We start from the raw sequence: 72,089 nt of genomic DNA, 5'->3' as shown, positions 1-72,089 counted from the left end.
CAATGATATGGGTACGCTGATGGCGGCTCTCGTCAAGTATGCCGATTCTGATAGTACCAAGGACCCCGCTTCAGATGATGAAAGGACAGGGAAGGGAAAGAAGAACGGCAATGGCAGGGGTCCTCGGCATAACCCGGGGAACCAAGGAGGTGGCAAATGTAAGGCCGACGGCAGCCTAGAGTTTGTGGCCAACGCCAGCTCACAGGGTAATAACTAGCGACGCAAGGGGAGGCCACCGCCCCGAGCCGGCGGGTCAGGCCCGACACTGGAGCAGCTGTTGAATGAGCCCTGTCCAAGGCACGGCTCTAGGGTGAAGCCAGCTACTCATTTATGGAAGGATTGCGCGATCATGAAGGCCTTTAAGAATTCCAATGCCTTTAATGGCAACAATGGCCCGGGCGGCGGCTCAGGCGCCGGTGGTTTTCATGGCCCGGGCGGCGGCTCAAATTCTAATCCACAGAACGGACAAGGGGGCTTTAATCAACAGTCTGGCCAGGGTCATCAACAGCAGCAGGGGGGTTATCAGACCAATCCAAAGCAGCTTAACGGTGGACAGTATCATGTATTTACCACCAGTCTGTGTAAGCGAGATCAGAAGCTTCATAAGAGGGCTGTGAATGCTGTTGAGCCGGCGGTTCCACGCTACTTAAGATGGTCGGAGCAGCCTATCGTGTGGAGTAGGGAGGATCACCCTCCCCGGGTTGATAATCCGGGTCACTTGGCCTTGGTGGTGGCTCCTCAGGTGGGGGGATATAAGTTTACTAAGGTGCTCATGGATGGAGGCAGCAGCATCAACATCCTCTATTATGAGACCTTCCGTCGTATGGGGTTGACTGATAAGAACCTCAGCCAGTCAAACACTATTTTCCATGGTGTGGTGCCTGGTAAGTCGGCCTATCCAGTTGGCAAGATCGAGTTGGAAGTGGCCTGTGGAGACGAGTACAACTACAGGGTGGAAAAATTGACCTTTGAGGTGGTCAAGATAAGAAGTCCGTCTCATGCCATATTTGGGCGGCCGGCTTACGCCAAGTTCATGGCACGGCCGTGTTACGTGTATTTACAGCTCAAGATGCCGGGTCACAATGGGACCATCACGGTTCACAGCAGCCGGAAGGTGGCCTTGGAGTGTGAGGAAGGCGATGCAGCTTATGCAGAATCCGTTTGTGCAACAGAGGAGTTGAAATTTTACAAGGACAATGTTGACCCAACAGATATGACCTCTCTGAAAAAGCCGACTACGGAGCATGAGCCGGCAATGAAATTTAAGTCGGCTGATGAGACTAAGCTTGTTGATTTTGTTCCAGGCGATTCATCTCAGCAGTTTAGCATCAGTGCCAATCTGGATCCAAAATAGGAAAGCGCGCTCATCGAGTTCATCCGTGAGAATAGGGACATTTTTGCATGGAAACCTTCTGACATGCCAGGTGTACCTAGAGAACTCGCTGAGCACACTCTCAATGTTGATCCGAAATTTAAGCCGGTCAGGCAATTCCTCCGGCGGTTTAATGAAGAGAGGCGGAAAGCCATTGGTGAAGAGGTGGCTCGGCTCTTGGCGGCCGGGTTTATTGTTGAAGTTTTTCACCCAGAGTGGTTAGCTAACCCGGTGCTCGTGCTCAACAGGAACGGCACCTGGCGGATGTGTGTGGACTATACGGACTTAAACAAGGCATGTCCGGCTGATCCTTTTGCTCTTCCCCGTATTGATCAAATCATTGATGCTACGGCGGGTTGCGAGCGCTTAAGTTTCTTGGACGCTTATTCTGGATACCATCAGATCAAAATGGCAGTTAAGGACCAGGAGAAGACGGCGTTCATCACCCCCTTTGGAGCCTTCTGTTATGTGTCTATGCCCTTTGGACTCAACAGTGCACAGGCGACTTATCAGCGTTGCGTGCAGAACTGTCTTCATAACCAAATTGGGCGCAACGTACATGCTTATGTGGATGATATTGTGGTTAAGTCCAGGGAGAAGGAAACCTTGATAGATGATCTGAGGGAAACCTTTGATAATCTCCGGGTCTACAAGATGATGCTTAACCCGGCCAAGTGTGTTTTTGGTGTTCCTGCAGGCAAGCTCTTGGGTTTCTTGGTTTCTAACAGAGGCACTGAAGCTAACCCGGAGAAGATCAAGGCAATCACCTCTCTGGCTAAGCCGGCGTGTATAAACGACGTCCAGCGCCTGGCGGGTCGTATCGCTGCTTTAAGCCGGTTTATAAGCCGTTTGGGTGAGAAGGCCATGCCCTTATACCAGTTGATGAAGAAAACTGATGACTTTGTCTGGAATGATGCAGCTAATACTGCTTTTGAGGATTTGAAGAGGCAGCTGGCAGAGCCCCCAGTCCTTGCTGCTCCGGTTGACAAGGAGCCTTTATTGCTGTTTGTAGCTGCTAATACACGAGCCGTCAGTGTGGCTGTGGTGGTGGAGCGCAAGGAAGAGGTCAAGGAGCATCCGGTTCAGCGGCCGGTTTATTACGTCAGTGAAGTGCTCATCGAGTCCAAACAGCGGTATCCACATTGGTAGAAGCTTGTTTATGGTGTGTTCATGGCAAGCCGGAAGCTTAAGCATTATTTCCAGGGTCACCCTATCACTGTGATCAGTTCTGCTCCCCTTGGAGATATCATCCAAAACAGAGAAGCCACAGGAAGAGTGGCTAAATGGGCTACAGAGCTCGGGCCTCATGGTCTGAAATACGTACCACGCACTGCTGTTAAATCACAAGCTTTGGTGGATTTCATCAACGATTGGATAGAGCTACAAGTGCCCGAAGAAAAGCCGGATAACACATATTGGACTATTCACTTCGATGGGTCCAGGCAATTGGAGGGCTCGGGGGCTGGAGTTGTATTGGCTTCCCCTAAAGGTGACAAGTTCCATTACGTGCTACGGTTGATGTTTCCTTGCACTAACAATGCGGCTGAGTACGAGGCCTTGCTCCATGGTCTTCGGATGGCTAAGGAGATGAGCTTGAGCCGGGTAAGGTGCTTCGGCGACTCAGACTTAGTGGCTCAACAAGTATCAGGCAAGTAGGATTCCAAGGACCCTCTCATGGCGGCTTATCTCCGTGAGGTTGATGCCATTGCTGGACACTTTCAGGGTTACCAAGTAGAGCACATCGATCGCAGGAAGAATGAGGCGGCTGATGCTTTAAGCCGGCTGGACTCTCAGCAAAAACCGGTGCCACCTAATACTTTTCTAGACGTCTTGCATAACCCTTCTGTTTAGTTTCCTACAGAGGAAGACTTGGATGTCCCTGACCCAGAGGCACAATTGGTGGCGGCTCTCCACATCATCCCGGACTGGACAGTGCCCTATCTGGCTTACTTGACCCGGGGAGATTTGCCTGGGGATGAAACTTTGGCCAGACAAATAACCCGGCGGTCTAAGTCAATGGTTGTTATCAATGGTGACTTGCATCGCCGCAGTGTTACGGGAGCGTTCCAGCGTTGTGTCTCCCCTGAGGAAGGTCAAGAGATCTTGCGTGAGATTCATGAAGGGGATTGTGGCCATCATGCCAGCTCAAAATCCCTTGTGGCCAAGGCTTTTCGTCATGGTTTTTATTGGCTGACGGCTCATGCTGATGCGGAGGACTTGGTCAGTAAGTGTGATGGTTGCCAGAGGTTCTCGCGACGGGCTCATGTGCCGGCTCAGGAGCTGAGGATGATACCAATCACTTGGCCCTTTGCGGTCTGGGGGCTTGATATGGTTGGACCTTTTGAAAGGTCCAAGGATAAGAAGACCCACCTCTTGGTGGCAGTCGACAAATTCACAAAGTGGGTTGAAGCAGAGCCAGTTAGCAAGTGTGACGCAGCCACGGCGGTTCAGTTCATGAAAAGGGTGATATTTCGCTTTGGCTTTCCACACAGCATTATAACTGACAATGGTACCAATCTGTCCAAGGGCGCCATGGAGGAGTTTTGTCAACGAGAGCATATTCGGCTTGATGTTTCATCAGTGGCTCACCCTCAATCCAATGGCCAAGCTGAGAGAGCTAATCAGGAGATTCTGAAAGGCATCAAGCCCCGGCTTTTGGTCCCTTTGCAACGGACGCCGGGTTGTTGGGTGGAGGAGTTACCCTCCGTGTTATGGAGTATCAATACTACTCCTAACAGGTCTACGGGTTTCACACCTTTCTTCATGGTTTATGCAGCGGAAGCAGTCCTCCCCAGTGACATCCGTCATGACTCGCCTCGAGTGGCGGCTTATGTTGAGGCGGATAATGAACAGGCGCGCCAAGATGCTCTTGACTTGTTGGACGAACAGCGTGATGTGGCAGCAGCTCGATCAGCGATTTACCAAAAAGACCTGCGCCGTTATCACAGTCGCCGGTTTAAGTCCCGGGTCTTCCAGGAAGGTGAGCTGGGGCTCATCCAAGATCAAACAGATGCGCACAAGCTATCCCCGCCTTGGGAAGGACCCTTTGTGGTCAGCAAGAACTTGCACAACGGGTCATATTACCTCATTGACATTCGGGAGCACAAAGATTCACGCAAGTCGGAGGAGGAGACCCGTCGGCCGTGGAACATAGCTCAGCTTCGGCCTTATTACACTTGAGCCGCCGGCTCTCATAATGTACATATTTCTATAGCCATGTATATATTATGATAAGCAATAAAGCAGGACCTCTGTCCTTTTTTCTCCTCCAAAGGTAAAGGTGTTGTTTCCATTAAAAGATCACATGGTAACTTGGAGGTGGATCCGGCTTATGATCATATTCGAATCTAGCCGAGCGCAATATAGTCACTTGGGGGCTTCCTGTTCAAACATAGGTCGTATTCGAACCAAAGAGAACATAGCTGTCGATACCCATTTGATTGGCAAAAGTGCCCAGCTCATTGGGGAGTTTTCTTTGATCATATTTGAATCATAGCTCAACCCCCTTTGGGAACCGACGTGGATCGTATTCGAATCAGCGTCGTTAAACAACTCCTAAGGTCATTTGGGGGCTTCCTGTTCAAACATGGGTCGTATTCGAACCAAAGAGAACATAGCTGTCGGTACCCTCTTGATTGGCATCGCCAAACCCACTGGGGGCTATATGATCGCATTCGAATCTTAGCCTAACACCTTTGGGACGGGTCTCTGGTCGTATTCGAACCGGACGCCCCTAAGCTTTTCTGATTTACAACGAGTTCTTCTGATTGTTTCAATAGTGTGCACGGCGGGTCTCGCTTTGCCGGCTTAACTTTGATTCACAGTGTTAATCGCACACAATCAGCATTATCAAGACTGGTAAACCGGAGTTGAAGTACCAACCTTCTTATCCGGGTTATATAAACCGGAAGTGTACTTGAAGACCTGTAAGTGTGTTATTACGGTTATATCAAGGACATAATTGAGGACCAGTCTTTCATGACTTAGATTTATATTCCGGGTTATATGTGTCAGACTATGATTCTCAGTGCGGTAAGCCGCCTAGAGACTTGTGATTTGTTTTTCTATGCAGGATAGTTAAAGACAACTATTTGAGCTTAAGGAACATGAATGATCAATTATGACCCGGAGGAATATAAGGAAGCCACTTCAATGGAATTAAGCATTCAGCACGTGCACGATGGCACGACAAGGTTAAAATGTTGGCCCTATTCTATTACAAGACTCCCCGAGTCCAAAAGGGTGAAGCATTGTTTAAACAAGCCGCCTACAAGAGTTAAGATGCTTGCTGGGTCGAAGCTTCCGGCTCATCCCTCTCCGCTCCTCCGGATCATCCCTCTCCGCTCCTCCGGCTGTTCCCAAGACCTGGAAGGTTGACGATTTCCAGTCAATGCCGCTCAAAGCTTCAAATTGAGCTTCCTCGTCAATTAACCCGGCCGGATCAATTTCCGGGGCAAAGGTGTGCTTACGAGTCGGCGGGACTAAGCTGATGGCTTCATAACGCGGAGTGGGGATCCTCTGATTCTCTGCATCGTAGCCCGGCTGGTACTTGGTCAGATCCGTGTCATTTCCAATCAGGGTGGCCACCGGGCGCACGATCTTCACACAGGCAGCAAAGTCCTTTTGGTCGAAAGGGGTGTCGTCTTCCTTCAAACTGGGGTAACCTAGTGCAATGTCCACTGGGTCTAGCTCTGGAAGGAAGGCCTTGGCCCGGCTCAGTGCAGCTATGGCTCCGGCTCTTGCAGAGGCCCGTTGCAGCTCTTGGACACGCTGAGGAAGAACGGCCAGCCGGCGAAGTACTTCCGCCAGGTGAGTCGGAGCCTCATTGGATAGGGCCACCACAGCCAAAGCCCGCTGTGACCCGGTGTAGAGTTGCTCCACCAGGGTGTAAACGGCCTTCAGCTTGGTCAGCATGTTCTGATTGAGGTTGGCGCTTCTGGGACCTGTTTAACAAAGTAAGATAAGCCGTTCTCAGTAATGGGAGTTATGAGATATAAAGGTTATGAGCTTATCGAGAGCCGGCGGAATAACTTACCGAAGATGGCGGCGACCATCTGTGACACGTGGCGCTTTAAGCCGGAGAGTTCGGCGGTCCTCTTCGTCAGAGCCTTCTCCGCCTGTTCGGCCCGGCTCACCAGAGTAGCCTTCTCTTCGGCCCAAGTCTTCCTTTCAGCTTCAAAGTTCTTCTTCAGCTCCTCTTGAACAGCAATACTGGACACAAATTTGGCGTTGGCCTTCCGGGTCTCAGTTTCCTGCGTCCTCAGGCGATTCTTCAGATCAGAGATGTCAGCCTCAAATTGCTTGCAAGCAGCCTGCACAATTTCCGGGTTATAGTATGAACAGTTACTATGCAATTTTAAATTCCCAAGTGCTTTCCAAGCAAAGACACTTGGCACTTGGGGGCTAATGCATGTTGAAAGTTTCTATCTACAAAATTACCGGTTCATGAGAGTAAGCCGGAAGATAAGTCTACAACATATTCTATCATAAGTAGTAGACTTGGGGGCTAGAGTATGGTAAAGATAACTATGCGGTAAGCAATAGAGTGGTACCTCAGACTTCTGCTGTATCTGATTCACCATGCCGATCTCCAAATCCCGGCTCTTGTGCACCTGACTGACATAGCCAGAGACGATCTCTCCGATGCTCAGGTTAGCATAGTTGGTGAGGTCCAGATTGGCCCGGCGGCGCTCTAGCAACTCTTCCTTGGCGGAGCACTTGGCCAGCGCAGTGGGTCTCCCCGGCTCAACAAACCCCGTCCGGGTGATTACCAAGTCCGAGTCATCGGCCGGCAGAGCCGGGCTGGAGGTCTCTGGATTAGCAGAAGTCTCTGCGATTGGCTTGTCGGTTGGAGCGGTGGCTTCAGGAGCAGAGGCAACTGGCGGCTCTTGAGCTGAAACCTCCGGCTCAGTCACGACCGGCTCTTCGACCGACTTATTCTTCTTTGCTCTTTTACTGAGCTTTGCTTGAGCGCTGAACGGACAAAACAGTTAGTACAGAAGTATGTGTAAAGATAAGCACAACAAGAGATGATCATTATTACCCGGGGACGGTCTTGAAAGCCGGCAGGTTCGATTGCATAGAGTCGCCAGAGGAGGGTGAAGTTTCCTGATAATTCGAATCAGAAGAATTGAGCGGTTGACGAATAACACCCGCCAAAGGATGAAAAGGATACAAGTTGGAGATAACCTCGGTCCGGCGCTTCCTTGACGCCTCAGGTAAACCGGAGGAGAGATCAGCATCCTTGTTGGTCCGAGTGTGCCGCCGGCTCTCATGAATCTGTTGCTTCAAAAGAAATTGAGGATCTTGATAAGCTAAAGGATGTGAAAATCTTACTTTCCGGGTTACTCTTCGGACTTTCAGCCTTGGCAAGGGCTCTGAGTCGGAGGAAAGTGTCATTACCTCTTCAATCACCGGGTTACTTGCTCCGGTGTCATCCTGCTGATGATCCGTGTCAATAAAGTGGACAGGAGTAAACAAGAAATACAACAAGAGCTTACAGGTTCAGGGGTTACCTCTGACTCGGAGCTGTCGCTTAGTTGCAGCAACTCTGAAGCAGTAGGCCTGCTTCCCTTCTTGCGGGGAGCGGCTCTCTTGGCGGCTTTCTTAGCCTTCCTGGCCTTCTTGGCCGCCTCATGGTCATACTTGACCTTCCAGAATTTATCATCAGCCTGAAAAATACAATGAAGATTTCTTAAGGTTCAGATGAAAACTATCTAAAGGAGAAAATAAGATGTTCAGATCAGCGGCTTACCGCTGGGGCCGGGTTGGTCTTGCAGAAGGGACTTAAGCCGGTCCTCCCGCAGTCTGCCAAACTCTCATTCAAGAGGGCCTTGGTCATGTCTTCAGCAACGTCTTCAGGAAGATCGTTGCGGCTGTGTCGCAGGGGGTCATCTTTCCGGCCCGTGTAATCACACATTAAGCCGGGGCGGCGGCTCAAGGGGATCACCCGCCACGAGATCCAGACCCGGACCAGATCAATGCCATTGAGGCCATTTCCCAGGAGAGCCTTGATTTTGTTGATGGTGGGGATCAGAGGTTGGCGCTCCGCCTGAGATAACTTGTCTGACAGAGGGTGAGTTGGTTCCAGACGCGAGGGACGAAAGCCGGGCAGCGAGCTCTCGTCAGCCGGCGAAGTGTCCTGGCAGTAGAACCACGTCTGGTTCCAGTCCTTTGGGTGACTTGGCGGCTCGGCGTAAGGAAAAAGGCAGTCTCTCGGGCGTTGAATTGAGATTCCGCCAAGTTCCAGGCTCGGTCCGTTGGCACACTCATTCTGGCAGTTCAAATAGAATAGCTCTCTAAAGAGCAGAAGGCTGGGCTCCTCTCCAAGGTAGACTTCGCAGAATACTTGGAAGTTGCATATGTTGGACACGGAATTGGGTCCTATGTCTTGTGGCCGCAGATCAAAGAAATTCAGCACATCTCTGAAGAACTTTGAGCCGGGCGGTGCGAAGCCCCGGCTCATGTGATCCGCAAATATTACCACCTCCCCGTCCCTTGGCTGTGGTCTCTCCTCTGACGGGTCAGGGGCGCGGTAAGACATGACATCCTTTTTGGGCAGGTAACCCGTCTTCACAAAGTCCGCTAAGGTTTCGTCGGTGACGTTGGACCTCATCCAGTTGCACGTGATTGGTGCTTTGGGAGCTTTGGGAGGCATGGTGAAAGTCGGAAGCCTATGATAAAAGGAAATGTTCGGTTTAATTATAAGCCGGAGGAAATTTACAGTTCAATGTTTAAAGTGGCGGCTTATGGAGGGGCCTAATGACATATAGCTAAGTGCATCGGGTTATCTAAGCCGCTGGAGGTATTTAGAGTAATTCAATTGTCTACAGTTTTATCATAAATAAGCCGGAAGGTTTTACGGCGCGTGGCTTCTTTGAGCCGGAAATGTAAGCCGCCATAGCTCAGCAGATGCAGTTTTTTACTAAGTGTGGTGAAAACAAGTTTCACAGATCACAGTGAAAATTTTGGATCAAAATGGTCGACTAAAAGGAAAAGTTTCTAGACCTAAAACAGACGCAGAGGAAGTTCATAAGTTCGAACGGAGCCTTTATGTAGTAAGAAGGGATCTATGAACATTGGAAACGGGCGTGAAACAACTACCGCAACAGTTCTATGCAGTCTAAGATCAAGAAAGGTGGTAAAAATGAAATCTACCGAGGACTCGCGAGGAACGGCGATGAACACGAGAAGAACAGGAAGAAACCTTACTGCAGATCTGTTCTACAGGGTAGCAAAGACTTACAGGTGCTAGAAAGGTGCGGAGGTCGCCGCAGTTTATCTGGTCACGTCAGGTTGATGCAGCGGCCGGAGGCGGGGAAGACTCGGAGACCCGCGGCGGCGGCGGCAGTGGAGCTCGAGCGGCAACGCAGTGGTGACAGGAGGAAGAAGACGGAGGCAACGAGTGACCAGAGGCTGGTGGGACGGGCTATTTATAAGCCGAGGCTCTTAAGTGGGCGCGAGAAACGAGGAGGCCACGGCGTGGTTATCTCGCCATAAAAACGCCTCGATTTTCGGGACGGCAGTTAAAGATAAGATCCGTTGCGGATATGGTGGAGTAAAAAATGGACTTAATGGAAGATGACATCACGGCGGGTTACCCGGAATCCAGAAGATGACGTCACGACGGGTTATAGCCTTCACACAATTGTAAGCCGGAGATTTTCTGTCGAAAGGATTGAAGATTGACATGAGCCGGCTCAAATCAATCTGGGGCCTAATATTGAGGATATAAACCTTAGAGTCACCCGCCCGGAAAGGCCGGGTTACTCACAATGGTCATCACCTGAAGCCCGGCGCCAAGCTTGAAGACGGTGGGCCAAAGATGGGCTTAAGACCCGGAGATGGCTTAAGGCCCGTAGTTACAACCGTCATTATGGTAGAACATGTAGTGTAAGGCAAGAATAGTTGAGAATCCGAGCCGGACACTCTTATGAGCCGGCCGGGACTCTGAGAGCTGCTGGGCGTCAACCTCTCTATATAAGGGGACGACCCGGCGGCAGTTTAGGGGCAAGAAAGATCTCGTCGAGAGCCAGGCATAGCAGTTAAGCTCCCTAGTCATCGAAACCCTAATCAATACCACCTCAACTGGATGTAGGCTTTACCTTCACCGTGAGGGGCCGAACCAGTATAACCCTCGTGTTCCTTGTCCCATTTAACCCCTTCAAGCTTCCTAGCTGCGATGGCTCCACGACTAAGTCCTAGCTCGAGGACATCTGCCGTGACAATTCCACGACAGTATTGGAGTCACAAGGACTGGATGTGATATTTGGCATGGATTGGTTATCAAAGTATGGAGGGAACATTGACTGCGCCAGTAAGTCGGTTTTGCTTACCACCCCAGAAGGAAGAAGAATCAAGTTGTGTCGAATAGGACTCAAGTGAATTCCTTATCAGGAGTTGTACAGGAGGAAGTACCGGTGGTGAAGGATTTCCTGGATGTATTTCCAGAAGAGTTACCAGGCATGCCACCGGATAGAGACATTGAGTTTTTGATCAAGCTTTTGCCAGGGACAGGGCCAATATCTAAGAGACTGTACAGGATGCCCGCTAAGGATTTAGAGGAAATTAAGAAGCAGATTAAGGAGTTACAGGATAAAGGCTATATTCGCCCAAGCTCGTCACCTTGGGGATCACCAGTGCTTCTAGTGGAGAATAAGGTAGGATCGTTGAGGATGGTTGTTGATTATCGAGGGTTGAATGAGGTGACGATCAAGAACAAGTACCCACTGCTGATGATCAATGATTTGTTTGACCAGCTGCAAGGAGCTAAGGTGTTTTCCAAGATCGATCTGCGATTAGGGTACCACCAGCTGAACATTCGAGAGCAGGATATACCTAAGACAGCTTTTACCACAAGGTACGGGCTATATGAGTATACCGTTATGTCATTCGGTCTAACTAACGCACCTGCCTGTTTTATGAACATGATGAACAAGGTGTTTATGGAGTTTTTGGATAAGTTCGTCGTGGTGTTCATTAATGATATTCTAGTCTACTCGAAGAATGAAGAGGGGCATAAAGAGCATTTGCGTCTGGTACTTGGGAAGCTCAGAGAACACCAGTTATATGCCAAGTTCAGCAAGTGTGAGTTTTGGTTGAAGGAAGTTGGATTCCTCGGACATGTTATATCCGGAGAAGGAATAGCAGTAGACCCTACCAAGGTTGTCACTGTGACAAATTGGGAAGCACCCACATCAGTTGGAGAGAACCGGAGTTTTCTTGGACTCGCGGGATACTACCGGAGGTTCATTGAGAATTTCTCGAAGATTGCAAAGCCCATGACGGAGTTATTGAAGAAGGATACCAAGTTCAAATGGACTGAGGAATGTGAGGCAAGTTTTTAGGAGTTGAAGAAACGCTTGGTTACAGCCCCAGGGTTGATTCTTCCAGACCAATGCAAGGATTACCAGGTGTATTGCAACACTTCTCGTCGAGGACTTGGAGCAGTGCTTATGCAGGAGGGAAGAGTTGTTTCATATGCCTCACGATAGCTTAAACCCCATGAGTTGAATTATGCTACCCCATGATTTGGAGTTAGCAGCCGTAGTGCATGCGTTGAAGACATGGAGACATTTTCTCATCAAAAACCATTGTGAGGTGTACACGGATCACAAGAGTTTGAAGTATATCTTCACGCAAAAGGAATTGAATCTCAGGCAGAGGAGATGGTTGGAGCTCATTAAGGATTATCATATGAAGTTGCATTATCATCCCGGAAAGGCTAACGTAGTAGCCGATGCGTTGAGCCGCAAGAGTCATGTCAATACACTCATGACCAGAGAGTTAGCCAAGGAGTTAGCAGAGGATCTTCGTGAACTATGTTTGGAAATAGTTCCGAGAGGTTATGTAGCAGCATTGGAGATTCAGTCTACTTTGATGGATAAGATCAGGGAAGCTCAGAAGACGGACAAGGAGATTGCCGAGATAAAAGAGAGGATGAGCAAAGGAAAAGCTAAGGGATTTCATGAGGATGAGCACGATACCCTATGGTTTGAGGACAGCGTATATGTGCCAAATGATCTAGAGATCAGGAAGTTGATTCTGTAAGAGGCCCATGATTCGCCCTATTCGATCCACCCAGGAAATACCAAGATGTATCTAGATTTGAAGGATAGCTTCTGGTGGACCGGAATGAAGAAGGATATTGCGGAGTATCTAGCACTTTGTGATGTATGTCAGAGAGTGAAGGCAGAACATCAGAAGCCAGTGGGATTGTTACAGCCATTGCCGATACCCGAATGGAAGTGGGATAAGCTAGGCATGGACTTTATCACGGGATTGCCCAGGACTCGTTCAGGCTATGACTCGATATGGGTTGTAGTCGATCGTTTGACGAAGGTAGCTCATTTCATCCCAGTGAAGACCACTTACACCAGTGCTAAGTTGGCAAAGATATACATGACTAGGATCGTATGTCTGCATGGAGTTCCGAGGACCATTGTATCAGATAGAGGAACCCAGTTTACCTCAAAGTTTTGGAATCAGTTGCATGAGACTTTCGGAACCAGGCTAGAGTTCAGTACAGCCTTTCACCCGCAAACAGATGGACAGACTGAGAGAGTCAATCAGATTCTGGAGGACATGTTGAGAGCTTGTGTGCTAGACTATGGATCTAGTTGGGACGACAATTTGCCTTATGCAGAGTTCTCTTACAACAACAGCTATCAAGCCAGTTTGAAGATGGCCCCTTTTGAAGCATTGTACGGAAGGAGGTGCAGGACACCATTGTTGTGGGATGAAGTTGGAGACCGCCAGTTGTTTGGACCAGATTTGATTAAAGAGTCTGAAGAGAAGGTTAAGCTGATACGCGATAGACTCAAGGTAGCCCAGTCCAGGCAGAAGAGTTATGCGGATTCTAAATGCAAGGAGACAGTTTACGAAGCCGGAGACAGAGTGTATCTTCGTGTATCACCACTTCGAGGAGTGAAGCGTTTTGGAGTTAAGGGAAAATTAGCACCACGTTTTATGGGACCATACAAGGTTTTGGAACGTATGGGAGAAGTTGCTTACAAGTTGGAATTGCCCGAAGGATTGTCAGGAGTTCACAATGTGTTCCATGTTTCTCAGGTGAAGAAGTGCCACGCAAAGATGGCTGATATTCCCCTGAGGGATACAGTGGAGCGATTCAGTTGGCTACCGATTTGACCTACAAGGAGAAACCAGTCAAGATTCTTGAGTTTGCCAGTCGAGTCACATGCAGTAAGGTTATCAAGTTCTGCAAAGTTCAGTGGAGCCACCATACCGAGGATGAAGCCACCTGGGAACGAGAGGAAGACTTACGGAAGGATCACCCTCACCTATTTTCTGGCCAATCCGAATCTCGAGGGTGAGATTCATCTTAAGGGGGGTAGGTTTGTAACATCCCAAATTTTCAATTTGGAATGTTATACATTAGATCATCACTGCATATCATATTTTATTGCATTTTGGCTTGATCCTAGAAATTCTACGCAACTCAAGGACCCACGGAGAGAGTTGGGGATTTCGTTATTTTCATATTTGAGTTTTCTCAAATTTTGAAAAGAGGACCGTTTGATTTTAATTATTTTTCTCTTCGAATATTTCTTTTATGAAAATAAAAGAGAGGGGATAAAATGACTTCCCCAAAATAAAGAAATATTGGAGATTAAATATTAAAATCAAATAAGAATTTATTCGGAGTTTTATCGCTATTTTATTTGAATTAGGAAAAATGTGCATTTTTCAAAATTGCATTAGAGGCCCAAGTAAATGTTCACTTTGTCCGCTATATTTTTAGAGGACGGGGAAAATTTATATCAGGATTTTTGCAGTCCGCTTAGTATTTCTTTTCTTCGTTTTTCTGCGCGGAATTATTGAAAAAAAGTCAACCGCCTTACCGGGCCATGTCCGACTAGGACTCGCCCAGCCGGCCTTATAAGCCGCACGGACCGCCCTGCCGCCCGCCCCGCCGCCGCAGCCCACCCACGCCAATACCCAAACTCTAACCCGCGCCGCCACCGGAGCCCGCCGAGCCGCGCTGCCGCCTTGCCGCCGAGCTGCCCCACCGCCGGAGTTCCCACCGCCGCCGCCGGAGTCACGAACGCCGAGGTAGCCGCTGGTTTTAAAAAAACGATCAGTTTTATTTCGAAAACCTAGGTTCGTTTTTTAGATTAGATCGGTTCGGTTTTCTGTCCGTTTATTTATTTTGCAGACGTTCGTCCGTACGTTCATTTCAATGAACGTTTTTCACCCGTTAACTGCAGACAGGGAACGTTCGTTCATTAGCCTGTTCATCAGTTTTTCTTTTTCCAGGGATTTTCCGCGATTATTTTCGATCGCGATTTCTGCCCTGATTTTCGTTTTAGTTTATCTTTTCGCTCGTTTATGGGAATCAGGCGATTCAAGTGACTAGATCTTCGTTTCGAAGCCCTCTTTCTGTTTAACCAACTTGAATAAGATTTTGCTACTGTAAAATTTGACTTTAGTCCAGATTAGTAATCGAATCTTGTTTCTTTCGCAGTTTGAGTTTCGTTGCTTCGTTTGGTTTGATTCTTTTTGCAAACCGGATTTCTTAAGTTGAACTTTCTGGTTAGATCTCTTATTTGAGTTTTACCCGTGCTTCTAGTTGAGTGCTTATTGTATGCTTGTTTGTTTGCGATAGAGTACCCGGAGTGCGAAGCATGCTACTACGAGTCTCTAGGTTTCGCGGATCATCAGCAAGGCAAGTAACACTTTGATCATACCTCTTTACTACCTAGTTTTATTGCATTAGATCAATCCTCAAACAATTGCATGATTAGGATATGATTAAATTGTGGGTTTTGGGAAGTAGATGAGGTAGTACCTATTCACCTGTTTATTTTCAAACCTATGGGAGTTACTTCTACGTTGCTTATATTGCTATGCTATGCTCGTAGACGTGGATTGGGTTTGAGTGTATCCATGACAGATGTGAGTTTGTTAATTAATGGTTCAACTTAAGGTGGCAACTTTAATACACGTCTGGGTGGATTGCTTGTGGGCACCTGGAGAATCCAGTGTTGTCCTAGGATATCCCGGAGGACCCGTGTGATCATCCTACGGCCCTCCACGCAGGCTCAAAGGGATCATAAGATTATTCATGCTAGAAACTTCCGTGTGCAACCACAAGCCACTATGGGCTCTGGCATAGTTTAGTAAGTTGCGTGAAGCTCTTGAAGAGGTAGACTAGCAGATGTTGTGGGTTGTAGGTGGTACTGTCTATCCAGAGTAAAGAGTTAATGCTTCAGAAAGACTGTGTCTCGAATCTCCGACCATGGATGTATTCGAGTCTTGTGGGGAGAAGTGCGCAAACCTCTGCAGAGTGTATAAACTAATCATGGTGAGCCGTGTCCCCGGTATGGACATCTTGAGTATCTGGTTCTTGGATTATCATGTTGATCTCATCACTCTTAAAATAAATTGATTGGGTTTAATGATGATGCTTAATTGGGATTGAGTTGGAGGAACCTTCTCAATGTTTAACAACCACCATGATAGTTAAATAAAATTTATTCCTTTGTTGTAGGGAAAAATTGGCTTTACGCAAAACTGTAACCATAGAGCTTTCCACCAGCCAAACTTGCATGCAGTGATAGCACTTATTCTGTCCTTTGCTCTCTTGTATTACATTGCCAGCATATTCCATGTGCTGACCCGTTTCGGGCTGCAACGTTCATGTTGCAGACTTTTCAGACGATGAGTAAGGAGCCATAGGTTGTTTTCTTTCACTCAGTGATGTCGTTGGAGTTGATGGACTCATTTTATCTTCCAAGCCTTCCGTTGTTATCGATTTTAGATGGCCTTAAGCCATATTTATTGCAATAAGCTCTCTCTTGAGACATTCGATGTAATAAGTGTGTGATTGCTACTCTGTTACAAATCCTCAAGTATTGTGTGTGTCAGCATTACCGATCCAGGGATGACACTGATGCACAAAGATCAGACTGTCTGAGGTCTGGTCGCTACAGTTTCATTCCGTTTGGACTCCGTTTGATATTCTTTTTCTGCGAAACACTGAAATAGGCAAAAAAACAGCAATTTGGGCTGGGCCTCCGGTTAATAGGTTAGTCCCAAAAATAATATAAAAGAGTATTAATAAGCCCATTAAACATCCAAAACAGAATATATAATAGCATGGAACAATCAAAAATTATAGATACGATGGAGACGTATCAAGCATCCCCCAGCTTAATTCCTGCTCGTCCTCGAGTAGGTAAATGATAAAAACAGAATTTTTGATGTGGAATGCTTTGTAGCATAATTTTCATTGTAATTCTTTTTATTGTGGCATGAATATTTAGATCTGAAAGAGTCAAGATAAAAGTTTAATGTTGACATAAAAACAATAATACTTTAGACATGCTAACCAAGCTATTATGTCTTATCAAAATAACATAGCCATAGAAAGCTTATCCCTACAAAATCATATAGTTAGGACATGTTTCAATATCGTCACACAAACGTTCGCATCATGCATAACCCCGATGACAAGCCGAGCAATTTGTTCATACTTTTTAACGCGCTTCAGCCTTTTCAACCCTTACGCAATACATGAGCACAAGCCATGGATATAGCACTATGGGTGGAGTGAAGTATAATGATGGGGGTTATGAGAGAAGACAAAAAGGTAGGAAGTCTCACATCGACGCGGCTAATCAATAGGCTATGGAGATGCCCATCGATTGATGTCAATGAGAGGAGTAGGGATTGCCATGCAACGGATGCACTAGAGCTATAAATGTATGAAAGATCAACAAAAGAAACTAAGTGGGTGTGCATCCAACTTGCTTGGTCACGAAGACCTAAGGCATTTTGAGGAATCCCATCATTGGAATATACAAGCCAAGTTCTATAATGAAAAATTCCCATTAGTATATGAAAATGATAACATAGGAGACTCTCTATCATGAAGATCACGGTGCTACTTTGAAGCACAAGTGTCGAAAAGGATAGTAACATTGTCCCTTCTCTCTTTTTCTCTCATTTTTTTTCTTCTTTTTTTTCTTTTTTTTTTCTTTGGCCTCTTTTTTTTAGTCCGGAATCTCATCCCGACTTGTGGGGGAATCATAGTCTCCATCATCCTTTCCTCACATGGGACAATGCTCTAATAATCATGATCATCACACTTTTATTTCTTACAACTCAAGAATTACAACTCAATACTTAGAACAAAATATGACTCTATGTGAATGCCTCCGGCGGTGTACCGGGATAATGAATCAAGAGTGACATGTATGAAAAGTTATGAATGGTGGCTTTGCCACAAATACGATGTCAACTACATGATCATGCAAAGCAATATGACAATGATGAAGCGTGTCATAATAAACGGAACAGTGGAAAGTTGCATGGCAATATATCTCGGAATGGCTATGGAAATGACATGATAGGTAGGTATGGTGGCTGTTTTGAGGAAGATATAAGGAGTTTTATGTGTGATATAGCGTATCATATCACGGGGTTTGGATGCACCGGCGAAGTTTGCACCAACTCTCAAGGTGAGAAAGGGCAATGCGCGGTACCGTAGAGGCTAGAAATTGTGGAAGGTTGAGAGTGCGTATAATACATGGACTCACGTTAGTCATAAAGAACTCATATACTTATTGCAAAAGTTTATTAGCCCTCGAAGCAAAGTACTACTACGCATGCCCCTAGAGGGATAGATTGGTAGGAAAAGACCATCGCTTGTCCCCGACCGCCACTCATAAGGAAAGCAATAAAAGAACACCTTATGTGTCAAAATTGACACACAACTTTTACCATACGTGCATGCTACGGGACTTGCCAACTTTAACACAAGAATTTCTCAATTTCACAATTACTCAACTAGCACACTCTAATATTACCACCTTTATATCTCAAAACACTTATCAAGTATCAAACTTGTGATGATATTCAATGAACTCAGTATGGAAGATTAATTTCATAAATAAAGCAAATTACCATGCTGTTTAAGACTCTCAAAACAATATAAGTGAAGCATGAGAGATCAATAATTTCTACACTACAAAAAAAAGACATCCGTGACATTTTGGGCCGAACGATTTTTTTCTGTCATACTTATGACACTTCTATGACGATAATTGTGACAAAACCCGGTATCATCATAGATGAGGTGGGACCTAATTCTATGACAAAAAATCATGACAGAAAATGGGATTTTCGTCCTGGGCGGGCCGGAGACGCAGCTGCATGACATTCTTTAGGCCGTCCATGACGGAAAAAACCGTGGTAGAAGCGAGGGCGAGGAAAATATCGGGGTGTTCCCGATTACGGTGGGTGGTCGGGGCCGAGCGATGTGTGTTTCTCTCATACACGCATGCACGTGGGTGCGAGGCGTTGGGCTCTAACTGAACCCGAGCGATTGCACTACAGGCTACGCGTTACTGAACCCGAGCGATCGATCGATGGCTGTTAACTAAACCCGATCGAGCGATTCCTTCGCTATTGCTGCTAACTGAAGATGATCGATGCTGCCTCTGGATGAATAGTGAGTGTTGCTGGGGGGTTTGGATGAACAGTTCCCGGTGGGGGTGGATGAACAGGACCCCGTGGTGTTGCCTCTAGATGAACAGGACCCCGATCGATCGAGCCGGTTGGGGCTGGATGAACAGGACCCCGTGGAGGGCTGGATGAACAGGACCACCCCATGGAGGGCAGGATGAACAGTAGACGGTGGAGGGCTCGATGAACGGTAGCCCGTGGAGGGGTGGTTGAACAGGAGCCCGTGGAGAGGGCTGATTGAACAGTAGCCGGTGGAGTAGCGCGCGGTGGAGGCTGGATGAACACGAGCCCGTGGATGAACAGTCGCAGGTGGAGGCTGGAGGAGGTCGATGGTGGATGAACAGTAGCCCGTGGAGGCTGGAGGGGGTCGACGGTGGAGATGAACAGTATCACGTGGAGTCCCGTTTTGTGGTACGCCACACGCCTCCCGATGAACAGGACCCCGTTTCGATCGTCGCGCTCCAACACAAGTCTGTTTCCTCTGTTTTGCGGTACGCCACACCCCTCTCGATCAACGGGGCCCCGTTTCGACAGTAGGAGGTCTGTTTCCTCCGTTTTGCGGTACGCCAGACCCCTCCCGATGAACAGGATCCCATTTCGACCGTGGCTGGTCGAACACAAGGCCGTTTCCTCCGTTTTGCGGTATGCCAGGCCTCGTTTCCATCGGCTGTTCCGTCCAAGCCCTCCCGATGAACACGACGACGCATTCCGTTCCGACCCAGCCGGTTGGCTCCCCATGAACACGACGACGACGCAGTTTCTCCGTTCCGACCCAGCCATGTACACGAGCCCTGGCCGTACGTATGCGCGAGTAGGCGTTCGAGACCCTGCCTGTATGTACGTACGTGGTCATATTTTCTTTCTTGCACACTTGCCGATGTACGTGCGTGTACATGCTACGTGTGCGCCTCTACTACGACACGTGTGCGCCTCTACATCGACCAGTATGTACGTACACGTTCGCGGCCAGAATGACAATGCTACGTACGCTTCGACCAGGTGGGTCCCGAGTGTCAGGCGCTTCCTTGCCTGCGAAGATGTAGCTGGTGGGTCCCAACAGTCAGGGGGGCGAATCGTATTTTTTTTGCCCGGACGCACTTCCTTGCGTGCGAAGATGTAGCTGGTGGGTCCCAGCAGTCAGGGGGAAACGTTTTTTCACGAAATACGGTGGCCCATCCGGTGGGTCCCCGCTGTCAGGTGGAGGAATAATTATTTTACGCGTAATAAGGAGGCACTTCCTTGCTGCGGCCGTGGACCCAGCTGTCAGCCTCTCCACATACAGTCCACGTCCGATGGAAGCCGTTCCTTGAGCACGTTGACCACGCCGTGCCGAGAGCACCAGGGTTGTGGACGACGGCGAGGCCTAGGAAGGGGACGATGCAGAGCCGGGGAAGACGCGGTAGTGGATGCCCATGCGTAGAGGAGTATGAGGGTTCACTGGTTCGCTGCGGTGTGAGGCTGTCGTCGCCGCAGAATATCAGGGGGTGTGGGTGAGTAGTGGGATGGCCTGGCCAGCGGTGGGAGTAATAGGGGGCGGTGAGGCTTCCGCCGCATCGCAGCTGGCCACGGGAGGCAGGAGCACGAGGCACGACCGGCGCTGGTTTGGGCGGCTGGAGCAAGAAGACCAGAGGTTGAAGAAGCACTACGGCCGTTGGATGGACATCGTACGGTCACTGGATCTAGAATCGTGCATATAGACTAAGTTGACAAAGCCCTCCGTCCCCGTCAACTTAGTAGGCCCACAAGTCAGCCTCCCACTATACTGGGTCACAGCTAGCAGGGGGATATTAAATTTTTTTGTGCGTAATAAGGAGGCACTTCCTTGCGTGCGAAGATATAGCTGGTGGGTCCAAGCTGTCAGCGGCGGTAACATTTTTTCACGAAATACAGAGGCCCTTTCGGTGGGTCCCAGATGTCAGGTGGAGGAATCATTATTTTGCGCGTAATAAGGAGGCATTTCCTTGCGTGCGGCCGTGGACCCAGCTGTCAGCCTCTCCACGTACAGTCCACTTCAGATGCATGTCAGTCGTTGACCACGTTGACTAGGCCGCGCCGAGAGCACCAGGGCGGTGGACGACGGTGAGGCCTAGGAAGGGAACGACATGGAGGCAGGGAAGACTCGGTAGTTGTTTCCCACGCGGAGGGGAGTACGACTGTATGAGGTTTACTGGTTCGTCTGCCGTCGCCGGAGAATAACAGCAGGTGTGGGTGAGTAGAGGGATGGCTAGGCCAGCGATGGGAGTACGGTGGGGCGGTGAGGCATGCGCGGCAGCACAGCCGGCCGCGGGGAGGAGGGAGCAGGCAGTCCCACCGGCGCTTGTTTGAGCGGCTGGAGCAGAAAGAGCAGAGATTGAAGAAGCACGACGGCCGTTGGATGGAGATCCAACAGTCACTGGTTGTGCGTCAACCTTTTTTTAGGAAAGCCTCAAATATGTGGAAAACATCATATAGCCCATCTGCCATTATTTCTAATAATTTACAGCCCATTTGCCAATTCTTATGGTTTTTTTGGAGCCCATATTCTTTTTGTTAGCATTACAGCCCATATTGTGGCCACGGTTAAAAAATTATTCGAAATTTTGCATATTTCGGTGCGGTCCGAACTGTTCTTAATCCCGAAATTTTGAGTCACATTCAAACTGATTTTAAAAATAAATGTATATCAATATAAGATCCAACAAATTGTCCTCGTATAAAAATCAATGCAATTTAAAATCTCGAAATGAAAAAAGAAATTTGAAACTAATTGCCGGTTTGATGTGTTTTAAAAATGTACAGCCCATTTCTCATTACTGATAGGCCATTTTCTCGGCCAGCCGAATGAAGCTCTCCTCGTCTTGAAAGATTTGCAGCCCAACAGGCCTGACAAAGCGACTTACTCGGCAAATCACAAAAAAACCGGGTTGTGGCCTTGGACCCAGCTGTCAGCCTCTCAACGTACAGTACTCTTCCGATGGAAGTCGGTCGTTGACCACATTGACCACGCCGCGCCGAGAGGACTACAAGGGTTGATTGGTTCGGCTGCGGTCTGAGGCTGTCGTCGCCACAGAATAACAGGGGGTGTGGGTGAGTGGAGGGATGGCCTAGCCAGAGGTGGGAGTAGTATGGGGGTGGTGAGTGTAACATCCCCAGCATCACACTACAGTAATCTCCCCCTAATGAAGGTCATGTCATCATGATCATCATGCCAAAATGCCACTTGTCCAAAATCTGCTTCAAATTCAAATTTAAATTGCATGTCAAATATTTGCTTCTTCTTTCATGCAAATAAAATAGTTCATCCTATGGCAAATAATCCCTAGATATTTGTCATGTTGAAGCCAACATTTTTTGGAATTCCCAAATTGCCCCTGGGAATTTATTATCTGGTCCAGCAGTATTTAAGATGTCCTTTTCATTTTCTAAAAATGCTTGGACAACTCCTGAAGGCCCCAAACTTTTAATGGCTATGCACAATAATTCTTTGGAATTGTTTTAGCCAGTGGCATAATTTTGCAAGGTCATTTGTGGCTAAAAGAAAAGGCAAAATGCTGCTGGAAAAGAAAAAAAACAAATAGAAAAAGAAAAGGAAAGAAGAAGGGGTGGGAGAGCCCCCTGGCCTCCCCTTGGGCTCCGGCTCACCCGAGCCAACTGGCCCAGCTAGGCCGGCCCACTCCCCCCTGTCGTCCTCCCCCTCCCCACTGCGCGAGCGACCGCGCGCGCGCGTCTCCACTGGACCCCCTCGCCGGCTTCGACGAGGGGATAAGGAAGCCGCGCCCCCTCGATCCCCTCTCCCACTTCCCCCACTCACCTGCCCTCCTCGTTCTCTCTCTCGCGCGCGCGCCTGCGCTCTCTCCCCTCCAGATCCGCCTGGGCCGCGCCTCTCCGTCACCGCTCACCGCACTCCACCGCAGCCACCGGCCGACCTTCGCCTCGCTGACGTGCCCCAAGGCTCTGCCTCGACCTCCTCCTCCTCCCCGCCGAGCCACGCGGACCAGGACGGCCCCGCAGCACCGCCGCGACCTCTTCTTCCTCCTCTGCCCCGACCCCGGCCGTCGTCGATTCGCTCCACCGAGCCTCCCCCGAGCCCACGATTGCACACCTGCAGGCTCCCCGTGAGCCTCTGTTTCCTTCCCCCCTCCCTGTGACACCCCGTTCGCCGTAGCCGCCGCTCCGCTGGCACTAGCATGCATCGCCGCCGACGAGCTCGCCTCCGTGGCCATCGCCACTGTCACGTGCGGCTGAACCTCGCATCGAGCTCCTAGAGCTCGTGTGAGCCAGAGCCACCACTAGCGCGCCTCCCCGTGCTGTGCAGCTCCGGTTCCACTGACAACCGACTCCGTTGTCCGCCGGCGACGACCTAGCGCACGGCACCGGACTTTTCAGCTCGCGCTCGTGCCGTAGATCGACGCGGAACATTGCTCCTGTTCGAACGCACCCAACCGCCGTCGTTTTGGCCGCAGGACGGCGATTTCCGACCACCACCGACGTGCGCCGCCGCGCGATTTGGTCGCCGGAGCTCTCTCCGGCGCCGACGCCTCGACGTGGCTCAGTGGGCCCCGCCCCTGGGTCGCTGACCCATGGGCCCCTGGGGCCTTGCTGCCCTGTTGACTTCAGTCAACTGCTGACTGGGCAGGCCCCAGCCACTGACGTGCGGGCCCTACCGCTTTTCCTCTAACTAAAATGTTTAAATAATTAAAACTAATTAGTTTAGCTAATTAGTCTATGACAGGTGGGGTCCAGTAGCTAATTAACCTAGATTAGTTAGTTTAATACACTATTAGAGTAACAGAGGCTGACATGTGGGTCCCATTGGACCCACAGGCCAGGTTTGACCTGGCCAGCCGTCCTGCTAACTGCTGATGTCGCTGTGACGTCATGCTGACACAATAAACCTTTTCTGTTAATATAAATAAATCCAGAAAATGGTTTAAACTTTGAAAATTCATAGGAATTAAACCATAGCTCCGATGAAATGTTTTCTACATGAAAGTTCCTCAGAAAAATCCTACGTTTCTGAATACGTGGTCCGTTCATCTGTCACATGCCCCTAGCATGTTGAACATTGAACATTCCCCCTCCGGTCATCTGTCTGACACAGGTCCGAAACCGGGAATACATTCCCGGTTGAATTCCCCCTTCACCTGTATCGTGTAGCCATACGTTAGGTCACACCCAGCACAACATATTGCCACGTTATGCTTTGTGATGCTATGTTTGCTTTATAATTACAGTTTCTTCCCCCTCTTCTCTCTGATAGACCCCAAGGCCGATGATGCCCCGGTAATCGACTACGTCGACAACGACCCCTCCTTGCCAGAGCAACCAGGCAAGCCCCCCCTTTGATCATCCCGATATCACCCATTCCATTCTCTCATGCTTGCATTAGATTTATCTACTGTTATTGTTTGCTCCTATTCTGATGCATAGCATGCTTTTATAACCTGCTCATTGTACCTTACCTGCTTATCCTAAACTGCTTAGTATAGGTTGGTTAGTGATCCATAAGTGACCCCACATCGTCCTTGTTGCCCCTGCTTTATCATCGAAGACCCGATCAACAGGATCGAAGACCAGGCCCCGGCACCGCACATCACTTTCCCCTTAGTTGCTCAACACTACTGGGTTACTATCGAGTGCCGAGGGTGAGACCTCTTCAGCACTTCTGATGTTAACCTGTAGTGTAGCTATTCGGTCATGGTCATCGAGGGTGATTTCCTCCTTAACCACTTCCGATATGGCTCTGTCGTGCAACCCCTCAAGTGTGAACCTCGGGGGTGGTTCCTCTTACGTTCACCTTGATGATTACATCGAGTGGAATCCGTCAAGGGTGATTCCTCAGGTTTTCCCCTTGGTGTTAGACACACGGTTACTATGGTTACTATGACTTTACACTGAACCATGTTACTAAAGACGGGTCGGCCCTGAGGGGTACCCGCGCGAGCTTAATTGCGAGTGATGTGGAGACGGGTTGACCTGGAGGGTGCCCACGAGATAATTACGAGGCGTGGCCGGGCATTCCTAGCCCTTGCCGCAAGTCCTCGAGACGGGGCAACGGGGTCACATCTTTCGTGAGTCCCTGCTTGTTACCGCGCGTTCCTAATCCACTACGATTTGGATATTTGATCCGAGGGGCCTCTGGCCTGATAGCACTAACCATCACGTGGGCATAGTATGGGCGTTCTGCGTCGTATGCATCAGCCGAAGCTTAATAGACGTCAGCGACTGAGCGGTGCGCGCCGGGTTGGACTGGTAAGCTCCTACCTTTTTAAGGAGGTAGCTAGGTCTGCTCACCGGCCGCCCACGCAACATGCAGGAGTTCCCGGGGCGATGGCCCATGACCCCTGGGGGACATAGGTTTAGTCCGGCGTGCTGACCTCTCTATTAAGCCTAGGTCGGGTTGCGGCGTATTGTTTGGCCGAGGCCGGGCATGACCCAGGAAAGTGTGTCCGGCCGGAGTTAATCGAGCGTGGTGGGTAAGTTGGTGCACCCCTGCAGGGAAGAAAACATCTATCGATAGCCTATCCTACGGTAACGGACACTTGGAGTTGTATCCCGATCGATACAACTAGAACTGAATACTTGTGATGAGTAATGGATTCTGATGATAACTATATAGTATGGCTCTGGGATTGCTTTCTCGCGGGGTGTCAAGAAAGGATCTCTGGCCGAGGTTGATAACACTACTACTACTTTACTTTATGCTACTCTACTCCCTCCTGTTGTTGCAAGATGGTGGTTTCCAGAAGATGCAAGTCTTCGATAGGCTAGGCTTTCCCCTTCTCTTCTAGCATTCTGCAGTTCAGTCCACATATACTACCATTTTCATTGACACCGATGCATATGTAGTGTAGATCCTTGCTTGCGAGTACTTTGGATGAGTACTCACGGTTGCTTTGCTTCCCCCTTTCTTCTTCTTTCCGGTTGATGCAACCAGATGTCAGAGCCCAGGAGCCAGATGCCACCACCGATGCCTACTACTACGTGGAGACCGCTGACGACCAGGAGTAGTTAGGAGGCTCATAGGCAGGAGGCCTTGCCTTTTCGATCGTTGCTACTTTGTGCTAGCCTTCTTAAGGCAAACTTGTCTAACTCATGTCTGTACTCAGATATTATTGCTTCCGCTGACTCTTGTGTATTCGAGCTTACGTATTCGAGCCCTCGAGGCCCATGGCTTGTAATATAAAGCTTGTATTATTTTATTTGTGTCTAGAGTTGTGTTGTGATATCTTCCCGTGAGTCCTTGATCTTGATCGGAACACATTTGCGTGTATGATTAGTGTACGATTGAATCGAGGGCGTCACAAGTTGGTATCAGAGCCGACTGCCTGTAGGTAGCCCCCCTTCCAACTCCTTGGCCGAAGTTGAGTCTAGTCCTTGGAAAACTTTTACTAACATTGTTGTGTGGCTTATGGGCCCACATCACAAATGGGTGGTATTATGATCTTTTATTCCTCGTCTATACTCTGGAATTCTGATCTCTCTTCTATTCAGGTTAAATGATTTTGCTAAAATCTAACTTTAGGTTCTCGAAAATACTTCTCCCGGAGAGCCCCTTCCGTCCAGATGATCGCTTGCTGCACCAGAAGATTTCGAAGATACTCTCTGATGTTTCCCCGAAACCCTTGTGCCTTCGGTGTTGCAATTCCAGGGTTTCAGGGTTTTAACTGAGAAAACAGAAAACGCTTCGGCTGGGAATGCGCAAGCGCAAGGAGAAAACATATTTTGCCCGAAGGCGCCAACAGAAAACGGTTCGGGGAAATAAAACAGAGGCTGACACGCGGGGCCCGCATGTCAGGTTTGAAAGCTCGCCGACGCCCGAAGACGGCGGTGGACGCCGGCGTCGAACCACGGCGAGTTAGGAGAAACGGAGGGTACCCAGAGCTTCAGTGTCTTCTTCCGCGTCGGTGGGTGGTGGACTCGTCCAACGGGGAGCACCACGTCGACGGTGACACTATCTCCGGCGGACGGCGGTTCGGGTGAGGTTGGGGAACTCCGGTGGAGGGCTGCAAAGTATGAATTGAGGCGCGGGTCAGAACGGGTGATGCAAGGAGAAGCTACTGGCAAGAGAATGGGGGCTGCGGAGCACACACGGGGGCGAATCGGGCTGGATCCCGTGGCGGATCGCGGCGGCCGGAGTCGAGGAAGGAGACCTCCTCGGGGCTCTACCAGTGGCTAGGCGTGCTCTAGGGGAAGTGTAGGGCTGGTGGGTGCTCGAGTTGAAGCTCGGGACCTCTATTTATAGGCAGATCGACGGGGTGGCCGTGAACGGAGGATCTCCAGCGAGCGATTACGGCGGAGCAGTGGGTTGGCAGGGGGTTTGAGCGGTCGAGCAGCATCAATGGATGTTACGGGACTCGTTTTGCAGCTAAACGGAGCTGGCCCTGGCGTAATGGCGTCTGTCCACAGTGAGGTGCCGCACGGGCTCAACGGCGGCAGAGAGCGCGCTCCGCGCCCTGGGGTTCACAACGAGAGCGGCAGCGCATTCGGGGGAGTGGACGGCCACGCGACGGGCTCCGGTGGTTTGGGCGGCGCTGGGTGGAGTCGGCGGCGCCGTGTCTCCCGCTGGTGTCCGCAAAGCCGCCGCCGGCGTCGGTCACGGGGCGGCGCACCTTCTGCTGCTCGTCGCCGACGCCCGCAAGATGCCAGGCACTCGTGCAGTGCAGGAACAAGTGGGCGAGGACGAGGAGCAAGGCGACACGATGGCACTGGCGAGATCGATGCCCGTTTCTGAAGAAAACGACAGCAGCCACTGCAGTGTTGTCTGAACTTAACTGAAACTTGACAGTGACCAAGCATTGCAGGTGTTCGACAGTAGGTTTTGGTAAAGAGATAAATTTTTCTTGGGCTGTAACTTGGTGAGATGATCACTCAAAGCACCCAGGGGCTGCATGAATTTACTTGGAATTTTTGGAGAAGGTTTTGAATGAATTTCACCAAATTTGGCAAATCTGGTCCAAACTTGCAGCTGCTGTAGTTTGAAATTTTTGAACTGGAGACCGGTGGATCTTCATGGTTCTAGGTTGAGGGTTCAAAGGACTAGGAGGGGAAGGAAGTTTGGGGCCAAAAATCAAAACAGAAAAAGGAGTTCCTTTGCAAAACTCCAAGAGCTATAAGAGAAGACAGAAATTTGTTTGAATAGAATTTGAATGAAAAAGATCACATGGGGAGGTTCAACTTGCTGGATTTGATGCAAATCATGATCCAAAGGTGAGGGAAGGGTTAGGAGAGAGGATTTGCACTAATGCCATGGCAAGAAGGAATAGTTGGAAGTGGCAAAGGACTTTCCAAAAGCCATAGTGCAAATTCAAGAAAAGGTTTTCAAAAGTTATTTTCTCAAATGAAAAACATTTTGTCTTGAGCCCAAATGAAAAGCAAGAACCTCCAAGACCAAAGGAGGATCTTGGGTGAATTCAAATAAAATTTTTGCCATAAAGAAAAATATAGGAGAGGGAGAGTTCTCTTGAAGAAAAATTTTAAATCACTCCCCTCAAGTCAAATAAACCTTTTGAAAAAAAATCCAATAAAAACTTGGGTGTCACAACACCTACCCCCTTAGGAAAAATCTCGTCCTCGAGATTTCTGCTGATCCTCAAATAGATATGGATACTCTGTTCGGAGGAAATCTTCCCTTTCCCATGTGGCTTCATCCTCGGTGTGGTTGCTCCACTGGACCCTGAAAAACTTTGTGGTTTTCTGACGGGTCCTCCGTTCAGACTCTTCTAAAATCTTTACTGGCCTTTCTCTGTAGGTGAGATCTGGTTGCATATCAATGTCCTCATGAGGTACATGTTTCTCCGGGTTACTCACACATTTCCTCAACTGCGAGACGTGGAATACGTCATGGATGTCTGACAGCTCCTTGGGCAGGTCTAGTTGGTAGGCTACCGTGCCTCTTCGTGCCTTTACACAAAATGGTCCAATAAATCTTGGGGCTAGTTTCCCCTTAATTTTGAACCGTTGCAGACCCCTCATAGGAGATACTCGGAGGTATACGGAATCACCAGGTTCAAAGCTGACCTCACGATGCTTCTGATCATAGTAGCTCTTTTGTCGGCTCTGTGCTGTCTTGAGTCTCTCCCTGATTTGTTTAACTTTTTCCTCGGCCTCCTTAAGCATATCTGGGCCGAAGATACGGCTGTCACCTGTTTCTGACCAATTCAATGGGGTACGACACCTCCGTCCGTACAATGCTTCAAAGGGTGCCATTTGCAAGCTGGCTTGGTAACTGTTGTTGTACGCAAATTCGGCATAGGGCAAACTCTCTTCCCAACTGGATCCATAGGTGAGTACACAGGCTCTTAGCATATCTTCTAGGATTTGGTTTACACGCTCTGTTTGTCCATCTGTCTGAGGGTGGTACGCTGTACTGAAAGCTAGTTGCGTGCCCAGAGCTTGTTGTAGGTGATCCCAAAATTTGGAGATGAATTGGGTGCCTCGGTCTGATATTATAGTCTTGGGGACTCCGTGCAAGCAAACTATACGGGAGAGATAGATTTTTGCCAGTCTTTGTGTGGAGTAGGTAGTCTTCACGGGAATGAAGTGAGCAACCTTGGTTAGTCGGTCTGTGATGACCCAGATGGCGTCATTCCCACGCTGTGATCGGGGTAATCCGACAATGAAGTCCATTCCGATTTCATCCCATTTCCACTCCGGTATCCTGTTAGGCTGGAGTAGCCCTGCTGGCTTTTGGTGCTCGGCCTTGATGCGCTGACATGAATCGCAACAAGCAATGAATGTGGCTATATCTCTTTTCATACCGTGCCACCAAAATCTTTCCTGGATGTCTTTGTACATTTTGGTTCCTCCAGGATGTATCGAGTATGGAGCGGTGTGGCTCTCCGTCAAGATCTGTTGCTTGAGCTCCTCAATGTTAGGTACGCAAAGTCTGTCCCGGTACCATAACGTTCCTTCACTGTCCGTGACGAATTCTGAAGTCTTACTACGGTTCATTTTCTTCTTTATGCCTTCGATACTGGGATGTCCCTGTTGAGCCTTCTTGATTTGTTCCACTAAGGTGGGTTGTATCTCCAGGTTCGATATGGTGCCCTCAGAGACTAACATCATGTTGAGCCGAGTGAACTCTCGCTGAAACTCAGGCCTCAAGTTTTGCTGACCGTCACTGTCCGGGCTGGGGTTTCGGCTAAGGGCATCGGCCACTACATTTGCTTTTCCTGGGTGGTAGTGAATACCGACGTCATAGTCTTTGACCAGTTCCAACCAGCGTCGTTGGCGTAAGTTCAGCTCTGGCTGTGTGAAGATATATTTGAGGCTCTTATGGTCCGTATATATTTCACAGCGATTTCCCAACAGAAAGTGCCTCCACTCCTTGAGTGCATGTATAACTGCTGCTAGTTCCAAGTCATGTGTTGGGTAATTTTCCTCATGCTTTCGCAGCTGTCTGGAGGCATATGCGACAACTTTGCCATCCTGCATTAGCACACATCCGAGACCTTTTCGGGACGCGTCACAATACACCTCAAAGCTCTTGTGTATGTCCGGCACAGTTAAGACTGGTGCGGTTGTCAGCTTCTTCTTGAGTTCTTGGAAGCTCTGCTCACATGCTTCCGTCCATACGAATTTCTTGTCCTTCTTGAGCAGTTGGGTCATAGGTTTTGCCACAGTGGAGAATCCTTCAATAAATCTCCGGTAATATCCGGCCATTCCTAGGAAACTCCGTACATCTGTAACATTCGCGGGTGGCTTCCAGTCTAGTATGGCCTTGACTTTTTCTGGGTCTACGGCCACGCCTTCTTGGTTCAGTATATGGCCTAAGAAACCAACTTGTCTTAGCCAAAATTCGCATTTGCTAAACTTGGCGTACAACTGATGCTTCCTCAATTCTCCCAAAACAATTCGGAGGTGCTCAGCATGCTCTTCGGGTGTCCTTGAGTAAACCAGAATGTCGTCAATGAATACCACCACAAATTTGTCCATGAATTTCATGAATACTTTGTTCATGAGGTGGACGAAATATGCGGGGGCGTTTGTTAGTCCAAACGGCATCACCGTAAACTCGTATAACCCATATCTGGAAGTGAATGCTGTCTTGGGGATATCCTTTGTTCATACCTTCAGTTGATGGTATCCTGATCTCAAATCAATCTTTGAAAATACTTTAGCTTGTGCGAGCTGGTCAAACAAATCATTTATCCGTGGCATCGGGTATTTGTTTTTGATGGTGACCATATTGAGGGCTCGATAGTCTATGCATAGTCTCAGTGTCCCATCCTTCTTCTTGGCGAACAATACGGGCGAACCCCATGGTGAGGAGCTGGCTCGTATAAACCCCTTGTCCAATAATTCTTTTATCTGCTTCTTCAACTCCACCAATTCGGAGGGTGCCATTCTATACGGCTTCTTATAAATGGGAGCGGTGCCAGGTGCTAATTCAATGCTAAATTCGATCTCTCGGTCTGGTGGCATACCTGGTAGTTCTTCCGGGAACACATCAGGGAACTCGCATACCACTGGCACTTTTCTTAATTCTGCGATGTCCATCTTGTTCAGTTTTGGTTTCTGTGATCGTGGCCTTTCTTGAGCGGAAACTCTTATTGTCTTGCCGTGATGGTGAGTGAGAATCACTGTCCGATTGAAACAGTCAATGAATCCTTTGTTGGTGGTTAACCAGTCCATTCCTAAAATGACATCCAGTCCTTTACTTTCCAACACGATGAGATTCGCGTGGAATGGTAGTCCTTCGAACTCAATGACCACTCCCTGGCAGTAACCCTGAGCAATTTGCTTATTTCCGGGGGACTTGATGATCATAGATTTTTCCAAGGGAAGTATCGGAAAACCATGTTGTGAAACAAAACTCTTCGAAACGAACGAATGGGAAGCTCCAGAATCAAACAAAACCGTGGTAGGTACTGTGTTGACAGGGAACGTACCGAGCACGATGTCTGGGGCATTCTGCGCTTCTTCCCTGGTCACATGGTTCAAGTGACCCTTCCTGTGGTTGTTGCTGGGATTGAAGTTGTTGCGCTTGGGGGCTGGATTGTTTCCACCATTGTTCGGCTTGGGTGCCGAGTCTCTTGGCTTCGGGCACTGTTTAGCATAATGCCCTTGTTGACCACAAGCATAGCAGGTGACCCCTGGACGGTATGTGAACTCCTTGTCTCTGGCATGAAATTGTCCGACGGGTCTTGGCTCAGTAGTCGTGGATCTCCTCGTGTCTGTCCTTGGGACCTCAGTCTTGCCTCGGTTGCTGCGGGCAAGAGTCGTCTTGTCCCTCTTCCGCTTGCGGATATCTTCCAGACTACGGCACTCATTCTCCAGGGTGATGGCCTTGTCCACCAGCGTCTTAAAATCCGGAAAGGTGTGTACAATCAGTTGGCATCTTAATGCTGGTGCCAGGCCGTCCAGGAATTTTTCCATCTTCTTGTTTTCTGTCATGTGCTCGTCGTAGGCATAACGAGACAGTTGGGTAAACTGGCCGTTGTATTCTGTGACGGTCATGCCTCTTTGCTTCAGGTCATCAAACTCTCTCTTCTTGATCTTTAGGATGCTCCTGGGAATGTGTGCCCCACGGAAGCCTTCCTTGAATTCTTCCCAGGTGATGTTGTGTTCCCTGGGGTGCATGTGTAGGAAGTTCTCCCACCATGCTGCGGCTGCTCCAGTAAGGTAGTGTGGTGCATAAAGCACCTTCTCATGATCGGAGCATCGAGCGATAATCAGTTTCCTTTCAATCTCGCGAAGCCAATCATCGGCTTCCAGTGGCCTGTCGGTGTGAGCAAAAGTTGAGGGGCGAGTCTTCTGTAACTCAGATAACTTGGAATGTGGTTGATAGGGTTCACGGTGGTTTCCCATTTTGATGACATGGTTCATCATCTCCTGGTGCTGTTGCTGGCTTTGCTCGAAGAGACGGCATACTTGAGATAGTGCCGCTTCGCTGTCCTGTTGGCTGGACTGACCCTGAGTGAAATTGTTGCTGGTCTATGTTCCGTAAACCTCTTCTGGCTGATTGGGCATAGAGCGAGTCCAAGGGCGAGACATTTCTCCAGTCTGGGGTATCATTTGCAAAACCCATGGGAAAAACCGTGTAGCGCAGGAAAACCCTTGCAAAGGCAATAATCAAAAAGGCTTCAAGGTTTTCAAAGAAACACAAATAATTTTCACGGAGAAGAAGTGCTTAACACAAATCTTACATGCGAAAGCAAACACAAGATACAGCACTCAGGTTGTGCGTACACAATCCTGACATGTTATTAAAAACTAGCGTACTACTCCGGAAGGCAGCAAACACACCAATACAAACTAGCGTACAGATAAGAACAACACATCATACAAGCAGGCATAACACGCGGCTACTCGGTGCTCTCAGTCGGAGATGGTGAAGATCTCCTTCCCCTTGTCGATGGCAAGGCTCAGTGGTCCAGGAGAATCAACCTCCTCCTCTCTAGCTGGCTCCTGGCGTGCGACACTGCGCTGCGGTGATGGTGCGGGGGCGACTGGTGGTAGAACGCGTGCGGCAGGCGGTGCGGCTCTGACTGGAGTAGGAGCGATGACTCGGTCGAACTCCTCAGTGGTAGGCAAACGGCGAGCAGTGGCCAAAACGGCCGGTGCATACGAGGCTGAAGACGAGACGAATGTCAGAGGCGGCGCCGTGTGGAGAAGCTCCTTCCTGCTGGCAGGACCGCCCCGGACTAAGTCCATGCGGGCAGCCACAAGATCATCTACGAGGTTGTCGAAAGACTCCTCCAGAGCCTTGAGATACTCCACAACCATCTCGATGGCTTCATCTCGCTCTCCCCGATGGTAGGCGAACGCATAGTGGCTGGTGTAAGGCACATGGCATGGGAGGTAGCGGTAGCGACGAGTCTTCATCGTAGGAAGGATGTCCCGAAGGCGAGCTATCGCCTCACGGGCAGCCATCTGCATGGCATGCCTCTCCGTAGGCATGGCCCTTCCCGTAAAACGGAAATGACGAGCAGCAGATCGTCCTCCCCTGAATTGCACCACAGCCTGGTGCATAGACACGTCGTCACTGAGCTTGTGCTGATAGAGTGTGAACTCCGGGCGAGCTGCTGGCCCGATCGCGAGCTTGGTGATGGAGACGAGGAGCTTGACAAACCCCTCGGGCACGTTGGTGAACACTCGATTCTCACAGCCGCTGCCAGCCATCTACAAAAGTAGGCAAAAATTCTGAGAAGTCATGTCATAAATTTTATGATGACAAACAGAAAATAGCTACAATTGCAAAATGCTGAAAAAGCACTAAAGACGCTAATAACCGATTAGCGATCGCACCTAGTGGCTTCCTACAGTCAGCCTGGCTCTGATACCAAGCTTGTCACGACCGGTTTTTCAATAAAATAATTATTGAGAAACCAATCCCTGTTACGGACCAGCGAGGAAGAATTCCTTCTCACTGGTAGACAATACATTGGTCACAGAAGAAAAAAATACCAGGAGTACTAAATATAATACAAAGTCGAGCAGAGACTGCCCAACGATTTATTACATGCACGCCGATAAAACAAATACGGCAGATAGGGTGGCAAACTTCTAACTCACGATAATAACGGTGGTGGAAATATCATCGCGAAGCGAGTGACATGATTCCAGAATACTACAACTCTTCGAGCGTCGGAGTGAGGCTCGAGAAGACTTATTGCGGGTGGTGGAAGCGTAAACGATACAAGTGACCAATATCCGGGATCGTGCAGGACTGACTGGGACTCCTCTAGGCGTCGGACGCGCTATCAAACTCTTCATCCAAGAGATCGCCTTCGTCAACATCTGGCCAAATCAACAAGCCAGGTGAGTACTATGAAAGTACTCGCAAGACAGTTCGGACATAAGGTATAACAAATGCAAACATGAAGCACATGAATAAGTTAACCAGTGCGATCAGACATAGAGATAATAAATACTGGGTGCCAAGCGAGGGTCTGAATGACGCCTCGAGCGGAAACTGCAGAATAGTAATACTGGTGCCAAACGAGTGTCTGAAAGACTCCTCGAGCGGAAAATGCGGAATAATAATACAGGTGCCAAACGAGTGTCTGAAAGACTCCTCGAGAGGAAAATGCGGAGTAATAATACAGGTGCCAAACGAGTGTCTGAAAGACTCCTCGAGAGGAAAATGCGGAACAATAATGCCACAGTCGGGCGTCGGGGCGACACCACATAAAGGGCTTATAACAGAAAGTAAAGACAGTGCATGCCGCAGTCGGACGTCTGAGCGACATCACATAAAGGGCTTATATCAAAAGTGAGAAACGAGTACACGCCACAGTCGGACGTCTGCGCGACGTCACATAAAGGGCTTATATTGTAACACAACAATACAATAGTTCGGGAATATAACTTATCACAAGCACGAGACAAATATAATGTTAGTCCATCCACAGGAATAACGATGAAAATGAATTTACCACTTGAGCTTGTTCACCGGGGCAAGTTTTTCACACGGATAGATTTGGATGTAATGTCTACATTACTGATCATGGATACAATGATTTGGAAAGAATTGACTCTGCAGAGTTTGTACTTGACCACAGCCAACGGATTTCAGTAGTCACGGGGACTAGTTCCGTCTACGGTGTTCTGGAAGGAACACGTCTAACCAGTACACATCCAATTTAACCATCAGAAGCCAGGGATCACCCTCGGCAACATTCAGGAAAAACCTCGAGTCGGGGAGGCTACAACCTCGCGTAGCATGGGATCAAATTTCTATAAGCGCGCTATAAGGGGGTGCCCCCCCTCTCGGTCCCAACCGGAAACACCCATGCCCCCTGACCGAATGACTGGCTTTAATCCTGGGCCAAGGTACCATCATCCCGGCCTCTCTGTTTGGTGTGTACACGGAAAGAGGTTACCAACTTACTAAACCGTATCCTGGCAATGAGACATGTGGTAGCACGGAAAGGGGAAGGGACGATAACACGGCTCCAACCATGTTAACGTCGGAAAAGTCGGATGACACAAGGCTGGCATGCTACAACAGTACCACCTTGCTGCCCTTCATGTCACCACATGTTTAGGCCACCTCTCATCAGAGGTCATCGCAACTTTGGAACATGCGGGAAAAGATCGATAACGTGGCTCCAACCACGTTAACGTCGAAGGAAGTCGGATGACGCAAGGCTGGCATGCTACAACAATACCACCTTGCTGCCCTTCATGTCACCACATGATCAGGCCACCTCTCATCAGAGGTCATCGCAACTTCGGAACAACCGGGTCGTTGCCTTACAAGCAACGAGGTATTTATCGACACTCACGTGCCACGCACAAACTTTCACATGAACATGCAAAACATCTGCCATATCAAATGTTCAAACATGCTTGCCTGGTTCGGAGAAGTCGGAGTCTAGCTCGGCGAAGTTCGCGGCTCCGTCCCCTCTCCCGGAACCTACGGCAATCACGAAACGGGGTACTAACGTGAAAACCAACACATGCACAGAAACTTTGCCAAATATTTTTCAAATAAATCCCATAAAAAACTAGACAAAATTTGGAGATTGACAGAAAAAGAATCACTCAAAAATACCTTTTCTTTAAAAAGTTATAAAGGTTTCTGTCCAGGGACTTATCTGTAATGAAACAGAAAAGTTCCAGGGTTTTAACTGAGAAAACAGAAAACGCTTCGGCTGGGAATGCGCAAGCGCAAGGAGAAAACGTATTTTGCCCGAAGGCGCCAACAGAAAATGGTTCGGGGAAATAAAACAGAGGCTGACACGCGGGGCCCGCATGTCAGGTTTGAAAGCTCGCCGGCGCCCGAAGACGGTGGTGGACGCCGGCGTCGAACCATGGCGAGTTAGGAGAAACGGAGGGTACCAAGAGCTTCAGTGTCTTCTTCCGCGTCGGTGGGTGGTGGACTCGTCCAACGGGGAGCACCACGTCGACGGCGACACTATCTCCGGCGGACGGCGGTTCGGGTGAGGTTGGGGAACTCCGGTGGAGGGCTGCAAAGTACGAATTGAGGCGCGGGTCAGAACGGGTGATGCAAGGAGAAGCTACTGGCAAGAGAATGGGGGCTGCGGAGCACACACGGGGGCGAATCGGGCTGGATCCCGTGGCGGATCGCGGCGGCCGGAGTCGAGGAAGGAGACCTCCTCGGGGCTCTACCAGTGGCTAGGCGTGCTCTAGGGGAAGTGTAGGGCTGGTGGGTGCTCGAGTTGAAGCTCGGGACCTCTATTTATAGGCAGATCGACGGGGTGGCCGTGAACGGAGAATCTCCGGCGAGCGATTACGGCGGAGCAGTGGGTTGGCAGGGGGTTTGAGCGGTCGAGCAGCATCAATGGATGTTACGGGACTCATTTTGCAGCTAAACGGAGCTGGCCCTGGCGTAATGGCGTCTGTCCACGGTGAGGTGACCGCACGGGCTCAACGGCGGCAGAGAGCGCGCTCCGCGCCCTGGGGTTCACGACGAGAGCGGCAGCGCATTCGGGGGAGTGGACGGCCAGGCGGCGGGCTCCGGTGGTTTGGGCGGCGCTGGGTGGAGTCGGCGGCGCCGTGTCTCCCGCTGGTGTCCGCAAAGCCGCCGCCGGCGTCGGTCACGGGGGGGCGCACCTTCTGCTGCTCGTCGCCGACGCCCGCAAGATGCCAGGCACTCGTGCGGTGCAGGAACAAGTGGGCGAGGACGAGGAGCAAGGCGACGTGATGGCACTGGCGAGATCGATGCCCGTTTCTGAAGAAAACGACAGCAGCCACTGCAGTGTTGTCTGAACTTAACTGAAACTTGACTGTGACCAAGCATTGCAGGTGTTCGACAGTAGGTTTTGGTAAAGAGATAAATTTTTCTGGGGCTGTAACTTGGTGAGATGATCACTCAAAGCACCCAGGGGCTGCATGAATTTACTTGGAATTTTTGGAGAAGGTTTTGAATGAATTTCACCAAATTTGGCAAATCTGGTCCAAACTTGCAGCTGCTGTAGTTTGAAATTTTTGAACTGGAGACCAGTGGATCTTCATGGTTCTAGGTTGAGGGTTCAAAGGACTAGGAGGGGAAGGAAGTTTGGGGCCAAAAATCAAAACAGAAAAAGGAGTTCCTTTGCAAAACTCCAAGAGCTATAAGAGAAGACAGAAATTTGTTTGAATAGAATTTGAATGAAAAAGATCACATGGGGAGGTTCAACTTGCTGGATTTGATGCAAATCATGATCCAAAGGTGAGGGAAGGGTTAGGAGAGAGGATTTGCACTAATGCCATGGCAAGAAGGAATAGTTGGAAGTGGCAAAGGACTTTCCAAAAGCCATAGTGCAAATTCAAGAAAAGGTTTTCAAAAGTTATTTTCTCAAATGAAAAACATTTTGTCTTGAGCCCAAATGAAAAGCAAGAACCTCCAAGACCAAAGGAGGATCTTGGGTGAATTCAAATAAAATTTTTGCCATAAAGAAAAATATAGGAGAGGGAGAGTTCTCTTGAAGAAAAATTTTAAATCACTCCCCTCAAGTCAAATAAACCTTTTGAAAAAAAAATCCAATAAAAACTTGGGTGTCACACGTATGCATCAGCCGAAGCTTAATAGACGTCAGCGACTGAGCGGTGCACGCCGGGTTGGACTGGTAAGCTCCTACCTTTTTAAGGAGGTAGCTAGGTCTGCTCACCGGCCGCCCACGCAACGTGCAGGAGTTCCCGGGGCGATGGCCCATGACCCCTGGGGGCATAGGTTTAGTCCGGCGTGCTGACCTCTCTATTAAGCCTAGGTGGGGTTGAGGCGTATTGTTTGGCCGAGGCCGGGCATGACCCAGGAAAGTGTGTCCGGCCGGAGTTAATCGAGCGTGGTGGGTAAGTTGGTGCACCCCTGCAGGGAAGAAAACATCTATCGATAGCCTGTCCTACGGTAACGGACACTTGGAGTTGTGTCCCGATCGATACAACTAGAACTGGATACTTGTGATGAGTAATGGATTGTGATGAAAACTATATAGTATGGCTCTGGGATTGCTTTCTCGCGGGGTGTCGAGAAAGGATCTCTGGCCGAGGTTGATAACACTACTACTACTTTACTTTATGCTACTCTACTCCCTCCTGTTGCTGCAAGATGGTGGTTTCCAGAAGATGCAAGTCTTCGATAGGCTAGGCTTTCCCCTTCTCTTCTAGCATTCTGCAGTTCAGTCCACATATACTACCATTTTCATTGACACCAATGCATATGTAGTGTAGATCCTTGCTTGCGAGTACTTTGGATGAGTACTCACGGTTGCTTTGCTTCCCCCTTTCTTCTTCTTTCCGGTTGATGCAACCAGATGTCAGAGCCCAGGAGCCAGATGCCACCACCGATGCCTACTACTACGTGGAGACCGCTGACGACCAGGAGTAGTTAGGAGGCTCCCAGGCAGGAGGCCTTGCCTTTTCGATCGTTGCTACTTTTGTGCTAGCCTTCTTAAGGCAAACTTGTCTAACTCATGTCTGTACTCAGATATTATTGCTTCCACTGACTCTTGTGTATTCAAGCTTATGTATTCAAGCCCTCGAGGCCCATGGCTTGTAATATAAAGCTTGTATTATTTTATTTGTGTCTAGAGTTGTGTTGTGATATCTTCCCGTGAGTCCTTGATCTTGATCGTACACATTTGCGTGTATGATTAGTGTACGATTGAATCGAGGGCGTCACAGTGAGGCCTCCGCGGTAGCACAGCCGGCCATGGGAGGCAGGAGCAGGCGGCACGACCGACGCTGCTTTGGGCGGCTGGAGCAAGAAGACCAGAGGTTGAAGAAGCACTAAGGCCGTTGGATGGACTTCGTACGGTCAGTGGAGCTAGAATCGTTCATATTGACTAAGTTGACAAAGCCCTCCGTCCCCGTCAATTTAGTAGGCCCACAAGTCAGCCTCCCACAGTGGTGGGTCCTAGCTAGCAGGGGGTATTCATTTTTTGTGCGCAATAAGGAGGCACTTCCTTGCGTGCGAAGATGTAGTTGGTGGGTCCGACCTATCAGCGGAGGGAACGTTTTTTTCGCGAAATACAGAGGCCCTTGCAGCGGGTCCCAGATGTCAGGTGGAAGAATCATTATTTTGCGTGTAATAAGGAGGCACTTCCTTGTGTGCGGTCGTGGACCCAGCTGTCAGCCTCTCCACGTACAGTCCACTTCCGATGGATGTCGTTCGTTGACCATGTTGACCACGCCGCACCGAGAGCACCAGGGCGGTGGACGACGGCGAGGCCTACGAAGGGAACGACACGGAGCCGGGGAAGACATGGCAGTGGATGCCCACGCGGTGGAGAGTACGAGGGTTGACTGGTTCAGCTGCCGTCGCCGGAAAATAATAGGAGGTGTGGGTGAGTAGAGGGATAAACAGGCCAGGGATGCGAGTATATGATGGGGCCGTGAGGCCTGCCCGGCAGCATAGCCGGCCACGGGAGGCAGGAGTAGGCGGTTCCAACGGCGCTGGTTTGGGCGCCTGGGGCAGGAAGATTAGAGACTGAAGAAGCACGATTCCCGTTATATTGACATCTAACGGTCTGAGGCTGGTAGAGTCGATTGTTGACAAAGTTTCTTTTTTGATAAACCTTGTGTACGCATGAACTTAGTAGGCCTACAAATCAGCCTCCAAATCTGTGGCAGACAACATAGAGCCCATTTGCTATTTTTTAATAATTTGCAGCCCATTTGCTAATTCTTAAGTAATTTATTATAGCCCATTTTCTGCCCAGGACCACGGTCAAAAAGTTCAACCTTATTTTGCATATTTCGGTGGAGTCCGAACTTATGTAATCCCGAAATGATAAACATTTTTTAAGAACTTATTGATTTGCCAAAAAATCATTTTGTTTTTGTAAGAAAATAAGACGTGGGACAATTGAGTTGGTTTAAGGGAAAACCAGTGGTAAAAAAATCAGCGCTGGGAGGGAAAACAACAACAAAAATAAGGATGTAAACATGAAAAGTGAATTTTATGTATTTTCAATATAATGATACATGTATATGAACTAGTAAAACTATAGGTAGAGATTAGAAAACGGATGTAGGACATGCGTTTCAAGAGGAAAATAGAACTGGGTTGTGTGTTTGATTCAGTAAAATAAAGTGCCTGCGGATGTTGTAAGACAAAATATAACTAACGATGGCGGGCCAGAGGCCAGTAGATACCTGCTGGATCTTTGTGCCCCGTTGTCGTCATGGGCTGGGCCTGTTAAAAACAAAACCAAGCCTGGGCAGTCTACAGCCCAGTTGAAACTTGCTCGACCTGAAAAAACAATATACGTGCTCAATAAACGAGAGAATTCTGCAAGTAAAGACTGATAACTGGGATGCAGCAGGGATATTGTTTTTTCATCATGATAATAAGAGCATGCATGATAATCCCCAAGTGCAGGGAATCATCGTAGCAATTTCCAAAGGTGGAAGTGATAAGTATGGAGTGTCGAACCCACAAGGAGCTAAAGGTAAGATCAATATTCTCTCAAGCCCTATCTGCCACTGATACGACTCTACGTACACTGAACGTTTGCTTCCAACTAGCAACGAGAAATAAAACTACGTTGTGGGTATGAAGAGGATAACTTTGCATGATATCGGAGAGCTAAAATATAAAAGTAGGTGTTGTTATCATAAAGTTAGAATATAATACTAAATATTATAAATAGCGAGTCTGGAATAATGGTGGATCGGTGTGCGGAATTGTCCTAGGCAACCGTTAACAAGACCTGTGATCACTATTGTAGTTTCATATGAGGGAGAGGCATAACCTAACATACTTTCTCTACTTGGATCATATGCACTTATGATTGGAACTCTAGCAAGCATCCGCAACTACTAAAGATCATTAAGGTAAAACCCAACCATAGCATTAAAGCATCAAGTCCTCTTTATTCCCATACGCAACAATCCCTCTTACTCAGGTTTGTGTTTCAGTCACTCACCAACCCACTATAAGCGAATCATGAACATATTGCAACACCCTACAGCGGGAACCCCTCACACTTGCGCGACATGGAGTGCACCATAGGACAGCATCAAAGTAAAACATGCAACTCGTACCAATCTAGATTATCAATCAACCCAAAGACAAAAGATATCTACTCAAAACATCATAGGATGGCAACACATCATTGGATCATAATATGTGGCATAAAGCACCATGTTCAAGTAGGGATTACAGCAGGGTGCGGGAGGGTGGACCGCGTAAAAGAGATGAGGATGGTGATGATAGTGGTGATGTTGATGAAGACGATCACCGCGCCGATGATTCCCCTCCTGATGACACTCCAGCACCACCAATAGAGAGGAGGAGAGGTTCTCCCCCTTGTGCTTCCTCTTCCATGGCCTCCCCCCTACATGGGGAAAGGTTCTCCCTCTGGTCCTTGGCCTTCATGGCGATGATGGCCTCTCCGAGATACTCCTCCATGGCCACCGGTGATGATGGCCCTCTCCGGCAGGGTGCCGGAGAGGGCCTAGATTGATTTCTCATGGCTACAGAGGCTTGCGGCGGCGGAACTTCCGATCTAGGTTTCTTTCTGGAAGTTTGGGTATATATGAGAGGTGTTGGCGTTGATTTCACGTCAGGGGGGTTTCCGGGCTGTCCACGAGGCAGGGGGCGCGCCCTAGGGGGGTGGGCGCGCCCCCACCCTTGTGGGCAGCCCGGGACTCTTCTGGCCTACTTCCAGTACTCTGTGGGCTTCTTCTGGTCCAAAAATGATCTCCGTCAAATGGCACGTCAATTGGAGTCCGTTAGGTTTTCCTTTTCTGCGATACTCTAAAACAAGGAGAAAACAGAAACTGGCACAAGGCTCTAGGTTAATAGGTTAGTCCCAAAAATCATATAAAAGTATATAATAAAGCCCATTAAACATCCAAGATAGATAATATAACAGCATGAATACTTCATAAATTATAGATACGTTGGAGACGTATCAATGCACTTGTTTTGAAAATTTTGGAGAATTGGGAATTCGAACGACAGGTCCTTATGCTACCCATCAAATAAAAATCAGGTGCCTGAAAATTTGTTTCGAAACAAATGATTCAGCTTTATATCCACGTCGACCCTCGGCATGATGGTTGGAAGCAAATGCCAAGTTCATACCAAAAGATCGTTAACAACAATACCAACTTGCGGACGACAAGGTAGTACAAGTAACAATACCAAACTAACTTATAATCTTTTTACTCCTGGCCCTAGTGTTCGTCTGGTAGAAAATCTTGCAGAGGACCAGCTCCCGCTCCTTCTCTTGCTCCAGGTCCCCGAAGTGGTTGCTACCTCTTGAGCACTGCGTTGGTTTTCCCTTGAAGAGGAAAGGGTGATGCAGCAAAGTAGCGTAAGTATTTCCCTCAGTTTTTGATAACCAAGGTATCAATCCAGTAGGAGGCTACGCGCGAGTCCCTCGCACCTACACAAAATAGATAACTCCTCGCAACCAACGCGATAAGGGGTTGTCAATCCCTTCATGGTCACTTACGAGAGTGAGATCTGATAGATATGATAGGATAATATTTTTGGTATTTTTGTGATAAAGATGCAAAGTAAAATAAAAGCAAAGTAAAAAGCAAAGGAAATAACTAAGTGTTGGAAGATTAATATGATGAAGATAGACCCGGGGGCCATAGGTTTCACTAGTGGCTTCTCTCAAGAGCATAAGTATTTTACGGTGGGTGAACGAATTACTGTTGAGCAATTGACAGAATTGAGGATAGTTATGAGAATATCTAGGTATGATCATGTATATAGGCATCACGTCCGAGACAAGTAGACCGACTCCTGCCTGCATCTACTACTATTACTCCACTCATCGACCGCTATCCAGCATGCATCTAGAGTATTAAGTTCATGAAAACAGAGTAACGCCTTAAGCAAGATGACATGATGTAGAGGGATAAATTCATTCAATATGATAAAAAAAAACCATCTTGTTATCCTCGATGGCAACAATACAATACGTGCCTTGCTGCCCCTACTGTCACTGGGAAAGGACACCGCAAGATTGAACCCAAAGCTAAGCACTTCTCCCATTGCAAGAAAGATCAATCTAGTAGGCCAAACCAAACTGATAATTCAAAGAGACTTGCAAAGATAACCAATCATACATAAAAAATTTCAGAGAACATTCAAATATTGTTCATAGATAATATTGATCATAAACCCACAATTCATCGGTCTCAACAAACACACCGCAAAAAGAAGATTACATCGAATAGATCTCCACGAGAGAGGGGGAGAACATTGTATTGAGATCCAAAAAGAGAGAAGAAGCCATCTAGCTAATAACTATGGACCCGAAGGTCTGAGGTAAACTACTCACACTTCATCGGAGAGGCTATGGTGATGATGTAGAAGCCCTCCGTGATGGGTGCCTCCTCCGGCGGAGCTCCGGAACAGGCCCCAAGATGGGATCTCGTGGGTACAGAAGGTTGCGGCGGTGGAATTAGGTTTTTGGCTCCGTATCTAATCGTTTGGGGGTACGTAGGTATATATAGGAGGAAGGAGTACGTCGGTGGAGCAACAGGGGGCCCTCGAGGGTGGAGGGCGCGCCCTGGGTGGGTGGGCGTGCCCCCCTACCTCGTGGCCTCCTCTTTTGTTTCTTGACGTAGGGTCCAAGTCTCCTGGATCATATTCTTCCAAAAAATCACGTTCCCGAAGGTTTCATTCCGTTTGGACTCCGTTTGATATTCCTTTTCTGCGAAACTCTGAAATAGGCAAAAAACAGCAATTCTGGGTTGGGCCTCCGGTTAATGGTTAGTCTCAAAAGTAATATAAAAGTGAATAATAAAGCCCAATAATGTCCAAAATAGTGGATAATATAGCATGGAGCAATCAAAAATTATAGATACGTTGGAGACGTATCAGGCATCCCCAAGCATAATTCCTGCTCGTTCTCGAGTAGGTAAATGATAAAAACAGAATTTTTGATGCGGAGTGCTACTTGGCATAATTTCAATGTAATTCTTCTTAATTGTGGTATGAATATTCAGATCCGAAAGATTCAAGACAAAAGTTTAATATTGACATAAAAATAATAATACTTCAAGCATACTAACTAAGCAATCATGTCTTCTCAAAATAACATGGCCAAAGAAAGTTATCCCTACAAAATCATATAGTGTGGCTATGCTCTATCTTCACCACACAAAGTATTTAAATCATGCACAACCCCGATGACAAGCCAAGCAATTGTTTCATACTTTTGACATTCTCAAACTTTTTCAATCTTCACGCAATACATGAGCGTGAGCCATGGATATAGCACTATATGTGGAATAGAATGGTGGTTGTGGAGAAGACAAAAAAGGGAGAAGATAGTCTCACATAAACTAGGCGTATCAACGGGCTATGGAGATGCCCATCAATAGATATCAGTGTGAGTGAGTAGGGATTGCCATGCAACGGATGCACTAGAGCTATAAGTATATGAAAGCTCGACAAAAGAAACTAAGTGGGTGTGCATCCAACTCGCTTGCTCACGAAGACCTAGGCATTTTGAGGAAGCCCATCATTGGAATATACAAGCCAAGTTCTATAATGAAAATTTCCCACTAGTATATGAAAGTGACAAAATGAGAGACTCTCTATCATGAAGATCATGGTGCTACTTTGAAGCACAAGTGTGGTAAAAGGATAGTAACATTGTCCCTTCTCTCTTTTTCTCTCATTTTTTTTATTTGGGCCTTTTCTCCTCTCTTTTTATGGCCTCTTTTTTTTCGTCCAGAGTCTCATCCCGACTTGTGGGGAAATCATAGTCTCCATCATCCTTTTCCTCACTTGGGACAATCCTCTCAAAATGAAGATCATCACACTTTTATTTTCTTACAACTCAACAATTACAACTCGATACTTAGAAAAAATATGACTCTATATGAATGCCTCTGGCGGTGTACCGGGATATGCAATGAATCAAGAGTGACATGTATGAAAGAATTATGAACAGTGGCTTTGCCACAAATACGTTGTCAACTACATGATCATGCAAAGCAATATGACAATGATGGAGCGTGTCATAATAAACGGAACGGTAGAAAGTTGCATGGAAATATATCTCAGAATGGCTATGGAAATGCCATGATAGGTAGGTATGGTGGCTGTTTCGAGGAAGGTATATGGTGGGTGTATGATACCGGCGAGAAGTGCGCGGTATTAGAGAGGCTAGCAATGGTGGAAGGAAGAAACTGCGTATAATCCATGGACTCAACATTAGTCATAAAGAACTCATATACTTATTGCAAAAATCTACAAGTTATGAAAGCAAAGTATTACGTGCATGCTCCTAGGGGGATATATTGGTAGGAAAAGACCATCGCTCGTCCCCGACCGCCACTCATAAGGAAGACAATCAATAAATAAATCATGCTCCGACTTCATCACATAACGGTTCACTATACGTGCATGCTACGGGAATCACAAACTTTAACACAAGTATTTCTCAAATTCACAACTACTCAACTAGCATGACTCTAATATCACCATCTTTATATCTCAAAACAATTATCAAGCATCAAACTTTTCTTAGTATTCAACACACTCATAAGAAAGTTTTTACTAATCTTGAATACCAAGCATATTAGGATTATTTAAGCAAATTACCATGCTATTTAAGACTCTCAAAATAATCTAAGTGAAGCATGAGAGATCAATAGTTTCTATAAAACAAATCCACCACCGTGCTCTAAAAGATATAAGTGAAGTACTACAGCAAAACTATATAACTCAAAAGATATAAGCGAAGCACATAGAGTATTCTAACAAATTCCAAATCATGTATGGCTCTCTCAAAAGGTGTGTACAGAAAGGATGATTGTGGTAAACTACAAAGCAAAGACTCAAATCATACAAGACGCTCCAAGCAAAACACATATCATGTGGTGAATAAAAATATAGCTCCAAGTAAAGTTACCGATGGAAGTAGACAAAAGAGGGGATGCCTTCCGGGGCATCCCCAAGTTTTGGCTTTATGGTGTCCTTAGATTATCTTGGGGGTGCCATGGTCATCCCCAAGCTTAGGCTCTTGCCACTCCTTGTTCCATAATCGATCAAAATCTTTCACCCAAAACATGAAAACTTCACAACACATAACTCAACAGAAAATCTCGTGAGCTCCGTTAGCGAAAGAAAACAAAAGACCACTTCAAGGTACTGTAATGAACTCATTATTCATTTATATTGGTGTAAACCTACTGTATTCCAACTTCTCTATGGTTTATAAACTATATTACTAGCCATAGATTCATCAAAATAAGCAAACAACACACGAAAAACAGAATCTGTCAAAAACAGAACAGTCTGTAGTAATCTGTAACTAACGCAAACTTCTGGAACTCCAAAAAATCAGCCAAAATAGGACGACCTAGGCAATTCGTTTATTGATCAGCAGCAATTGGAATCACTATTTTATCACGTTCTGGTGATTTTTAAAAATTATTTTTGTGAACAGAAAGTTTCTGGAAATTGCAGCAAGATCAAATAAATATCATCCAAGAAGATCCTATAGGTTTAACTTGGCACAAACACTAATTAAAACATAAAAACACATCTAACCAGAGGATAGATCAAATATTTATTCCTAAACACAAGCAAAAAGCAAAAAAAACTAAAAATAAAATTGGGTTGCCTCCCAACAAGCGCTATCGTTTAACACCCCTAGCTAGGCATAAAAGCAAGGATAGATCTAGGTATTGCCATCTTTGGTAGGCAATCCATAAGTGGCTCTCATGATAGATTCATATGGTAATTTTATTTCTTCCTAGTGAAGTGTTCCATGCCTTTCTTTAATGGAAATTGGAATCTAATATTCCCTTCCTTCATATCAATAATTGCACCAATCGTTCTAAGGAAAGGTCTACCAAGAATAATAGGACATGAAGGATTGCAATCTATATCAAGAACGATAAAATCTACGGGCACATAATTCCTATTTGCAACAATAAGAACACCATTAATTCTTCCCATAGGTTTCTTAATAGTGGAATCCACAAGGTGTAAGTTTAGAGAGCAATCATCAAAATCGCGGAAATCTAGCAAATCGAACAAATTTTTGGGAATAGTGGAAACACTAGTACCCAAATCACATAAAGCATAGAACTCATGATCCTTGATCTTAATTTTAATAGTAGGTTCCCACTCATCATAAAGTTTTCTAGGGATAGAAACTTCCAACTCAAGCTTTTCTTCATAAGATTGCATCAAAGCATCAACGATATGTTTAGTAAAAGCTTTACGTTGACTATAGGCATGTGGAGATTTTAGCACGGATTGCAACAAGGAAATACAATCTATCAAAGAGCAATTATCATAATTAAATTCCTTGAAATCCAAAATAGTGGGTTCATTGAGATCTAAAGTTTTAACTTCTTCAATCTCACTTTTATCAATTTTAGCATCAAGATCTAAAAACTCCGAATTTTTGGAACGCCTTCTAGGTAAAGGTGGATCATATTCAGTCCCATCATTATAAAGATTCATATTGCAAAACAAAGATTTAATAGGGGACACATCAATAACTTTTAGATCTTCATCTTTATTTTCATAAAAATTTGAAGAACAAGTTTTCATAAAGCAATCTTTCTTAGCACGCATCCTAGCGGTTCTTTCTTTGCACTCATCAATGGAAATTCTCATGGCTTTGAGAGACTCGTTGATATCATGCTTAGCAGGAATAGATCTAAGCTTTAAAGAATCAACATCAAGAGAAATTCTATCAACGCTCCTAGCCAATTCATCAACTTTAAGCAATTTCTCTTCAAGCAAAGCATTGAAATTTTTTTGCGAATTCATAAATTCCTTAACACTAGTCTCAAATTCAGAGGGCATCTTATTAAAATTTCCATAAGAGTTGTTGTAGGAATTACCATAATTATTAGAGGAATTACTAGGATAAGGCTTAGGATTAAAGTTTCCTCTATACGCGTTGTTACCAAAATTATTCCTACCAACAAAATTCACATCCATAGATTCATTGTTATTCTCAATCAAAGTAGACAAAGGCATATACTTAGGATCAGAAGAAACACTCTTACTAGCAAATAATTTCATAAGTTCATCCATCTTTCCACTCAAAACATTAATTTCATCTATCGCATGCACTTTTTTATTAGTAGATCTTTCAGTGTGCCATTGAGAATAATTAACCATAATATTATCGAGGAGTTTAGTAGCTTCTCCTAAGGTGATTTCCATAAAAGTGCCTCCCGCGGCCGAATCTAAAAGATTTCTAGAAGCAAAATTCAATCCGCCATAAATTTTTTGTATAATCATCCACAAATTCAAACCATGAGTAGGGCAATTACGTATCATTAATTTCATCCTCTCCCAAGCTTGTGCAACATGTTCATGGTCAAGTTGCTTACATTTCATAATATTGTTTCTAATAGAGATGATCTTAGCGGGAGGGAAATACTTAGAGATAAAAGCATCTTTGCACTTGTTCCAAGAATCAATACTATTTTTAGGCAAAGACGAAAACCAAGCTTTAGCACGATCTCTAAGCGAAAAAGGAAATAGCTTCAATTTAACAATATCATTATCAACATCTTTCTTCTTTTGCATATCACACAAATCAACGAAGCTATTTAGATGAGTAGCGGCATCTTCACTAGGAAGGCCGGCGAATTGATCTTTCATGACAAGATCCAACAAGGGAGCATTGATTTCACAAGATTCAGTATTGGTAAGAGGAGCAATCGGAGTGCTAAGGAAATCATTATTGTTGGTATTGGTAAAGTCACATAATTTGGTATTATCTTGAGCCATCGTGACAAACAAGCAATCCAACACACGGGCAAACAAAAAGCAAGCGAAAAAGAGGCAAACGGAAAAGAGAGGGCGAATAAAACGGCAAGGGTGAAGTGGGGGAGAGGAAAACGAGAGGCAAATGGCAAATAATGTAATGCGGGAGATAAGGGATTGTGATGGGTACTTGGTATGTTGACTTTTGTGTAGACCTCCCCGGCAACGCCGCCAGAAATCCTTCTTGCTACCTCTTGAGCACTGTGTTGGTTTTCCCTTGAAGCGGAAAGGGTGATGCAGCAAAGTAGCGTAAGTATTTCCCTCAGTTTTTGAAAACCAAGGTATCAATCCAGTAGGAGGCTACGCGCGAGTCCCTCGCACCTACACAAAACAAATAACTCCTTGCAACCAACGCGATAAGGGGTTGTCAATCCCTTCACGGTCACTTACGAGAGTGAGATCTGATAGATATGATAGGATAATATTTTTGGTATTTTTGCGATAAAGATGCAAAGTAAAATAAAAGCAAAGTAAAAAGCAAAGGAAATAACTAAGTGTTGGAAGATTAATATGATGAAGATAGACCCAGGGGCCATAGGTTTCACTAGTGGCTTCTCTCAAGAGCATAAGTATTTTACGGTGGGTGAACGAATTACTGTTGAGCAATTGACAGAATTGAGCATAGTTATGAGAATATCTAGGTATGATCATGTATATAGGCATCACGTCCGAGACAAGTAGACCGACTCCTGCCTGCATCTACTACTATTACTCCACTCATCGACCGCTATCCAGCATGCATCTAGAGTATTAAGTTCATGAAAACAGAGTAACGCCTTAAGCAAGATGACATGATGTAGAGGGATAAATTCATGCAATATGATAAAAAAACCATCTTGTTATCCTCGATGGCAATAATATACAATACGTGCCTTGCTGCCCCTACTGTCACTGGGAAAGGACACCGCAAGATTGAACCCAAAGCTAAGCACTTCTCCCATTGCAAGAAAGATCAATCTAGTAGGCCAAACCAAACTGATAATTCGAAGAGACTTGCAAAGATAACCAATCATACATAAAAGAATTCAGAGAAGATTCAAATATTGTTCATAGATAATATTGATCATAAACCCACAATTCATCGGTCTCAACAAACACACCGCAAAAAGAAGATTACATCGAATAGATCTCCACGAGAGAGGGGGAGAACATTGTATTGAGATCCAAAAAGAGATAAGAAGCCATCTAGCTAATAACTATGGACCCGAAGGTCTGAGGTAAACTACTCACACTTCATCGGAGAGGCTATGGTGATGATGTAGAAGCCCTCCGTGATGGGTGCCCCCTCCGACGGAGCTCCGGAATAGGCCCCAAGATGGGATCTCGTGGGTACAGAAGGTTGCGGCGGTGGAATTAGGTTTTTGGCTCCGTATCTGATCGTTTGGGGGTATGGAGGTATATATAGGAGGAAGGAGTACGTGGGTGGAGCAACAGGGGGCCCACGAGGGTGGAGGGCGCGCCCTGGGGGGTGGGCGCGCCCCCCTACCTCGTGGCCTCCTCTTTTCTTTCTTGACGTAGGGTCCAAGTCTCCTGGATCATATTCTTCCTAAAAATCACGTTCCCGAAGGTTTCATTCTGTTTGGACTCCGTTTGATATTCCTTTTCTGCGAAACTCTGAAATAGGCAAAAAACAGCAATTCTGGGCTAGGCCTCCGGTTAATAGGTTAGTCCCAAAGTAATATAAAAGTGAATAATAAAGCCCAATAATGTCCAAAACAGTAGATAATATAGCATGGAGCAATAAAAAATTATAGATATGTTGGAGACGTATCAGTGGTACTGGTGCATGACCCAATTGGTCCTCTGCTGGTCGAAGTTCTTGTTGGTGTGCGGCACCAGAACCTTTTTGCTGCCCGTCTGCCGGCCGTTGACCATCACCGGCAAGGTATTGCCGGTGTTGTGCCACATCGCGTGCATGCCGCACTCTGACTGTGTCTTGCGACGCGTCCACATGCCCATTTTGAACGCCCTGGAATTGCGCTGGAAGAAATGCTTGCTTAGGCAACTCAGTGTGATACCTGCAGTATTGTCGAATACAGGTTTTAGTGTATGTAGTTGGCATTTTCATAACATCTTTGGCATGTTGCAGACACTTGTTTCACCTTTTATTAACTGTCAAATTGTAATTGCTTCACCAGGTCTGCGTCTAAAAAGAAAAATAGAGCTATAAATAAAGGAATATGTTTGTGCAAGTAGACGGCCGATCAGTGTCTTACCTGGAAGTTTCTCAGGATGGGTGTAGCATATGTCGTGCTCGCTGTCAATGGTTGGTATGAACAAATCGATGAGAGGGTGAGATCTCGCGCTGTCAGCACTCACTTTGGCCTCAAGGTACTCGATCAGCTCCTGATCCGTGGGATCGAACTTGACGCCAGCCGGCAGCACCGGCCAATCCTTCTTCGACTTGCATGGGTTAATTCCAGTTATATGGTACTCAATGTATGATCAATCGACTGTTTTAAGTGAATGATGAAATATTTCGATAGATAAGTGGTACTCCAAATATGAAGTCCAAAATACCCGAACACGCCGCCCGGATTCTTTGTCACCTCACGCGCAGTGTGTTTTCACGTCAATTCAATGTGTGGACATGATGAATAATTTGACCGACGTATACTAGTACTGCTACTGTACTACTTACTAGTCGTATTTAGTGTCACATTTTAACCATAGGTTTTACTAACAAGTACGCACTTGAAGCCTAAGTGATATATATATATACTGCACAACATCTCCATCATCATTATCAGTACATCCTGCGCAGGTGAGTTAGGATGCACTTGATCCCAGAAAGGTATCTATCCTTCAAACCAGAGGAGTGCTTCAAACTAACAACATTACATAATATCCAACAAAAGAGGGTCGTGCTACAGCAGCAGAATACATGGCTCAGTCTACGTATCAGTACGAATCAAGTTGTGCATATTTGCTGTTGGCAAGAACCACATCGTCGCATGTCGGGTTTGCAAAAGCCATCCATCGCATGGAAGCTTGATGCCTTTCACACACTAAAGATTATCTGGCAACAAGCTATATCGACAAATCTCTGGATATGGTGATTCATGAAACCCATGGTATGATGTGTAAACACAGTCCCCCCTGGCGAATGGAAGTTGCATAGCACGGTAATCATCGCCGGTGATATGATCGATGATTGGTTGGATGATCGGATAATTGAGCCCGAGGAACATGGAGTGGTTGCCGAGGCTGTAAACCCGCCTCCAGTTGAATACGCCTGGCCCAACGGAGCTGGGATCTTTCTCGAACACGAAGCAGCCATAGCCATCAATGTCACGAACGACCCAGGCATTGTACTGCATGTGGTTTGATGAAATGGTTTGGTCAATCTGCTACGTGCAAATGAGCATCAAATGACCACCGTCAGCTGAACGAGTGATAAACCACCACCCATCGGCTAGTATGATTCCAAGTCCTGGAATCATGAAGGCTAGTGCATTTGCATCTACTGCAACAATTCAAATTGGAGACCAAAAGGACAAAAATAAACAATCATGTTCAGAGTATGTGTGGAATTATGATTATTATAGCAGTGACTGCTACCTCTTGAGCACTGTGTTGGTTTTCCCTTGAAGAGGAAAGGGTGATGCAGTAAAGCAGCGTAAGTATTTCCCTCAGTTTTTGAGAACCAAGGTATCAATCCAGTAGGAGGCCACGCACGAGTCCCTCGCACCTACACAAACAAATAAATCCTCGCAACCAACGCAATAAAGGGGTTGTCAATCCCTTCACGGTCACTTACGAGAGTGAGATCTGATAGATATGATAAGATAATATTTTTGGTATTTTTATGATAAAGATGCAAAGTAAAATAAAAGGCAATAAAAATAGCTAAGTGTTGGAAGATTAATATGATGGAAAATAGACCCGCGGGCCATAGGTTTCACTAGTGGCTTCTCTCGAGAGCATAAGTATTACGGTGGGTGAACAAATTACTGTTGAGCAATTGACAAAATTGAGCATAGTTATGAGAATATCTAGGTATGATAATGTATATAGGCATCACGTTCGAGACAAGTAGACCGACTCCTACCTGCATCTACTACTATTACTCCACACATCGACCGCTATCCAGCATACATCTAGAGTATTAAGTTCATAAGAACAGAGTAACGCTTTAAGTAAGATGACATGATGTAGAGGGATAAACTCATGCAATATGATATAAACCCCATCTTGTTATCCTCGATGGCCACAATACAATACATGCCTTGCTGCCCCTACTGTCACTGGGAAAGGACACCGCAAGATTGAACCCAAAGCTAAGCACTTCTCCTATTGCAAGAAAGATCAATCTAGTAGGCCAAACCAAACTGATAATTCGAAGAGACTTGCAAAGATAACCAATCATACATAAAAGAATTCAGAGAAGATTCAAATATTGTTCATAGATAAACTTAATCATAAACCCACAATTCATCGATCACAACAAACACACCGCAAAAGAAGATTACATCGAATAGATCTCCACGAGAGAGGGGGAGAACATTGTATTGAGATCCAAAAAGAGAGAACAAGCCATCTAGCTAATAACTATGGACCCGAAGGTCTGAGGTAAACTACTCACATCATCGGAGAGGCTATGGTGTTGATGTAGAAGCCCTCCGTGATCGATGGCCCCTCCGGCGGAGCTCCGGAAAAGGCCCCAAGATGGGATCTCATGGGTACAGAATGTTGCGGCGGTGGAATTAGGTTTTTGGCTCCGTCTCTGGTAGTTTGGGGGTACGTAGGTATATATAGGAGGAAGAAGTACGTCGGTGGAGCAACGTGGGGCCCACGAGGGTGGAGGGCGCGCCCAGGGGGTAGGCGCGCCCCCCTACCTCGTGCGTTCCTGGTTGATGTCTTGACGTAGGGTCCAAGTCCTCTGGATCACGTTCGTTCCGAAAATCACGTTCCCGAAGGTTTCATTCCGTTTGGACTCCGTTTGATATTCTTTTTCTGTGAAACTCTGAAATAGGGAAAAACAGCAATTCTGGGCTAGGCCTCCGAATAATAGGTTAGTCCCAAAAATAATATAAAAGTGTATAATAAAGCCTGATAATGTCCAAAACAAAATATAATATAGAATGGAACAATCAAAAATTATAGATACGTTGGAGACGTATCAAGCATCCCCAAGCTTAATTCTTGCTCGTCCTCGAGTAGGTAAATGATAAAAACAGAATTTTTGATGTGGAATGCTACTTAGCATAATTTCAACTTAATTCTTCTTATTGTGGCACGAATGTTCAGATTTAATATGATTCAAGATAAAAGTTTAATGTGACATGAAAACAATAATACTTCAAGCATGCTAACCAAGCAATTATGTCTTATCAAAATAACATAGCCAAAGCAAGTTATCCCTACAAAATCATATAGTCTGGCTATGCTCCATCTTCCCCACACAAAATATTCATATCATGTACAACCCCGGTTTTAGCCAAGCAATTGGTTCATACTTTTTAACGCGCTTCAGCCTTTTCAACTCTTACGCAATACATGAGCGCAAGCCATGGATGTAGCACTATGGTGGAATAAGGTGTAATGGTAGGGGTTATGTGGGAAGACAAAAAAGGAGGAAGTCTCACATCAACGAGGCTAATCAATGGGCTATGAAGATGCCCATCAATTGATGCTAATGCAAGGTGTAGGGATTGCCATGCAACGGATGAACTAGAGCTATAAGTGTATGAAAGCTCAAACAAAAGAAACTAAGTGGGCGTGCATCCAACTTGCTTGCTCACGAAGACCTCGGGAATTTGAGGAAGCCCGTCATGTGAATACACAAGCCAAGTTCTATAATGAAATTTCCCACTACTATATGAAAGTGACAAAATGAGAGACTCTCTATCATGAAGATCAAGGTGATACTTTGAAGCACAAGTGTGGTAAAAGGATAGTAACATTGTCCCTTCGCTCTTTTTCTCTCATTTTTTTTATTTGGGCCTTTTCTCTTTTTTATGGCCTCTTTTTTTTGTCCAGAGTCTCATCCCGACTTGTGGGGGAATCATAGTCTCCATCATCCTTTCCTCACTTGGGACAATGCTCTAATAATGATGATCATCACACTTTTATTTACTTGCAACTCATGAATTACAACTCAATACTTAGAACAAAATATGACTCTATGGGAATGCCTCCGGCGGTGTACCGGGATATGCAATGAATCAAGAGCGACATGTATGAAAGAATTATGAATGGTGGATTTGCCACGAATACAATGTCAACTACATGATAATGCAAAGCAATATGACAATGATGGAGCGTGTCATGATAAACGGAAACGGTGGAAAGTTGCATGGCAATATATCTCGGAATGGCTATAGGAATGCCATAATAGGTAGGTATGGTGGCTGTTTTGAGGAAGACATAAGGAGGTTTATGTGTGATAGAGCGTATCATATCACGGGGTTTGGACGCACCGGCGAAGTTTGCACCAACTCTCAAGGTGAGAAAGGGCAATGCACGGTACCAAAGAGGCTAGAAAATTGCGGAAAGGTAAGTGTGCGTATAATCCATGGACTCACATTATTCATAAAGAACTCATATACTTATTGCAAAAAGTTATTAGCCCTCGAAGCAAAGTACTACTACGCATGCTCCTAGGGGAAGGGTTGGTAGGAGTTAACCATCGCGCGATCCCGACCGCCACACAAAGGATGACAATCAATAAGTACCTCATGCTCTGACTTCGTTAAAAAACGGTTCACCATACGTGCATGCTACGGGAATCAAAAACTCCAACACAAGTATTTTTCAATTCCACAATTACTCAACTAGCACAACTATGATATTACCACATTTATATCTCAAAACAATTATCAAGCATCAAATTTCTCATGATATTATAATTAAAGCAAATTGCCATGCTATTTTAAGACTCTCAAAATAATATAAGTGAAGCATGAGAGATCAATAGTTTCTATAAAACAAATCCACCACCGTGCTCTAAAAGATATAAGTGAAGCACTAGAGCAAAACTATATAAAAGATATAAGTGAAGCACATAGAGTATTCTAAAAATTTCCGAATCAAGTGTGACTCTCTCAAAAGGTGTGTACAGCAAGGATGATTGTGGTAAACCAAAAAGTAAAGGCTTAAATAATACAAGACGCTCCAAGCAAAACACATATCATGTGGTGAATAAAAATATAGCTCCAAGTAAAGTTACCGATGGAAGTAGACGAAAGAGGGGATGCCTTCCGGGGCATCCCCAAGCTTTGGCTTTTAGGTGTCCTTAGATTATCTTGGGGTGCCTTGGGCATCCCCAAGCTTAGGCTCTTGCCACTCCTTGTTCCATAATCCATCAAATCTTTTACCCAAAACTTGAAAACTTCACAACACAAAACTCAGCAGGAAATCTCGTGAGCTCCGTTAGCGAAACAAAACAAAACACCACTTCAAGGTACTGTAATGAACTCATTCTTTATTTATATTGGTGTTAAACCTACTGTATTCCAACTTCTCTATGGTTTATAAACTATTTTACTAGCCATAGATTCATCAAAATAAGCAAACAACACACGAAAAACAGAATCTGTCAAAAACAGAACAGTCTGTAGTAATCTGTAACTAACGCAAACTTCTGGAACTCCAAAAATTCAGAAAAAATAGGAAGACCTAGAAACTTTGATTGTTGATCAGCATCAATTTGAATCAATATTTTATCACGTTCTGGTGATTTTTAACAATTATGTTTGTGAACAGAAAGTTTCTGGAATTTTCAGCAAGATCAAATAACTATCATCCAAGAAGATCCTATAGGTTTAACCTGGCACAAACACTAAATTAAACATAAAAACACATCTAACCAGAGGCTAGATCAAATATTTATTCCTAAACAGATGGAAAAATAAAAAAACTAAAAATAAAATTGGGTTGCCTCCCAACAAGCGCTATCCTTTAACGCCCCTAACTAGGCATAATAGCAAGGATAGATCTAGGTATTGCCATCTTTGGTAGGAAATCCATAAGTGGCTCTCATAATAGATTCATAAGGTAATTTTATTTTCTTCCTAGGGAAGTGTTCCATGCCTTTCCTTAACGGAAATTGGAATCTAATATTCCCTTCCTTCATATCAATAATTGCACCAATCATTCTAAGGAAAGGTCTACCAACAATAATAGGACATGAAGGATTGCAATCTATGTCAAGAACAATAAAATCTACGGGCACATAATTCCTATTTGCAACAATAAGAACATCATTAATTCTTCCCATAGGTTTCTTAATGGTGGAATCCGTAAGGTGTAAGTTTAGAGAGCAATCATCAAAATCGCGGAAACCTAGCAAATCACACAAAGTTTTTGGGATCGTGGAAACACTAGCACCCAAATCACACAAAGCATAGCATTCATGATCTTTAATTTTAATTTTAATAGTAGGTTCGCACTCATCATAAAAATTTTCTAGGGATAGAAACTTCCAACTCAAGTTTTTCTTCATAAGATTGCATCAAAGCATCAACGATATGTTTAGTAAAAGCTTTACGTTGACTATAGGCATGTGGAGATTTTAGCACGGATTGCAACAAGGAAATACAATCTATCAAAGAGCAATTATCATAATTAAATTCCTTGAAATCCAAAATAGTGGGTTCATTGAGATCTAAAGTTTTAACTTCTTCAATCTCACTTTTATCAATTTTAGCATCAAGATCTAAAAACTCCGAATTTTTGGAACGCCTTCTAGGTAAAGGTGGATCATATTCAGTCCCATCATTATCAAGATTCATATTGCAAAACAAAGATTTAATAGGGGACACATCAATAACATTTAGATCTTCATCTTTATTTTCATGGAAACTAGAAGAACACGCTTTCACAAAACAATCTTTCTTAGCACGCATCCTAGCGGTTCTTTCTTTGCACTCATCAATGGAAATTCTCATGGCTTTGAGAGACTCATTGATATCATGCTTAGGTGGAATAGATATAAGTTTCAAGGAATCAACATCAAGAGAAATTCTATCAACGTTCTTAGCCAATTCGTCAACTTTAAGCAATTTTTCTTCAAGCAAAGCCTTGAAATTCTCTTGCGAATTCATAAACTCCTTAACACTAGTCTCAAATTCAGAGGACATCTTATTAAAATTTCCATAAGAGTTGTTGTAGGAATTACCATAATTATTAGAGGAATTACTAGGGTACGGCCTAGGATTAAAGTTTCCTCTATACGCGTTGTTACCAAAATTATTCCTACCAACAAAACTCACATCCATAGATTCATTATTATTCTCAATCAAAGTAGACAAAGGCATATCATTAGGATCAGAAGAAACACTTTTATTAGCAAATAATTTCATAAGTTCATCCATCTTTCCACTTAAAACATTAATTTCTTCTATCGCATGCACTTTTTTATTAGTAGATCTCTCAGTGTGCCATTGAGAATAATTAACCATAATATTATCTAGAAGTTTAGTAGCTTCTCCTAAAGTGATTTCCATAAAAGTGCCTCCCGCGGCCGAATCTAAAAGATTTCTAGAAGCAAAATTCAATCCGCCATAAAAAATTTGTATAATCATTCACAAATTCAAACCATGTGTAGGGCAATTACGTATCATTAATTTCATCCTCTCCCAAGATTGTGCAACATGTTCATGATCAATTTGCTTAAAATTCATGATGTCGTTTCTAAGAGAGATGATTTTAGCGGGAGGAAAATACTTAGAGATAAAAGCATCTTTGCACTTGTTCCATGAATCAATACTATTTTTAGGCAAAGACGAAAACCAAGCTTTAGCACGATCTCTAAGCGAAAAAGGAAATAGTTTCAATTTAACAATATCATTGTCCACATCTTTCTTCTTTTGCATATCACACAAATCAACGAAGTTATTTAGATGGGTAGCGGCATCTTCACTAGGAAGGCCGGCGAATTGATCTTTCATAACAAGATTCAACAAAGCAGCATTAATTTCACAAGACTCAGTATCGGTAAGAGGAGCAATCGGAGTGCTAAGGAAATCATTGTTGTTGGTATTGGTGAAGTCACACAATTTAGTAATATCTTGAGCCATGGTGACAAGCAAGCAATCCAACACACGAGCAAACAAGAAGCGAGCGAACAAGAGGCGAACGGAAAAGAGAGGATGAATAAAACGGCAAGGGTGAAGTGGGGGAGAGGAAAACGAGAGGTAAATGGAAAATAATGTCATGCGGGAGATAAGGGTTTGTGATGGGTACTTGGTATGTTGACTTTTGCGTAGACTCCCCGGGAACGGCGCCAGAAATCCTTCTTGCTACCTCTTGAGCACTGCGTTGGTTTCCCTTGAAGAGGAAAGGGTGATGCAGTAAAGCAGCGTAAGTATTTCCCTCAGTTTTTGAGAACCAAGGTATCAATCCAGTAGGAGTCCACGCACGAGTCCCTCGCACCTACACAAACAAATAAATCCTCACAACCAACGCAATAAAGGGGTTGTCAATCCCTTCACAGTCACTTACGAGAGTGAGATCTGATAGATATGATAAGATAATATTTTTGGTTTTTTGATGATAAAGATGCAAAGTAAAATAAAAGGCAATAAAAATAGCTCAGTGTTGGAAGATTAATATGATGGAAAATGGACCCGGGGGCCATAGGTTTCACCAGTGGCTTCTCTCGAGAGCATAAGTATTACGGTGGGTGAACAAATTACTGTTGAGCAATTGACAGAATTGAGCATAGTTATGAGAATATCTAGGTATGATCATGTATATAGGCATCACGTCCGAGACAAGTAGACCGACTCCTGCCTGCATCTACTACTATTACTCCACACATCGATCGCTATCCAGCATGCATCTAGAGTATTAAGTTCATAAGAACAGAGTAACGCTTTAAGTAAGATGACATGATGTAGAGGGATAAACTCATGCAATATGATATAAACCCCATCTTGTTATCCTCGATGGCAACAATACAATACGTGCCTTGCTGCCCCTACTATCACTGGGAAAGGACACCGCAAGATTGAACCCAAAGCTAAGCACTTCTCCTATTGCAAGAAAGATCAATCTAGTAGGCCAAACCAAACTGATAATTCGAAGAGACTTGCAAAGATAATCAATCATACATAAAAGAATTCAGAGAAGATTCAAATATTATTCATAGATAAACTTGATCATAAACCCACAATTCATCGGTCTCAACAAACACACCGCAAAAGAAGATTACATCGAATAGATCTCCACGCGAGAGGGGGAGAACATATTATTGAGATCCAAAAAGAGAGAAGAAGCCATCTAGCTAATAACTATGGACCCGAAGGTCTGAGGTAAACTACTCACACATCATCGGAGAGGCTATGGTGTTGATGTAGAAGCCCTCCATGATCGATGCCCCCTCCGGCGGAGCTCCGGAAAAGGCCCCGAGATGGGATCTCATGGGTACAGAAGGTCGCGGCGGTGGAATTAGGTTTTTGCCTCCGTCTCTGGTAGTTTGGGGGTACGTAGGTATATATAGGAGGAAGAAGTACGTCGGTGGAGCAACGTGGGGCCCACGAGGGTGGAGGGTGCACCCAGGAGGGTAGGCGCGCCCCCCCTACCTCGTGCCTTCCTGGTTGATGTCTTCCGAAAATCACGTTCCCGAATGTTTCATTCCGTTTGATATCCTTTTTCTGTGAAACTCTGAAATAGGCAAAAAACAGCAATTCTGGGCTGAGCCTTCGGTTAATAGGTTAGTCCGAAAAATAAGATAAAAGTGTATAATAAAGCCCGATAATGTCCAAAACAGAATATAATATAGCATGGAACAATCAAAAATTATAGATACGTTGGAGACGTATCAGTGACACATATCATAGATCGAGAATTGCAATGTCGTGGTCATAATCATACCCCAAGTTTAAAAATAAGCCAATGGCTTTCATATTCTAGCAATATATCATGGTTCAAACATCATGTAACAATGAGAGGAAAACAGATATGACAGGGCCTACTCATATTCTACCATAGCACTTACTACAGTATTATATCAACTCTAAGCAATAACATGTGTTGTTATAAAAATCCTGGAAATGAGGGTAACATATAGCAATCATGAGGTTATACTCATAATATCTATTCTAAGGGGCTGTTTGGTTGCCGGTCGCACCTTGCCATGCCAAAGGTGCGGCGCGCCACAGCTACCTAGGCTGCCGTTTGGTTTCCTTCTAAGGTTAGGCTTGCCACAACCTGCAGTGTGTTTTCCAGCAGATTTTCTCGCCAAAAGTGTGGCGCTGGTTTTGGCCGTGATACATCTCCGTCGTATCTACTTTTCCAAACACTTTTGCCCTTGTTTTGGACTCTAACTTGCATGATTTGAATGGAACTAACCCGGATTGACGTTGTTTTCAGCAGAATTGACATGGTGTTATTTATGTGCAGAAACAAATGTTCTCGGAATGACCTGAAACTTGACGGAGATTATTTTTGGAAATAATAAAAAATATTGGCGAAAGAATCAAGGTCAGGGGGCCCACACCTTGGGCACGAGGATGGGGGGCGTGCCATACCCCCCTGGGCGCGCCCCCCTGCTCGTGGGCCCCCTCGAGCTCCACCGACCTCAACTCCAACTCCATATATTCGTGTTCGGGGAGAAAAAAATTAGAGAGAAGGATTCATCGCGTTTTACGATACGGAGCCGCCGCCAAGCCCTAAACTCTCTCGGGAGGGCTGATCTGGAGTCCGTTCGGGGCTCCGGAGAGGGGAATATGTCGTCGTCGTCATCATCAACCATCCTCCATCACCAATTTCATGATGCTCACCGCCGTGCGTGAGTAATTCCATCGTAGGCTTGCTGGACGGTGATGGGTTGGATGAGATTTATCATGTAATCGAGTTAGTTTTGTTAGGGTTTAATCCCTAGTATCCACTATGTTCTGAGATTGATGTTGCTATGACTTTGTTATGCTTAATGCTTGTCACTAGGGCCCGAGTGCCATGATTTCAGATCTGAACCTATTATGTTTTCATGAATATATGTGAGTTCTTGATCCTATCTTGCAAGTCTATAGTCACCTACTATGTGTTATGATCCGGCAACCCCGAAGTGACAATAATCGGGACCACTCCCGGTGATGATTGTAGTTTGAGGAGTTCATGTATTCACTATGTGTTAATGCTTTGGTCAGGTGCTCTATTAAAAGGAGGCCTTAATATCCCTTAGTTTCCACTAGGACCCCGCTGCCACGGGAGGGTAGGACAAAAGATGTCATGCAAGTTCTTTTCCATAAGCACGTATGACTATATTCAGAATACATGCCTACATTACATTGATGAATTGGAGCTAGTTCTGTGTCACCCTATGTTATGATTGTTACATGATGAACCGCATCCGGCATAATTCTCCATCACCGATCCAATGCCTACGAACTTTTCACATATTGTTCTTCGCTTATTTACTTTTCCGTTGCTACTGTTACAATCACTACAAAACCCAAAAAATATTACTTTTGCTATCGTTACTGTTACTTCCATATTACTTTGCTACTAGGCCGCCACACTCTGCGGCGCGCCACAAGTGTGGCTGGATAACTGTGGCAATTTAAGACACCAACCAAACAGCCCCTAACAATCATTAGATACCAATTGCCCTCATATCAACTCTAACAATAACATGTGTGGTCATAAAAATCTAGGAGATGAGAGGAACATATAGCAATGATGTGGTTATAGACATACTATATATTCTAAATTTGTAACAATGAACAGGCAGTCGTATTCTTAAGGTAAAGATGAGATGAGATAGAACAATTACACGACGATAGATTCCACCAGTATAGGCAGCCAATCTGTGCGTCGACCGCATAAACGATGCCATCATGCACTATAGCATCAGACAGAAGTGTTGGGTAAAGAGGATCGACGATGAGCCATAAACATGTATGGCGACCGGATTCCAGATAGACTAATCCCATGTTGAACACCGCAATGAGCTTGTAATCCATGTAGTCTTCTGATGGTGTGGGCACTTCGCAGATTACAACCTTCAGCAAACAGAGGTCGAGCTAAAAGCTCGATGCATCTTGTGCGTAGTAGGCAGGAGTGTCCGGCGGGCCGCTAGGCTCGTTGGCGGCGGTTCCCAAAGCTGGAAGGTTGATCTCTCGCTGGGTGTAGATATCGACGAGACGCCACGGACTACCGGATTGGTGGATGAGGACGATCCAGTTGGCCTTCATGCCCGCCCAGTAGTGGCCGCGCATGAAGGACAGGTGGACAGGTAGTGGTAGCATGTCGAGGGGCACCACGGCAACCTCCGTAGGATCATCAAGTCGGTGTCTGGGCCACCTGCGAGGATCAGGCATCAGCAAGCAGGGTGTCTTGAAAAGAGTCGGCCGGTTGCAGACGAGTAGACGGTACAAAGACACCGAGCATGCGGCCAGACGGACGGTGCTGAGTAGGTCCATACGATTACAGATATGCTCCAAGAGAACATCGGGGAGGGAATTCCAATCGCGGCTCTGCTTGTCAGTCGGTTCTGCCATTGGGGTTTTCGGTGCCTGCGAGCCAGCGGGGAAGTGGATTCGGGCGGGCGAGCGAAGAACCTTCTCCTCGTGTGGCCGAGCAGTGAGCGGGGGGATATGGTACGCGCGAGCTACCAAGGAAGATAGCGTGGGCGGGCGAGCAGAGAGCGGGGGGAAATGGTGTGCGGCCGACGATGGGGAAGAGAGGAGGAAGAAGAAGAGAGGAGGAAGAAGAGTGGAAGACGGGGAAGAAAGTGCATTAAATCTCAATTCTACTACTACTACCAGGATATACCATCCTTCGGAGTGTAAATAGTTACACCGATGACATATGTGTCTACCACAAGAGGGCCCATATGTCAGTTAATGGAGGACAGAAGCGTGCTCTGCTGGCAAACATGATGGCAGTACTGGGTAAGGCTGATTTAGTAACACCAACACGCTGGTTCAGCTTATTAATTAAGTGTCCCATCCGCTGCAGCGTGTATTGTCACTTCACTGTGAAGACTAGTTGAATAGTTCTCTCTGACCGAGATGGGGAATAATGGATCGCGAAGACTTCCTTTCTACATTATCCCTATGCCTCTACGCTCACTTCACTCATTTTGCTCCATACGTAGTCACTTGTTGAAATCTCTAGAAAGACAAATACTCCGTATTTGGGAACAGAGGGAGGATTTTACTCCATATTTGGGAACAGAGGGAGGATTTTACTCTTTATTTGGGAATAGAGGGAGTATCACCATATGGAGGGAACAGAGGAAGCTTGAAATATGAACATGTCAATGGGAGGGAGTAAGCCCCATGCATGCATGCATGCATGCAACATGCAACACTCACATGTACACATGGACGCACGCAACACTCACGCACCCATGCGGCACACAGCACACGACGCAACACACCCGCTCACGCTCAAGTGCTCAACCTACTCCCTATGTCTGTGAAAGACTGTACATTTAGAGATTTACACATTGACCAGGGCATAATTAACGCCCAAAAGTAGCAGACTTATGTGTGCATGCGACCATTGAGAGAAGAAGATTAAATGAAGGTCGTTGCATGTTGTAATTAAGGATAGGCATGTAGCCTATACCTAGAGCACAAGTTGGTGCATTGGTCAATCAATATCGATTTAGATTAAAGGCTAAATGCATTGGAAGTGTAGATGTACTACACTCTTTGTTTTTTAGCTGATTTCTTTGCTCTGCCAACTGACAGGTGGGACCCAGAAACCAGGTGACAATTTAACCAGTCAAGAAAGTGCCACGTCGACTATGTGGCCAGTTAGTAGGGTGCAATAAGGTTCTCTATGATGAGCTAGTGATCGTATAATCACCACAAAACTATATATAGTGACCGTAAAGAGCGAATTATTACATACGTTGACCGCCAATGTATTTTCCTCGTTTCAAATTAAGCCATATTAACCGGAAAGGACGCAGTATGGACTAGTACTAGTACTGCTTTGATGTGTCCCGTCAACTCGCCAAACAAGGAGAAGCTTGCTTACTACGCCTCTCCCTCGCCCACGCGCGCGGTCGTTCGCAGGACGAGGAGAGGGTTTTGACTACAGCGCCCTCTCCCTCTCCCTCGCGGTGGACGTGTAGCAGTTCAATCGGTGTCAGGTTGCCAGAAGCATAATGTGTACTGTAGTATCATCATTGTTGGACCTTCCGAAGAGGCGAAGAGCCAAGTGCAAGGTTCACACGAGTACGAACTGTTGAACCTCCCGAAGAGGCAATGAGCCAAGCGCAAGGTTTTATAGGAGTTGTCGTCCTAGTAGGAGCGTACTACAACTATAGCGAACAATGCTACTGTATGATGCCGCCACGTCACGTATATCCTAAGCTGTGCCACCTTTTTTTTTCTCAAAGAGCGTGTTGGAGCCCGTGCAACAACCACACAAGTTGCACGTACACATAACACATTTACTAGTAATAAATTCTAAAGGACAAATGCCAGTATGCCACACAAGTTCATCTCCAATTCATGTGATAAATTTGTGCACGACTAGTCTACATATATTCACAGCGCTACCGTTCACAATTTACCGTACTCCACTTACACGTTATAGATGGGCTACATGTCCTCCTCCAGGTTCCAGTCCCAGGTGTTCTTCATGGATGGCACGATCCATGGTGGGCAACGGGAATCATTGTCGTAGCTTTCTAGTTCGGTTCCACATGATGGAGACTCATCCAAGCTAAAGCGGCATAAATCAGGGATAGCGTGTCCCAGCATGTCGTTCATCCGGTGGTGCGCACTGAAGACACAACCATGCTTCATTAATGGCAGGCCATCCGTGTCATGCACGGAAGGTGGCATCCGCTTCACAATGGGGTAGCCGTCCCCAATGAAAAGCGAGTACTCTCCAAGAGTGTTCCTCGGCACCCACGTAGCATCACGGGGGTCGAACTCGGCGATGCTCATCTGGTACACGCGGCATCTCAGATCTGGACACATGGTGACGTACATAGTCAAGGTCCATCCATAATAATGTTGTGCTCAAATATGGCGGTCAGTAATACTGTGCCGCAAATAGTACTACTCCGGTATAGAGGAAGTAAAATAACTAGCTTATTATATATAGCCACTCTTGGCTACATCGATGAGATAGTAAGACATGGAAAAACAAAAATGGTGGCAGCTAGTGGGTTCAAGTCTTCAAGGGCCTAGCTAGCTATACGCGTCCTCCAAGGTAAAAAGTACTCCTACTAGTACGTAAGTAGAGTACTAGTACAACAATGAAAGAGAAGGCGAGAGGGTTAAAAAATGGAATACCTGGGTAGATGGTGACGGTCCGATCGTGGTAGATTGTGTGACCATGTTGCACATCAGTGGTACCATGGGTAACGACTGCTAAGATAGTTGATCCCAATATGCCAAAGTCAGCTACAAGGTTCCAGGTTAGACCGAATCGCGGATGCAAATGCACATCCAGGATCAGTTGATCGTGGGATGACTGGTCCCTGCAAAATAATGGAGTACCGTTAGGGATGCAAATGATGGTTTGTGCATTCCGTTTGTAATCTCCCGTACTGTAGGATGGCAACCGATGAAACAAGTCCCCTGGATTGACACCGCGAAGATGCGGCCTAGATGGCGCACGGCATCTTCGAACGTGTAGGGGTACAAATCTGCCGCCGCCAACATGCGCCAGCCTCTGCCGTTACTGCCTCTTGCATTGATGGCAATCCTTATGTCGAACACCGCGATGAGATAGTAATCGTCGTAGCCGCGTCGCTTTGTCGGCGGGTCCGCAATTGCTATCTTCTTCAATCTCATGTAGGCATCATCATACGTATTCAAGCCCACCAGTCCGGAAGGCCGATCCCAATGGTGGAGAAGGGGTCTACCAGAACGGACGCACTATTCTGGATGTTGTGCAAAATGATGGTGGTATCTGGCCGGAGGTATGCAAGCCAATCTTCGTTGGCAGCGACCCAGACCTATATATAAGACAGTGGGCAGCGGAGAAATTACGAGATGGAAATGGAATAACTAAGTACTACATGATCAAACTCCATTACTGACCTGCTCATCGGACAAAATCCGACTACCTCTCAACATCGGCAACTCTAGCGGAGTCAACGTGCAACCATGGCCAGGGAGCGGTGGACTGTTCGAAGAATTGTCCCATAGAAGAACCTTCTCCTCGAGGACGCATGGAAGACAAACAAGCATGGCCTTTCCCAAGCCATTTTAAGCACCGTCTTGAAAAAGTTGGTGCAGGAAGCACCGAGTCTTGCGGCGGTGAGGACATCGGAGCGGCGTGCGATTTCTCCCAGAGGATCGTCGTCCAAGGTCTCCCAGCCCCGACGAGGAGGAGAACCGCCTGGCGAATCCATGGGAGCAGCGACGAACTTCCTTCTCTTCGGGGGGAGGGGAACTGGCGAGGAGGAGATAAGAGCGTAGTAACCGCAGGGCCTCGTCCCTTCCAACTGTAGATCGTTCCTTCCAACTGTAGCGAAGGGGTGAGGCTATTATTTACTACTAGTACTAGCATTATGGGACGTTATGGGATTGCATTATACCGTAAATAATAGCACTAGTAAGAAATTTTTGGCACTAGCTAGTAGTTTTTGGCGTGGATTAAGAAATTTTGGGTATGTTTTTGCTATTTTTTGTACACGCCAACTAGTGTCAAAAAATGTCTTACATTATGTGACGGAGGAGTACGTACTCGTACTGTAGCAGTACTAGTACTACTTTCTCAACTAGTAGTGTGAGGGTACTACTAGTGCTATGTACTGTACTTCTAGTATAGTGCACCAGTTTTGAACTCTTGAATCTCAGGGCCAAGGAGCTATAGTTGGAAGTGGAGGGTACTACTGTTCTCTAGAACCATCGCTGTACTATCAATGCAGGGAAAGTACACCTGCGTAGTGGCCTAGTGGGTACTCTCGATGCTCTATTCAGCTACTCCTCTCACGTAGCTGGCCTACTCAGCCGCTCCTCTCACGCACACACTAGCAGCCTGTTTATCAGCGATGGTTACTGCGGGGGCAGAACATTTGAGTTATTTGATACAGCGAGACTAGGATTTTCGCTTCCATTTGTGGAGGTGTAATTGATCTCGTCGAACTTTGTTAGTAGTTCCTTCTTTATGAATGAGATGAAGCAAAGCTTTTGCCTCCGTTTCAAAAAAACACGTTAAGAGGAATTTCCTTTATAGTAGAGCCGATAATGGAGTGAAGTCCATGCGTGCAACGCCACAAGCTAGAGAGTAGTAGTAGAGCACTTTACGTACAGAGCCATATTGCACAGTTCCCAATGCCCCGCCAGGCTTTTCCGGCTCCTCGGGCTTAATTGGGAGGCGCTAGTTTAAATATGCTACTAGCTGATGAGGAAGCTGCAAGCGAGGTGCGGCTAGGGCGAGCACGCGAGCCACGAGATGCTGGGAAGGAAAACCCGTTCACGTGGCTAGGCTATCTAGTGCACCCAGATTGTGGTGCCGCACGTCCGTTTGACTTCGAAACTCAAACTACCCGTGTAAAATATTGGCTCGCAGCGAAGTTACTATTTAAAAAAAAGGCCGTCGTGCGTTCGGCCGGGATCGAACCCACAAAACGAGGTATACACTCCCGCGACCACTAGTATTACTCGTTGGAGTACAACGCAACCTAGAATCGCCTTTTGTCGCTAGTAGTACATTGTTCCTTACAAGAAACCACTGATAATGCAAGAAACCACTAATAATGCCAAGAAACTACTACCACTTGCATACGTGGCAGACTTAAGATAAGACTACCTTATCAACCATTGTGCATGCTCTTACCAACCAGCCCTACCAAGAAACGACTACTCTACAAAGTGCCGTTATAGGCACGTTTCAACCCATGGCCCTGTTTGGATACATTTGTTGTCAATCTAACCCTGCCATCCAAACACCACTTTGGTTAGAGTTAGTTCAGGGTTAGAATCTAACCTCTGACTTAGAGTACCCAAACAGGGCCCATGTCGCCCATTAAGTCAACGCCTTCTATTCGACCGGGCGTTATGACTTGTGGGACCTACATGTCAGTCTGCACAAAAATCCCCGAGTGACCTCCTACCTCCGGCCCATCCACCTAGTCATCCTCGGCCATGCGACGTAGCTACCGCCGCCGGCAGAAGGCGAGGTCAAAACCGTCGGCGGTGTGGAGCCCATCTTGCGGCAGCCCGGATACCAGCTCCGTCCGGCGCTCGCGGCCGCTAGCTAGCCAAGATAGCTCCGTCCAGCTACTTGTCTGTAAGGTTTGCTAGCTAGATTGGCACAGCGGTGCGGTGGCTTGCTCGCGCGCGCCGCGCTAAGGCCAGCCATCTGGCTCAAGCGAAGGCTAGCCCGACAGCTTGCTCGCTCGTGAGTCACGCTCGGGCCAGCCTGCCAACCCGTGCGGAGGCCAGCACGGCGTCCGGCCCGTCCGGCGGAGCGGCGGCCAACTCGCTCATCACCGGCGCCACCGACGAACACGCATCAGTACTGTTTGAAGTAATGTTCAGGAAAAATAATGATTTGAGGGGGAATAACAGGATAGAAGGTCATATGTGGGTCCCTCGTATCAACGGTCAAACAAAATGTGTTGGTTTAAGCTGCCTCATCAGCACGGACGTGTGGGCCAACCCTGTCATAAATGGGTTTAAACTAAGCTAAACGGTAGGTAGTAGTTTTTGGCGTGGATTAAGAAATTTTGGGTATGTTTTTGCTATTTTGTGTACAATAGATTCTTCATAGGGCTGGTTGAAAGTGGTAGTTTTTTGTTAAATACTCTACATATTGTAAGTATGAGTGAAAGTTAAGCTTTGGAACCCAATAAGCAAGGCTAGTTACATAGTGCATATGTGTACATGATTGAAAGTAAATATCAACCATGAGTGACTAATATCTTGATGGAAAACTCGAAACTATGGAATACTAGGGAAAAAATTGCATGGTTGGAAATACTAGCAATGTTCATGTGCGTTGCGACGAATCATAATTAGAATAATACTTATTCACAAACTTGATACAAAACACTCTAATTTTGATATACATATATCACTAGAGATATATTATGTTTCAATTAGAATATATTCCTTGGGCTGTTTTGGTGAGGTCAGGGAGGGATGTGGTTGGTTTTAAGATACTAATTATGGGCTTTTCTGCAAATTGGTAGACAAGTGGGATGTTTGTGAGAAAAGGCAATAACTTACCTCACAGTCATTAGATGTAGATCTAATGGTCACAAACGATGGATGGCAGACACACCATCATCACCAACTTAGTCTTCTGTAGGAGTACTAGCAAGATCCGTGCATTGCACGGAACATCAAGATGCATTTTTTTATAAAAGCACTCGTTGTGATTGACCAATGCGGGAGTAATCCCATGTGTAAAAACTAATGATATCTCGAGGAATAGGAGATAAGGTGAAGAGGAGTGGGGCATGGTGGTGATTGGTGGTCGGACTGAGCGGAGGCATGGGGATTGATGACGCCGGCAGCGGCCACCAGGCCAGTTTGTTCCAGAGGCTTCCTTTCTTAATTGCTCAACAATTAGGTTGTTGGAGATAAGGATGAACGAGGGAAGGCCTTGTCTGCAAATGTGGAGAGGGGTGCGGGTATCTTTTAGTTTAATTTCCATCAGTCAGATATAGATTGGACGGTCTATATTGCAAGATGGCACGCGTACCATCATCACCAACTCAGTTTTTTATAAGAGAAGAAATATAAGTATGGAGATACAAACGTATTATCGATACTTGTTTCCGTAAACTAGCATCTACATTCTATTCAACGCCTCAGCATGTGAGGCCTTAGCACAATGACTTCTCGACTGTGTAAAACAAAGGTTTTCCCGTCGCCGATAAGGAGGGGGTGACGGCGGTGCGCTTTTTGGCTTGGTCTAGTCCTAGTAGTCATACTAGGTGGTCTAAGCACGTGTAGATTTATTCTTTTTCACGTCTCGTGTTCGCCGTACTGCCACGACTGTTGATGAATAGACGGTAAGTTATTCACGGGGAAACCCTTGTTGAGCGTGTTTGCGAGAGAGAGACAGTGCGCGTGTGTGATATGTCTAGAGACTGAGGCAATGATAACAGATTCTTTATGTCTATGTGTGTGGAGGATAGAGAGAGACATGTACATGGGGCTTTGTGTTGTGTAACGTGGAGACACATATACATAATTAGAGAGTGAGTGTGCGAGATACACATGCGGACATGGGGAGAGATGAGGATCCAGATTAATGGGTGTTTGTGCGTGTCTGTGTGTGTTTGTGCGCGCGTTTGTGTGTGAGAGGGAGTGTGTGTATGTGGAGTAGAGAGACCACTAATGATGTAAACCTAGTATAAGGGAAGGGGGAATGGTGTGACATGTGTAGTAGCGGGATAGCATGGGTGCGGGCGGGGGGAGCAGACTATTTGGAAGAGACATCGATTGTGTGTGGGAGAGGGGTGTGAGAGCGAGAGAGAGAGAGAGAGATCTAGCGAGGGAGAGAGAGAGGGGAAGAGAGGGGGCGTTTGTGTCCATAAATGGCGTATAGATAGGGAGACAATGTTGATGTTGTTTGAAATTGGCCTATGTACGGAGACGCAAGGGAAGCGAGCCATCGAAGCGAGCCATCGTGTGTGTGTGATAGGGACTTCATGAGAGATCTAGAATAGATGGTGTAGAGAACAATGTGTGAGATCGA

The sequence above is a fragment of the Aegilops tauschii genome, chromosome 7, assembly GCF_002575655.3.
Source record: "Aegilops tauschii subsp. strangulata cultivar AL8/78 chromosome 7, Aet v6.0, whole genome shotgun sequence".
NCBI classification, from domain to species: Eukaryota; Viridiplantae; Streptophyta; class Magnoliopsida; order Poales; family Poaceae; genus Aegilops; species Aegilops tauschii.
This window is presented reverse-complemented; position numbering follows the sequence as displayed.